General features: G+C 40.3%; 3 protein-coding genes and 1 long non-coding RNA gene across 4 annotated transcripts; 2 read left to right on the plus strand and 2 right to left on the minus strand.

The window, feature by feature from the left end:
• Positions 1-4,449: 4,449 nt before the first annotated feature.
• On the minus strand, positions 4,450-6,407 carry LOC120425638 (uncharacterized). Its single transcript, XR_005606564.2, has 3 exons — positions 6,334-6,407; positions 6,195-6,262; positions 4,450-6,128 (listed from the first exon to the last, which is right to left on the minus strand). It is a non-coding gene; the product is annotated as an uncharacterized LOC120425638 (long non-coding RNA).
• Positions 6,408-9,737: 3,330 nt separating this feature from the next.
• On the plus strand, positions 9,738-39,172 carry LOC120425624 (mRNA-capping enzyme). The gene is made up of 8 exons (XM_039590207.2): positions 9,738-9,895; positions 9,958-10,186; positions 10,244-10,652; positions 37,555-38,093; positions 38,151-38,289; positions 38,353-38,626; positions 38,684-38,874; positions 38,942-39,172. The coding sequence occupies exons 2-8, from the start codon at positions 10,004-10,006 to the stop codon at positions 39,052-39,054; spliced, it is 1,848 nt and encodes a 615-aa protein (XP_039446141.1). The 5' UTR covers positions 9,738-9,895; positions 9,958-10,003; the 3' UTR covers positions 39,055-39,172.
• Positions 39,077-40,851, minus strand: LOC120425627 (uncharacterized). The gene is made up of 3 exons (XM_039590213.2): positions 40,726-40,851; positions 39,653-39,850; positions 39,077-39,572 (listed from the first exon to the last, which is right to left on the minus strand). Exons 2-3 carry the CDS (start codon positions 39,785-39,787, stop codon positions 39,234-39,236), a joined length of 474 nt encoding a protein of 157 aa, XP_039446147.1. The 5' UTR covers positions 39,788-39,850; positions 40,726-40,851; the 3' UTR covers positions 39,077-39,233.
• Positions 40,852-46,165: 5,314 nt separating this feature from the next.
• On the plus strand, positions 46,166-57,196 carry LOC120425620 (uncharacterized). Its single transcript, XM_052705964.1, has 5 exons — positions 46,166-46,297; positions 54,162-54,253; positions 54,309-54,581; positions 54,733-56,349; positions 56,410-57,196. Exons 1-4 carry the CDS (start codon positions 46,166-46,168, stop codon positions 55,697-55,699), a joined length of 1,464 nt encoding a protein of 487 aa, XP_052561924.1. The 3' UTR covers positions 55,700-56,349; positions 56,410-57,196.
• Positions 57,197-72,089: the final 14,893 nt, after the last annotated feature.

Genomic DNA, 72,089 nt, shown 5'->3' on the forward strand with positions numbered 1-72,089 from the left:
AAGTTACGCGGATTGCAACACCACCAACGCCAACTACGTCCGGTACGAAGGCGAGTGCCATCGACTTGTCGCTCTGTTCCAACAGTTTGGCAGTTCTCTGTGACTGGAACGTGCTTCAAGATCCTCGTGGCAGTGATCATTTGCCGATCGCTATTCTGGTTAGCCATGGCCCACAGCAATCGACAACGGTGGAGATGCCTTACGATCTGACGCGAAATATCGACTGGAAACAGTACGCGGAGGCAGTCTCCATTGGAGTTGAGTTGCGAGCTGGGTTGGCACCGCTTGAAGAATATGCGTTTCTGGCTAATACGATCTATGACAGTGCGTTACAAGCTCAGACGAAACCCGTCCCGGGACCATACATCCGAACGCGCCCTCCACTTCCCTGGTGGGACAAGGAGTGTACGGATCTCTCGGCGGCCAGGTCTGTAGCTTATGTGGACTTCTGCAAGTGTGGATCCCCAGCGAACTTCCAAAGGTATAGAGCTCTCGATCGCAGGTACAGTAATACTCTGAAGCGGAAGAAGCGAATGTACTGGCGGGAGTTCGTTGAAGGACTACCAGCAGATACGTCCATGAGCACTCTGTGGCGCGTTGCGAGGGCCATGCGTAGAGGTTCCGTTCCGAACGAGAGTGTGGAAAAATCGGACAAGTGGATATTGGATTTCGCCAAGAAGGTGTGCCCGGACTCGGTGCCGACACAACCATCATTCGACGTTGTTGATGGGAGCGATGCTAATCCTCCCTTCTCGATGGTAGAGCTCTCCATAGCACTATTGACGGGCAACAACACTGCTCCTGGTCCGGACAAGATCAAGTTCAGCTTGCTGAAGAATCTTCCGGACGTCGCCAAGCAGCGTCTGTTGAATCTGTTCAACACGTTCGTGGAGCAAAACGTAATTCCACATGAATGGCGACAGGTCCGGGTGGTTGCCATTCAAAAGCCCGGTAAGCCGGCGTCCGACCACAACTCGTATCGTCCAATCAGCTTGCTGTCGTGTCTACGCAAGTTGCTGGAGAAGATGATCCTCGACCGCCTCGAACCATGGATGGAACGAGAGCACTTGCTGTCTGACACGCAGTATGGCTTCCGGAGAGGCAAGGGAACAAGCGACTGTTTAGCCTTGCTGGCCACAGGGATCGACATAGCCCGTGGTAAGAAACAGCAAATGGCTTCTGTCTTTCTAGACATCAAGGGTGCATTCGATTCAGTCTCCATCGATGTGTTGGGAGTAAAGCTGCGGCGGAGCGGTCTCAATCCGACGATGTGCAACTTCCTCATCAACCTGTTGTCAGAAAAACACATGCACTTTGTGCAAGGTGATCTGGCAATCACCCGGATAAGTTACATGGGTTTGGCACAAGGCTCACGCCTTAGCCCATCCATGTATAACTTCTACGTCAGCGACATCGATGATTGCTTGACCGGAGACTGCACCCTTATACAGTACGCAGATGACGCAGTGGTTTCAATCGCTGCCAAGAAGGAAGTCGATCTGCTAGAACCCTTGCAAGATACCCTGAACAACTTGGCCCATTGGGCAGTTGAAAAGGGTATTGAATTCTCTCCGGCGAAGACGGAACTGGTCGTTTTTACGGGGAAGCATGAACCGCCGCAGCTCAATCTTTCTCTCTCGGGAAAGACTATCGAGCAGTCGGACCACTTCATGTACATGGGTACCATCTTCGATCAAAAGGGAACATGGGGGAAGCACATTAACTACCTGAAGCAAAAGTGCCTGCAAAGAACTAATTTTCTGCGCAGTGTCTCTGGCAACCGGTGGGGTGCTCATCCTTCTGACCTGCTTCGACTGTACAAGACAACGATACTCTCGGTGCTGGAATATGGCAGTTTCTGCTTCCAGTCAGCTGCGAAATCACGCTTGTTGGTTCTCCAGCGGATACAGTACCGAAGTCTTCGCATTGTCTTGGGATGCATGCACTCAACTCACAACATGACCCTCGAGGTCTTGGCGGGAGTATTGCCTCTGCGAACTCGTTACTACGAACTGTCTTACCGGTTCCTGATCCGGTGTGATTACAGGAATAAACTGGTAATTGACAACTTTGAAACGTTGCTGAACCTTCACGTTGAGTCTCGGCGCATGCTTCTATACTATGACTTTATGTCATCGTGGGAGTGGAGCCCGAGCACAACGGTACAGCGCACGCCTCCGTTAACCAACAGCACCCTGATTGGCTTCGACACGTCCATGAAAGCCGATACTCGCGGTATCCCAAACCATCTTCTGCGGGGAGTTGTACCGTCGATCTTCGCATCAAAGTACAACCATGTTCCTCCAAACAACAGATTCTTCACCGATGGCTCCAAGCTCGACGGCTGTACGGGCTTCGGTGTTTATCATGAATCTTATCAGCTGTTCTTTAAGCTGAAGGACCCGAGTTCGGTTTACGTCGCAGAGTTAGCCGCGGTTTACTGCGCACTGCGAATCATCGAGACCATGCCACCTGACCACTACTTCATCTTCACCGATAGCTTTAGCTCTGTTGAGGCTATCCGGTCTCTGAAGCCGACCAGGGAGTCTGCGTTTTGCCTCACGGAAATACGCAAGACTTTAAACAACCTGGCGGCTCAGTCCTTCAGCATCACGGTGGTGTGGGTCCGCGCTCATTGCTCGATTCCGGGTAATGAGAAAGCGGACTTGCTCGCCAAGAAGGGTGCTGAGAGTGGAGACATTTTTGAAAGGCCAATTAGCCTACAAGAATGCTACGGTTTGCCGAGGCAGCGTGCGCTCCTGGATTGGCAAAAACAATGGGACGACGACACCAAGGGACGTTGGATGTATTCCATACGACCTAAGGTGCAAAGAAAAGCCTGGTTCAAGGGAATGGACTTGACGCGTGGATTCATCAGAACGATGTCCCGCCTTATGTCGAACCATTACTCGTCCAAGGCTCATCTTTACCGTATCAACATGAGTGATACTAACTTATGCGACTGTGGGCAGGGTTATCAGGATATCGACCATCTCGTATGGGCGTGTCCAGATCACCAGGCTCACAGAATTAAGTTGAAAGATACCCTCAGGGCCCGAGGAAGACCACCAGAAATCCCGATGCGAGATGCGTTATCTCAACTAGACCTTGATGTTCTCTATCCGATCTATCAGTTCCTCGTAGATTCCAAAATATCCATTTAGTTTTCTTCCAGTTAGTTTTCCTTCAGTTAGTTTTCCTTTTGTTAGTATAACTCGCCTTCGCACAAAGCCGTCGTTTCTGGATTGCACCGGAAGCAAAGCAAGAACGCCCCAGCAGCTGGACACCGAGTTGCGGCTGAGGACAAAAGAAAAGGCCAGCAGAGCCAACCAAGACCCCTACACAATCCCCCTTCCCATCCCACGCCTTGTCTTTAACATCAATCCCTTCCCTACTAACCCCGAGTAGGCCGCGGGTAATCGGCTCCCCTCCCACTAACATTTACACACAAGATCCTCTGTAATTATTAAGTTTTTTGTAATTACAAAAGCCGACTCGGTCCTAACCAGGTCCCAGTACCGAAAAGGACCTAATAAAAATAATTTTATGAAAAAAAAAAAAAAAAGTTTTATAATTGTTTCAAATTGCGAGCAGTTTTAAATTTTTAGAACTGACGGAAATGAAACTAGAACACGGTGCTCGCAACGCGGTGATCTAAATGTTGTTTCAAAAAAATGCTTTTAATTGTGTGCGTATGATTATCAACACAGCATCATAGTGTGTGTGTGTGTAAGAATACGTGGATATCTCTATATATCTGATTTTTTTTGAAACTGAGTTCTATTCCAGTTCCAAATCGTCTCACGTTTGAAACAAAGTCGTCGAGCAGTTTTATTCCGGTTTCAAAATACTGCTCGAAAAATAAAACTGCAACTCCGCGTTGCGAGTGGTCTGTTTCAGTTCTATTTGAAAAATGAAACAGCTAGAACAAAGTAGAGCCGCGTTGCAACCAGTCTAACGCGCGTTAACATGCGATAACTTGCTTTAAGGTGGCGTTATGTGAAAACTCGGCACGATGAGTAGCGTTGATGCTTTTCGAGCTCGTTTTTGTGCGTTTTAGTGTGTTATCGCGGAGTGACGTCCCCCTCGCCATAAACTTAGAATAAAACATTGGTTTTCAATTATCACAACGAAAAGCCAAACTTACTACACTGAAAATATGCCACACTTTTTATTCAAGTGCCCAAACACTTGAATGATTGAATAAAGTCACATCGTAGATCTAATTGGTTTGTGTTTCAACATCAATCCAAACCACTATCAAATGCAAGTGTTTGGGCGGTTGACTTTTTGGTATTTTTTAACATGTTATTTTCATTCGGGTGGCTCAAGCTTTTCAATTGTTTTGCTCATGAATTTGTCCCACCTTCTTGAAGTGATGAGCAAAACACTTGAAAATGATCTTAAAATCTACCCAAAACAGGCACTATTCAAAGTCAACGTGATTATCCAAATGAATTTAATGTATTTCACTGATTGATTTTTACGCGACTTTCATCGAAGGCTAGAAGCGAGGCAAGAACCAATAGCACAAAAAACACTCCCGTCTTCAACTGGCCGGTAGCGTGCACGACTAGCAAGCGAGAACCTGTAAATCGCTTGTACGTACTTTTTTTTTTCAACGCCATTTAAAATTCAAGTGTTTGGCTATTGACATTATTTCGTGGCCAATCACCGAAATTTCAAGTGTTTTGCGATTGATATTTGAGTGCTCTGTACAGCAGGGCCAGATCATGTGTAGAACACTTCGTTGAGCTGTGTAAGTTTTGCTCAGTGTACTTAAAAACAAAACATTCGTTCCCAATATCACAACAACAAGCAAATCATTCATTAAATTCAAGACCGTCAATTGGGTACTAAAGCCCTATGTAAATTTTTATGTACAACGTTAAAAAACACGATTAAAAACCATTTCTGATCACTTTTTTTCATTTTAACGCAAATTTTTTTTTTTGACAAGACAACATTTTTTCGATTTATTAACTATGGTCCCCTTGGAACGAGCTGTCAAGTAGGAGCTTTTCTGTCAAGAAGGACCGCGAGATTAATTTTTCAAAATTGATTTAAAAATCCATTTTAAACTCTATGTGGTCGTACAAAGGGTCATCGTACTCAGAAAAATAAGCTTAATCGCTGTAAACAATAATATCAGCAATCTAAGCTTCATTTTAGGACCCAATTATCGCAGATAGTTTTATGCCTTTTATCAATTTCAAATAACAAGTTCAAGCAAAAATCTACCTGTTTCAAAACAAAGGTAAAACAACAAAGCGAAACTTTGGACCTGCATCCTGGCAGGTAAACAAAACTGTTGGATTTCACAACACAACAATTCAAGCAAAACAAATGATCTTTCATGAATCAAAAGGTTCGACTTACCGGACTGTGCCATTGTCGTGATCGGGGACTTTCCTTAATAATAAAAACACAGACATTTTGCAATTAACAAACAACACGTCTTATTCCACAGAAATTAATCACAAAACTGATTTGACAATCTTCATTCTCTCTTTCGCCGGTCGCGCGCATCTCGGTGTTTTCTCGCTCGTTGTTTTCTCTCGCAGTTCGCTAGCGCGCTCTCGCACTCAATCCACAATCAGCTAACAAGGCAATATTCATGAAGGTGCGCACTTTTTGTTGCGCTCTTAACTCTTATTTATGAATTATATCAATCTTATAATAAATACTCATTTAATATTTTTTTTAAATATTCAATCCTGCAACCCATAATCCCTACACAGACCAAAATCCATGATAAAGCTGTCAGACCAAGACTGTCAGACCAAAGTGTAACCGATGGCAGTTCCTTACCCGATCGTACCTTTTTACTTTTCTGTACCTTGTTCAAATTTGGAGTTAATGTGAAGCAGGAGGTTGAAGTTTTGTTGTGGTCGAGATGACCAAATGTGTTCTCTTTTGGAGAAGAATGTTGATGCTCGGAGAGGCAGAGTGTCGCAGTACTAGGTTACCTAATTCAGACCTCAAACAAGTTGATTAGATCATTTTGGGTCTCTTGTGTGTGTGGTAATCTGATAATCGATGAAATTAATATTTCGTCTTTCGTCGAACTTTCAGTAGTAGTGGACAAACCAACACAGAGATGCCAAGGATCGTTATGTGGTACTAGTCTAGGAAGGACGATGAAGATCGTTTGTGTTTGTGTGTGAAGTTGTTTTTGTAGGTGTTTGTCTTACCTGTGTGTGAGATGTTATGGGACGAAGGTCCTCAAATAGGGTGGTACGCGTTGACGGCCAAATATACCCTAAAAGTAGAGAAGGAATTAGTTGAATTACCTTACGTTGGTAAGAGCAGTACAGTTTGGCAAATAGTCACCTTCTGTTAATATTTCTTCTAGAAGTACTTTTCTGTCCATCCACGTACGTCAATGCTCAGCACTGACTAAGGTAGTTGCAGCTAAGTTCCGGATCTAAAGCTGCCGAGAGTAGCAGAAATAAACCTGCAGGAGAAAAAGTAAAGTTATTGTCGTAGGACATTTAAACAGCTGTTATGCTGAAAATTGGATCCATAGAAAAAGTTTTAGAGCCTGTTCACAAAAACATCTGACGAGATGGTGAGACAGAGTTCAACATATTACGGTAGATGCAACTGCGTGCTTGATCGTTAATAAGTGTTTGATCTTGCATTGCGTCATAGTTGATCTAACCTGTAAATTTGTGTTTGTAGTTGTGCCTCGAGTTAGGACAACTTTTAGAGCAGTTTGGCTCAAAGAAATTTGGTGGATTTTGGTTCTAGGGAGTCATGTCTGTTAATACCTCTTCTAGATTGACTCGCCTTGTTCCAATTATCGCTAATGCCAAAAGTTTCGCACCTGAAAGGCAGGTAAAATGTTACTCCAAAACTCCTCCGGAAGAGTGGAGTTTGTAAAAATGTTGTAAATATTGAATTGAATGTTAATTTATTGAAATTTTAGTTTGTTGCATGTTAATTTATTAAATTATGTACTGTTTTGTACGAGGTATTGCTCTGGATAGATAATTGCATGAAAGCATAGAAACATAATGGAAAATCATAGAACACACACAATTTGCCATAAGCATACATTCTTAGAACAAGTAGAACAAAACAAGAATCTGGTGTCTCGGGAAAATACGAAGAAAAAATAATCAGATCGAATCGCAACATAATTAAATCAGACATAATTATCCAATCATTTTCCATTTAAACAAAACTTGAGGTTATGAACCTGTTTTCGTTTTCACTTTTATTGATGAATTACGTGATAAAAACTTAAGAGTTTATTTCTCAAGCGAGCACTTGACCAGCATGTTGGTATCTCATGATTTGGAGAGTGTTTACTTGTAAATGGCTCATGTTTTTATCAAATATTTCATCGATACTTACCATAGAATAATTTTTCATGCCATGCATCATCACATTTCATAACAAATCTGTTTGACAGTGACAGATAGTTGACAGATCTAAGTTTCCCGAACATCAATAACACACACAACGAAGCAGTTGATAAGATTACCTTTGAAAAATTGAAGTACTAGAACGAAGTTTGATAAGGACTTGTGTGCAATATTGCATGAGAGTACACGGAAAGTCCAACGTTTGTAAATTTTTGTACAGTTTTGTAAATATTATTTTAATTTATTCCTTATTTATTATTTTAATGTGTAATTTGTTAAATTTTGTTGTAAATAGTAACGAAACTTTTCACGATCGCTTTGACTGAGATTAAAACTCAAACATCGTATCGCTGGAGGCCGGAGTTGAACAAACGTTGATGGCCAGTACACAGGTACAACCTGCAAAACTGCGCGGAGATGGAGGAGGTGACTCTTTTATCGTTGAAGCCTTATGACCCCGATACCGATTGTAGTACTAGTCTCGCATTAAATGTTTTTCACAAATTTTCTTATGGATGATACGATCTAGTACAGCATGAGTGAAACATTTCGCGAGCAACCGTCGGTTAGTGTGAATTCGTCCGTGCGTTTGTTATTTTACGATGTCAAGGTTCAGAGGTACGTGTGTTTAGAGTTGTGATCTTGTGAGTTTAAAAAAATATTTACTTTGTAAACATTTTTTTTCCCGAACTGGGGGAGAGTGTAACCGATGGCAGTTCCTTACCCGATCGTTACTGTGACTCTGTTTGTATCGCGTTAAATAGCATGCAGGAATATACTTGAGTTATTGGGCGGAGCTTCACTACTCCCACTGGCTAGGGCAAACAAAAGCCAAGACACCCTAGCAGTACGCAGCCAGTTCCATACCCACACGATTGCTACCCACAAGAAGGAGTCTTCAAAGGAAACCGACGTTGGTAACTGGATGGTAGCCGATTGGTAGCAAGGATTGACAGAAGTCTGGTTGGCGGCAATACCGTAGATGACTTGCGAAGTCAAGAACCGGGAATCGGTCTATTTGCCCGAAGGACCCGTAACCAGACAGACCGGCCTAGAAGTCTGTCGGACAGCAGGTAATTGCCGCCGTAAAACAAAGTGTGACCCAGTACTAATGTGTCCTGTGAAAAGGACCCCTCAATGTTTGACCCTTAGTGTCATCCTTGGCCGACGGAGTGCCGTCGGAGCCGGACGTTTCGGACGCTTCCGTGATGTCCCTGTGGAACCCAACAACCTCGATGTGTCCACGTCCTTGGTGCTCGATTACGGGCAATGTTCCGGCCAACCGTCAACACCGGCCGAAGTCCCAATCCGTCACCATATTGGGAGGAGCACAGGACGTTCGGACGGGTCCACCAGAAGCCGCGGACATCAACCGCTACCGAGTTCCAGGATTGGGAACCGTGATCCGTGTAAGCGACCGGAGGTCGCGTAACCGTCATCCGGAGGAGATTGCTGAAAGAAGGAGAAGCTGGAAGATCGTCGAGCTGCTGGGGCCCCAAGAAACCAGAAGGAACAGGTCAGATAGACAATAAGAAAGTGGGAAAATTGAGGTTAGGAAAGGTGAAGGAAGTTAGTAGGAAGAAGTGGGAGAATAAAAATGTGCACAAAAGATAATAAAAGTGGTGTTTCGTTTGGTAGCTCAAGTGTTTTTCCTGTGTCCGATTAGTCTAGTGTGGATAAGCGTGCCGACCTTGAGGTATTTTTGTAGAGTCCCTGCATCGAGAAAGGTCTCGGCTGAACCACAAGTTACAAAAGAGCAAAAAGTAAACAATCTTGTTCTTCGACGTAGGTGCACACAAATCAAGAAAAGAAAATTTGAAAAAGAATTTTATTTTTTTAATTCAATGACTGGCTTTGGACTGCAAAATTGAATGTACTTCAGAAAATGATTAAACCGTGCGGCGGCCTGTAAACCGACAATGAAATAAGCACTTAAAAGCCTTATACTTCCACTTCAATTTCTGGTCGCGTTTTCGGTTTACACCTGAACAATCTTGAAATTATTTATACGGATTTGTGATTCCTCTCTTTCCATCATTCCCTTGTAAAACATGTGATATTACTATGTGCTTTTCTTTCAGTGTATTGAACTCAGAAAATCATGATTTTTGGTTAGGTTGTACCTAATTTCAAGAAATTAAAAGTGAGAGTGTGTGCGAGCAACATGGAGTTAAACTTTTCAAAGTGCCATGGCAATCTTCACAGCAACTTCATAGATAGTTTAACTCCATGTTGCACACACTCTCACTTTTAATTTATTGATTACCTATTTTATGGTTTTAGTCTTGTTTTTCGAAATTATCTGCAGATCGCTGCCATTGAACAGATCTTGCAGATTCTTGCATGTTCAATCTAATTAACTGACAACACTGGTTTCGTAAGTTTGACGTTTATAAACCTGAACTTAGCTGATCAAAGAATTTATTTACGTACACAATTTTCTGCCATTGATCAGTTAAATTTCCATATTTTACCTTCGTGAGGACGCTTCAAAATATCGGAACATTTCCGCCGTATTATAGGTATGTTTAAAAAAACCCAGCCACTGACCGTTTTTGTCTAATTGGACGCAAATTTACTGCAGGCAATTGGATCCGATCGGAAAAGGACAAGACCTCGCGGATGCCGACATGTCTCGCGGACCTGGTCCCATTCCGAACCGTTGGCTGCACTGCCCTCGGAAGTCCGAAACGCTAATCGGGGACAAGTTTCTGGCGTTTAAGACACCGCTCAAGGATGATTTTGACTCGCAGATGCCAATTGAGTGCTGTTTCTCGCCGGAAATGCTGTTCCAAGTGATGAAGACCTACAAAGTAGGCGAGCTTCCGGTCAGCATTGCGTCCAAGCAGCTAACGATGTTCTGTTTGTAGGTAAAAATTGGCCTGTGGATCGACCTGACCAACACTAATCGGTTCTACGACCGGTCAGACGTTGAGGACAACGGCGCCCAGTACGTTAAGCTGCAGTGTCGCGGGCACGGAGAAACACCCACCCGGGAGCAAACGAACGCCTTCATAGAGATAGTAGAGGAGTTTAACAGGGACCATCCGATGGACATTGTTGGCGTACATTGCACCCACGGATTCAACCGGACCGGATTTCTGATTGTTTGCTACCTGGTTGAAAAGAATGACTTTGCAGTGGAAGCCGCGCTGGCTGCGTTTGCTAAATCGCGGCCGCCGGGCATTTACAAAGAGGACTACATTCGGGAACTGTTCCGACGGTACGAGGACGAAGAGGACGCGCCCCCGGCGCCTCCGCTGCCGGACTGGTGCTTTGGTAAGGGAACATCATTTCAAAGTTTGTCATTGAATGCGTTGATCTCGATAAATGTTCTTCACAGAAAACTACAGGCCCGCCCAGATTTCGATGGGGTTTTGCCTCAGAAACAATGTTTTCATACAACGAAAAATTCCAAAAAATCTTTTAGAACTCACGATTTACGATTTACTAAAAATATGGTCTGTTTTCATGGTAAACACCATATTTTTTCTACATCTACAACATTAAACATTGTATTCAAATTATTCCGTATTTTACCGTATTTTATCATAGCTAGACTGCCGTTCTACGCATAATTTTTTTTCGTGGAAAGGTAGCTTAGGGGACCCTTTTTTGATATCTGTAACCTAGAAAATATTTCACCGAAGGATTTTTGAATTTTTGTTATTTTCAGTTTTTAACTGTATAAATGGAGGCGCACGGTACTTTTGATTACATTGCGGCTGCACAACACCTCCCGAATGCTTTAAAATGCAATGGATACTGATGAAAGGGGTCGTCCATGAAATATTTCTCAATACAGGGTTGTTACGGACGGCGCGGATCGCGCGGATGGCGCGTTTCGCGCGGATAGCGCGGATTTGGCGCGGATTTGCTGGCTTAATTTGCTCAGGCGCGGATTTCGCGCGGATGACAATTTTGATAAATAAAATAATTAACTTTCAAGTTATAAAGAAAATTATTATCGGGAATTACTGTAATTTTTTTAAGTGCAAAAACTTCAATTTCTTAGAAGTTGTTACCGAAACAAAATTGATTTTTTCCGGAAATGTTTGTTTGTAATTTTTTAATATGAAACGTCGAAATAATCTACAAGAAGAGATAATTTTTGTTAAAGATTTTTTAAATAAATTTATTCTTACACTCAACTCATTATTAACATCTGATACGGGTTCTAAATATTCCATCTCTTATGAGTTTCAGGTTATGTTTTATCAACAATATGTATTGTTTATTTTATACTGGATACATTTTGATTTGATTCTTTTGAACCATATTTCAAGCTTTTCTATAGATATTCGGATTAAACAAAAAAAAATATTGGGGGTGCTCTGGTGGACGTATTGTGGTCAAATCCCAAATATGAGCAATATTGGACGGAACAGAAGCTGGCTTTCCGCCTTTGATTTTAGTTAGGATTTTACCCGTAGAAAGGTTTTTTTTAATTTACATGAAAAAATAAAAAGATCTAAATATTCAAATATGAAAGCTCCAACATTCAAAATTAAAAGTTCAGAAGTTCTAAAATTCTATTTTTTTTAATTTTTATAGTTGTTAAATCCAAAAATTGAAAAATTCTGAATTTTAAATAGCCAACAATAAAAAAATCTAAATTTCTAAATAAAAAAAAATTCCAAAAAATCAGGAATTTAAAATATTTAAAAATCAAGAATAAATTCTCCAAATTTACAAATTTTGAAAATTGATAATAAAAACAATCAATGGAACAAAAACTTATAAATTCTCAAATAAAGTTCTTAAATTCTTAAATTCTTAAATTCTTAAATTCTTAAATTCTTAAATTCTTAAATTCTTAAATTCTTAAATTCTTAAATTCTTAAATTCTTAAATTCTTAAATTCTTAAATTCTTAAATTCTTAAATTCTTAAATTCTTAAATTCTTAAATTCTTAAATTCTTAAATTCTTAAATTCTTAAATTCTTAAATTCTTAAATTCTTAAATTCTTAAATTCTTAAATTCTTAAATTCTTAAATTCTTAAATTCTTAAATTCTTAAATTCTTAAATTCTTAAATTCTTAAATTCTTAAATTCTTAAATTCTTAAATTCTTAAATTCTTAAATTCTTAAATTCTTAAATTCTTAAATTCTTAAATTCTTAAATTCTTAAATTCTTAAATTCTTAAATTCTTAAATTCTTCAATTCTTAAATTCTTAAATTCTTAAATTCTTAAATTCTCAAACTCTGGATCTTATTAAAAAGAACCGCAGAATTCTTAAATGCTACAATTTTTGTCACCATCATAGATTTCAGAAAGTCTGATAACTTTGGATCATTTTTTAAGTAATATTTTAGGATTGAGAATATAATACAAATTTCGTGTCGAGCACGAACTGCATGTTTTTATCTAATCCTAAGATTTATGAATTTTCAAATCTTATTTTTTTTCAATTTATTGATTTTTTTAATTTAAATTTTCAAATCCCTATTTGAATTTCTTTTTTGCTAAATTTATTGTTATGGCTTTTCTCTCTGGTTTAATTCATCCTAGCAAAAATAAATTTGATCATATAATTTTCAGCGTTTCAACATTCTGGGTCTTGAGATTAAGATAAAGCTATTCTGGATTTTAAATTCTATTTATTGAATACAACATAATTTTAACGTTTGTGGTTTTTGCGTTCCTTCCGACGGAACCCTTAATCATAAAACGATTTTAATTTTTGTTCTCAAATACTTTCATAAAAATTAAATTGTTGTGAAACTCTGTTGTATATTTGTCGCGCAAAATTATTTTTCCTATTATGGCGCGGATTTCGCGCGGATTGGGTTTTTGGGACGGCGCGGATTTGGCGCGGATTTTTTTTCGACTTCTCCGTAACAACCCTGTCAATATTTAAGGCCCCAACCACCCCTATAAACCATGTATCATGTTTGATTTATGAGTTAGGGGAACTATACCCTTTCTCAGCCTATTTCTATTACCGGCCTATCAGCACTTCTCTCATGATTTACAGCTTTCATAAAGTGTTTTTGACTGTTCCAAAGTAATAAATAGATCAAACAAAAGTGAGCAAGCAAATCTCCATTGTTGATACAGCTGAAAATGTTGATTTAATAGCAGAAAACGGCGAAAGTGATGAGAATTGGTCGAACGGCTTAGTGTGATTAAAATGGGCATATTTCCCCTAAGTTTATCAAGCATCAAATAACTTTTTTGTAAATATGTTAAGCCATAATTTGCATTGTGAAATATTTCATGGACGACCCCTTTGATAAGTATCCATTAGACTGGCTCGTCGTTATATGGGAAATTTTCAAATTGATCAAATCAACCCAAAACAAAGTTTTTTCGGTCCCTTTTGGGTCCCTGAACAACCTCCCAAAATTTGGGAGCGATTGGCTCAGCCCACACTTTGCACAAAGCTATTCAATTTTGTATAGGATTTAATATAAAAAAAAAACAACTTTTTTGTATTTTGATTTTTGTAATTTTCAGGTTTAACTAAAATTTAAAACCAATAACTAGGCTTAGTGATTTTTCACGCTCGAAAATTACAAATTTCACGGGGACCTCAATTTCAAAACACCAAATTTCACGCAAATTTCGCGGAACGTGAAAAATGTTAAAATAACTCTGAAAATCCTATGTTTAAATCACAGAAACTACTTTTATGCATCATTATATATTATTCTTCAATTAACTAGAAAATAAATCACTAAATTTTAAAGTGACACAAAAAAATCTCCTAATTTTCAAAAAAGTTTCCACCTGGTGGTTTAAAGATGGGCTCTCTATATATAAATTGAAACAAAATGTAGGGCACGTGTATACTCATTGACTGAACTGCTTTTTAATATTCGACTGATAAAGCTAAAAAGTTTTCGCTTATTTGTTTCTGTTATATCATTTTATATTTTATTGAATTTCATATCAAAGCAAGATTTAACAATCTTGTCCAGCCAAAATGAGTAAAATAAATTGAATTTTCTGCGACATTTAGCCCATTAAACATATTTTTAATGTTTTTAGCTCACTTTTCAAAAACTAAATTTTAAATCAATTTGCAAAAAATATTATTTTTTAACAAAATCGTAATTTTTATTTGAGATGAGAAAAGAAAACAAAAAAGTAGTATTTTTTAACTTTCACGGGAATCATCCACCCAAGTAAACAAATATCGTTAAACTTAAACAGAACTCAGATTTTTTTTTTAAATGTTTCAATAGGTGATTTCAAAGATAAAAAAAATCTTCATTTTATTTCGAATAAAACAAAGTTTGATTCTTTTAATCTTTTCGAAATTATACCTTTCAATTTAAAAAGGCAGTTACAGCGAATAAAAATATAACTAAATTTAGCCAATTTAAAAAAAAAACTCAAAAATCTGAACATTTCTTCAAATGGTTTATATCAACTTGACATACATATATATTCAAGCTTTCAAATTGAAAACTAATAAATTTTAATTAAAAAGTCTTTATTGATGAAATATTTATTAAATTTAAGAATTTCACGCCGTCCACGAAATCGTCAAAAATCACTAACCCTATATCAGTAATTAAACCAGGGTATTCACTCGCTTAATTCTACAGTATTTCATAAAATTATTTTTATTCCTATTTGAGCTCGATAAATTATTTTGAGAAAAATCGTTACATTTTCACACAAACATAAAATTTCACGGGATTTCGAGGAAAAAGCCAAATTTCGCGGATTTCACGCTGTCCGCGAAATCGTGAAATTTCACTAACCCTACCAATAACGTAGGAGTGTAGCCTTGAATGTTCTCTAAAACTTTCCCGAAGAAAGTATGGTCCTATCTCTCTTCTGAAAAAAGATATAAAAAAAAAAAAAAAAATCAAACCATCCACATTGTGGCAAATGGGCAGTATTCATGATTGCTGAGAGTCGCAGGACTCTCGCCCTTTGCTATTAGTAAGTATCCAGCAAAACAAAGGGTATAGCATGCATTTGATACTGTCAACTCCCATTCGGCTGTGTTCTCGTCGCTGTCATATTGTAAACTGGAGCCGAGAGAGGTCCTGTTGTGAATTCTAGTTGGAGGTGGTCCGAAGATCATTGAAGAAGGTAGAATTCGCCATCACCCAAGGCACGAAGGCACGAAGGATAGACCATGTCTTGGGGGGTGAAAGGATGATAGGATTTAGTGATAATACCACAATTTTAATATTTGTTTTTCTCTCTTATTTCAGGGGATATTTGGTCTGAGTTCTAAGTGTTGTAGACGTCTTCCACTATACAGAATGAGATCTTCTTTCTATCAATTCCTGTATTTTGAAAAAGGTGATGCGCCGAATGTGGACATATAGTTCATCACACTTACTCCATACGGTGTGAACGTGAAATGCTGTATGTTTGCAATTGGTGCATTGGCTATTTTCAAAAACAAGCTAGTTTTTTCCTTTTGTTTTAAGATAAAATTTAGTAAAATCTATCCATCTATTTATTTTTCTATTGCTATAACTTGTCCCTTACCTCACAAACATTAACGACTCTATTCTTCAATCTTGGAATCGCAATACATTATTGTAGAAATGTAACTGCTGAAAAAATTGGTAAGAAATTTGGGCATAACTGTTATTAATACGATTAAAGGTACGTTCAATCTGTTTTGCCTTCCTCACCTTACTGAGGAAAGGCTATAAAATCACTCGAAAAATGAACTTCTTAATTTGACCTCATAGACCCACCTTCACGTATACCTTTCGACTCAGAATCAAATTCTGAGCAAATGTCTGTGTGTGTGTGTGTGTGTAGGGATGTGGGTCTGTGCACCAAAAAATATGCACTCGATTATCTCAGCACTGGCTTAACCGATTTGGACCGTTTTGGTCTCATTCGATTCGTCTTGGGGTCCCATAAGTCCCTATTGAAAATTATGAAGTTTAGTAAAGTACTTCAAAAGTTATGCTAAAAAAACGATTTGGCGTATGTCCGGAAGATTGTAAAAAGGGTGGTTTTTGTAAGAAACCCTGTCATGTTATACATTTTCAGAAAGGTATTAAAAAGACCTTTCCAATGAGCCCAAAACATTGAAGATCTGATAGCCCTATCAAAAGTTATTAGCACTTAAGTGTTATTTATACACTTTTTGGAGGCCGGATCTCAGATATTTCAATGAAAATGATGTCCGGGTCCATAATGCGACCCATCGTTAGTTAGATAATCGAAAGACCTTTCAAATGAGCCTAAAACATCGAAGATCTGACAATCTTATCAAAAGTTATTGACACTTAAGTGTTATTTATACACTTTTTGGAGGCCGGATCTCAGATATTTCAGTAAAAATGATGTCCGGGTCTATCATGCGACCCATCGTTAGTTAGATAATCGAAAGACCTTTCAAATGAGCCTAAAACATCGAAGATCTGACAATCTTATCAAAAGTTATTGACACTTAAGTGTTATTTATACACTTTTTAGAGGTTTGATTTCAGATATTGTGATAAAAATATTGTCTGAATCTCCCATGCGAACTATCGTTGGATAGGGTTTTTTTATCAGACCTTGCCGATGAGCCAGAAATATTGATGGTCTGCAAACCATATCAAAAGAAATGAGTAATAAAATTGATTTGTTAAACATGTTAAGGGGGAATGTTGCTATTTTTACTGAATGTATTGACTTTATGAATATGAGGAAGGCACCAACCACCTAAAGGTGGATTAAGTAACGTTTTATTATATATATTAACTATTCTAGTTTGCTTGTCCTGTCCCATATTTCACAACTTCAGTTGTTTTCTTGTAAACTTCTCGTTACAAGTTGGTAGTTCTGTCTAGTTGCAAAATATGGTTTCTGTATTCTTTCTTTCTGTGTTAGTCTGTTATTCAATGTTCTTTTTTATTTCACATTGTACTTTTCCCATTTTTTCTCTTTTTCTCTTTCATGTACCTTGCGAGCATACGATGACCAAAAAAGTCATTGTTAGGGTTAGTGAAATTTCACGATTTCGCGGACAGCGTGAAATCCGCGAAATTTGGCTTTTTCCTCGAAATCCCGTGAAATTTTATGTTTGTGTGAAAATGTAACGATTTTTCTCAAAATAATTTATCGAACTCAAATAGGAATAAAAATAATTTTATGAAATACTGTAGAATTAAGCGAGTGAATACCCTGGTTTAATTACTGATATAGGGTTAGTGATTTTTGACGATTTCGTGGACGGCGTGAAATTCTTAAATTTAATAAATATTTCATCAATAAAGACTTTTTAATTAAAATTTATTAGTTTTCAATTTGAAAGCTTGAATATATATGTATGTCAAGTTGATATAAACCATTTGAAGAAATGTTCAGATTTTTGAGTTTTTTTTAAATTGGCTAAATTTAGTTATATTTTTATTCGCTGTAACTGCCTTTTTAAATTGAAAGGTATAATTTCCACAACGAGAAAGTTCTGGACTCATTGAATTTGGAAATTAATGAAAAAAACATGAAGCTCACGGCGGGGTTCGATCCCCTGTCCTTAGGATTGGCAAGCAACATGCTTTCCACATTACCGTGGAGCATTGGTAGCTTGAGTAGGACTTAGACTGATATAGTTGAATCCAAGAAACGGACGAGAATAAATTTGAATGCAAGTTGAATATCAGAACATACAAGAATGCATTGCATTGCATGCATGCAGGCGCATTTGAAATGAACCTACATTACCTCGCTATAAATAGCCTGGGCAACTGATAGAATTCATCCAATAAGAGATGAGAAGAATTGAAAGCTTTCCCATTAGAAATAAGAACTTACGAAGAATTCGAACAACAATGCAACGGTCGTTACCACTCGCCTAGGGTGGATCCTCAGACTATTCACCTTCCCAAAAAACCGTCCAACTCCAAGCGAAACTTACTTGAGGATACCGTGGAGATTTTCCCTTAATACTCTGAAAAAAGTGGAGCATCAACACTTCCCGTCTTCCAAATCCCCTATCCTTGTCCCTGGTGCGCGGTGGAGATGGGAGCGGCCGGCAATGGACGGCTGCCATGGTGGTGAGAATCTGGTTCAGGTGGAATTGGTTCTATTCCCAATTATCGATTCCTAGGCAACTTGGGCTTAGACAATCATCACATCACATGGCGAAAATCCAGTCTGCAATCCGCTAAAATCACCGTCTCCTAGCGAAGCGAAGCGAAGCGATGAAAGGTATAATTTCGAAAAGATTAAAAGAATCAAACTTTGTTTTATTCGAAATAAAATGAAGATTTTTTTATCTTTGAAATCACCTATTGAAACATTTAAAAAAAAAAATCTGAGTTCTGTTTAAGTTTAACGATATTTGTTTACTTGGGTGGATGATTCCCGTGAAAGTTAAAAAATACTACTTTTTTGTTTTCTTTTCTCATTTCAAATAAAAATTACGATTTTGTTAAAAAATAATATTTTTTGCAAATTGATTTAAAATTTAGTTTTTGAAAAGTGAGCTAAAAACATTAAAAATATGTTTAATGGGCTAAATGTCGCAGAAAATTCAATTTATTTTACTCATTTTGGCTGGACAAGATTGTTAAATCTTGCTTTGATATGAAATTCAATAAAATATAAAATGATATAACAGAAACAAATAAGCAAAAACTTTTTAGCTTTATCAGTCGAATATTAAAAAGCAGTTCAGTCAATGAGTATACACGTGCCCTACATTTTGTTTCAATTTATATATAGAGCCCATCTTTAAACCACCAGGTGGAAACTTTTTTGAAAATTAGGAGATTTTTTTGTGTCACTTTAAAATTTAGTGATTTATTTTCTAGTTAATTGAAGAATAATATATAATGATGCATAAAAGTAGTTTCTGTGATTTAAACATAGGATTTTCAGAGTTATTTTAACATTTTTCACGTTCCGCGAAATTTGCGAGAAATTTGGTGTTTTGAAATTGAGGTCCCCGTGAAATTTGTAATTTTCGAGCGTGAAAAATCACTAAGCCTAGTCATTGTATAAGCCAACACACGTGTATTTTTCACAAAGCCGCGAAACAGAACAAGTATTTTTATAAGTGCGTGAATAACAATCGGTCGTTGAAGCTCAAAAAATGTGAGAACAATATCGCGCCGTGGTTCAGTGATAATAAGGCGAAGAAAGTAGACGACGATTCCGCATGAAAAATATAGGTAGCGGAAATTATGTGTTAATTGCACAATGGATGAAAGTTTGAAGTTGACACTATCAAAAGGGAATGGTAAGATGCAATAGTAATATTGCTAGGTTTGATAGTGTCAAAAGGTAAGATCAAGGAATAAGGATTATATGAAACTATATTGTCATAATTATTGTATTCACTGAAATATCTATCCGCTTTCTACCCCCAATGTGTCCTGCACTGGGGGTGCCTGGGGTAACTTCGAGTTGACCTGGGCCACCCGAGGAATTAGGGGAAATATACCCATTCTAATCACTCTAAGCCGTTCGACCAATTCTCATCACTTTTGCCGTTTTCCGCTATTAAATCAACATTTTCAGATGTATTAACAAAGAAGAGTTGCTTGCTCACTTTTATTTGAGCTATTTATTACTTTGGAACAGTCAAAAACACTTTATGAAAGCTGTAATTCATGATCAAAGTGCTGATAGGCCGATAATAGAAATAGGTTGAAATTGGGTATAGTTCCCCTATGTCGTAGGTGGCTCGTGTACAGGTTCACTCACCTCTCCTCGCGGCAAGGTTTTCCGTAGGTCTACACTCGAACATGCAACATGGGACAGCATGAATCTTCAGCTGAAGCCGGACGAATGTATTCCGAAATTACAGAATTACAGAATTTTATCATAGCTAGACTGCCGTTCTACGCATAATTGTCCCATGTCAGTTTTGGACGATTTTGACTTTATGACATTTTTAATTTTAATTTGATGTGTACTTTATGAAAAACACATAAAATTTGGTACTTTGTTCGGAAACTCATTAAAAACAACACCAAGTATGTTTGTCCCATCGTTAAACTTCTACGCATAATTGTCCCACCAAGTATTTTCTTAAACGGAAATCATTAGTTTTACTAAGCATTATATCTTGTTTATCTGTTGTATAGCAAGAGAATCACAAATAAAGGTGATAAACTGCTAACTGGGGCGATCAGGGACACATAGGGCGAATAGAAACCCACGGGACAATTATGCGTAGAAACACAGAAATCGATCGAAAAATTTCAATCGCGTTTTTCTCAGTTGCACTTTTTTGAACATGGGAATCTTGTTTATCTGTTGTATAGCAAGAGAATCACAAATAAAGGTGATAAACTGCTAACTGGGGCGATCAGGGACACATAGGGCGAATAGAAACCCACGGGACAATTATGCGTAGAAACACAGAAATCGATCGAAAAATTTCAATCGCGTTTTTCTCAGTTGCACTTTTTTGAACATGGGACAATTATGCGTAGAACGGCAGTAGAGGTCCCACCAATAATGTTCTCTATCCTTTTTATTAGGATGTAACAAAATGGGTCAATTTTGCGGACATTTCAGGGCATGATCTCCTAGGAGTACTGAGCCAGAATCCCAAATATGAGCTTGATTGGTTGCGACAGGATCTGACGCTTTGACTTTGAGTTTTCAATAGGGGGTGGCGTCGCTATTTTTAGACCACGTTTTCCACTTTTTCTCATCGAAACCGACTACTTTATCGATTTCATTTTGCTGGGCGAGATAGGACGCCGTCTATTCTTAGACGATGACTCAGCACTTTTACACTCTTGCGCTTAAAAAAACCAGGTGGCAGCACGATGTAACGCCACGTCCCTATGGGATTTAACCCCATTTATCGGGACCGTGGTGTAGGGGTAAGTGTGGTTGCCTCTCACCCAGAAGGTCCCGGTGGCATTTTTCGAGACGAGATTTGTCTGATTACGCCTTCCGTCGGACGGGAAGTAAATGTTGGCCCCGGACTAACCTAGAGGATAGGTCGTTAGCTCAGTCCAGGTGTAGGAGTCGTCTTCCTGGGTCCTGTCTCGGTAGAGTCGCTGGTAGGCAGTTGGACTATAACAATCCAAAGGTCGTCAGTTCGCATCCCGGGGTGGATGGAAGCTAAGGTGTAAAAAGAGGATTGCAATTGCCTCAACAATCAAGCCTTCGGACACTTAGTTTCGAGCAGGAATCTCGCAATCGAGAACGCTAAGGCAATGCTGTAGAGCGAATAATTTGATTTGATTTATGAAAAACTTCATGAGCTCATAGTCCGTGTTTCAGGGAACAACTTTGCAGAAGAGTGCGAAAAGATTCGTCCATTACAGTCCAGACTCGATTATCCGTAGGCCTCGGAAAAAAATCACTGCAGAATCGAATCACGAAAAAAAAAATATTTTTTTCGTTGTCCAATTTTTGATTGTTGAGCTTAAGTATGTCCCATAAACTACTCTAAAATAATTTAGAATTTTCAAATCAAAGATGGCGGCCAATGGCGGTGCTGAAATATTTAAAAAATGCATTTTTTTATTTAAAAAAATATTCAAATTTGACTAAAATGGGGTCGCAGAACTCACATTTGACGTTAAAAGTAAAAAAAATCTGATTTGTTTTGTCGTGGTTCGATTATCCGAAGTCCCATACAAACCTTCGGATAATCGAACTTCGGATAATCGAAACTTCGGATAATCGAGTCTGGACTGTATTTAAAATGATACAGAATTTATAACACCACCGCTGAAAACATCAACTTTAAAACTTCTGTTTGCGGTTAAACAACGGTTGACCCCTCGGTGCGCGGCCGGTCTATCTACGTCAGCGTCTTTAGCGCCATTGCGTGCTAATTTGCCATTGCATTGGAATAAGAAGAAGAGAAACAATAAACGTCAGTTAGAAGGAGCATTCGAGAGCAAAACAAGTGTTTTCTTTTGCTCTCGGTTCCCTCGCAGGAACAGCTTCGATCTAGATACCCTAAATAGGGAGTGTGGCCAGTAGCGTGTCCCAAAAAACACGAAGTCGAGGAAATCAATGTGCTCAGTTCTCAAATGATAGATAATCATGTTAGAAACAACTCTCTCATACATGAAAACTTTCGGAGAAATGGTTGCCATGTTCCCTGGGCATTTTTTTAAAAAAAGTATTTTTTTTCGACAATTTCACAAAATCTACTTAGAAAAAAATTGAAAATCTTAAAATTTCAAATAGCCTTTACCAGCGGTTCTCAACCTGGAGTACATGTACCCCTAGGGGTACCACGAGCGGTCTAAAGGGGTACCAGGAGACAAACCCCGTAATGGCGGATATTTAAACATAATATTTGAGAGAAAAAAAATAACAAACTGATTTAAAGCAAAAAAAAAAAATATACCATATTCAAAGTGCAGTGAATTACGGGCGAATTGTTTTTGACCAATCAGGCTGGTACAAATATTTTTAAAAGTTTTTGTCACCCCCCCCCCCCCCCTTCAAAATTGGCCCGAAAAATCAGGGGGCAAAAAAAATATTTTTACAATAAACTTAAAAATTTCAATGAAAATTCAAGTGCAACCAGCTGAAATCAAATTAGAATACATTCTCCTGCGTTTAAAATCATTTTTAGCATGTTTGGGTTTATTAAAAAATCTTAAGATTTTTTGAAAATTTTCGATGCAAAATCTTTTTTTTCGATATTTTTTTTGTTTTTGTCAGATCTTAGATTTTTTGAAAACTAATGATTGCAAAACAACTGAACTAGTGTAAAATGCATTTTAAAACACTTTTTTCATTTAAATGTGAAGACTATGGCTTGTTATATAAATTTTTATATTTTTTTTATTTTTTGCCCCCCCCTTGACCTCGGCCAGGGCCGAGGGACAAAAACTTTTTTAAATATTTGCATCGGCCTCAGAAAATGTTTAAAACATACTGAATGATAAAAAAATTATTTGCACTTGTTAAGAAATTTTAAGAATTTGAAATAAAGTGCTCCGTTTTTGAAAAAATAATTCTACAAATATTAGTTTCGAATTTGTAAATTTTGCCAGCTACCATTTATTTAAAACATACAAAATGTTGAAAAAAAAAATATGTTTCATATTTTGAATATTGTAAATTCGACCTTTCTTTTCTCATTTTTTTGTGATTGTTACATCTTGGAAATTATGGATCTCATTTCAAATGGTGCGAAAACAACAATACAGTCATCCCATCCCTCATATTCGAAACAGTTTACAGATCGGCCAATGTTCAAAAAATCATAGCAAATCGATGATTGAACTTAATGATTCGCTTTTACCTTCATTTGAAAGCTTTTCTTGCGATCTTTCGAATGCTGTATGCTGTAAACTACAAATTTTAACTTTTATATCAAGTTTTTGAAGAAAAACTTTGACCCTTGAAATCCACAAATTTGGAAAAAAAATTTCTTACGAATGTAAACTTTGGTTTTCTCCATGAGTACACATTTTTTTTTACAAAATAATAACTTCACGCACTGAAACCAACGAAATTCAAGCTTAGTGTATGTTTTATGAATCGTCTGATAACTTTTTTTGTGAAAATATCAGTTAAATTCAAGTGTTCCACAATTGTGGGAGGCACAATAACATCCCACAATTATGGAACATACAATTTAAAGGCGGTGTTTTGCTGTTATGAATGAACTCCAGAGTTTTTTTTTTTTGAAAATGACACAGCAAAAAATCCGATGGTAAAATCGCATGCAAAAGCATGCACATCACCTTCGTCAAAATAAACACTTAATATTACACACTGCATGTACAATTTTTGTAAACACAAAAAAAAATTGCAACCAACGGGATTCAAACCCAGCACCAACGGTAAGGACTGGCGCCTTAGCCCACTCGGCCATCAGACCGATGAAGAATGGAAAGGATGAACGCATATATGAGCTTGACATTTCGGTCAAGTATGTTTCCCATACGAATGAGCTACATATTTCAGGGTGTAAAATCACATAAAATTGCATAAAATAATGCAATATTTATTTTACACCCTGGCAATTTACACGCAGCTGGATTACTACTTTTTTAGCTGTGGACCAATAAACTATTGTCTATATAGGACAGGGGTGCCCAACCTTTTGGCCCTGCGGGCCATATTTGATTTTTCTGAAGCAGTGGCGGGCCGGAACTAATATTTGATAAAAGTTGAAAAAAGTAAAAAAGTATATCTTGATTTTAAGAATAAAACACAAAGATAACTTTCAAAAATGTGTTTATCTGGCATATTTCAATTTTTGTTTGTTTAAAATTGTATAGTTATTGTTTTTGGCGATGGCAATCAAATTCCTCGATATAATTTGAAAAGAACGTTCAAATTTCAATGGCCATTGCATTTTCTTGTGTAATTTCCTCAACACTACAATATAAAAAATCAATGAGACATGATTAAATTTATTCAAACGAAATTTTATTCGAATATTTTTTACAAAAAAACCTTGTTGTCGGCCAAGGGCTGCAAGATTCCAAGTATCCACAGTGCAATAAATAAAGTTCCCAGTCCTGCTAGTTTGAACTATGTTTTAATGCTTTTGGATACTAGGGATGCCCAGGTGCAGGACATCCTGGAAGGAGCGGAACTGACTGTATCGGCAGTCCTGTTCGCGACTGTCGTAATCAGGAAAGCGATCCGCCAAATGTTGGTTGTTAGTATTCCTGGTTATGAGAGTCTGAACAGTATAGCTCTGGTCCTGCACCAGTTCCCTATGACGAATCGCGGGAACCGTATTTTCAATGGCACTGTTACTGGTATCGATAGTCATCCCGTAATTTGTCTTCGAATTCCACTACATCACACTTTTTTTTTCAAATTCCAGATTTTTTTTCACAAAATGACAGCGAGAAAAATTTAAAACCAACACTGATCACAGCACACACCACAGGCAGAAAATATATAACTCTCGTCTGAGAAGGACGCTATCAGAACCACGCGTTTTAGATCCGGTTTCTACAGCGTCCGAAATAAGTAACATTATTTGTTACAACATCGTCCTCGCCGGCGAGGCTCGAGGAGATAAAATTAGCCATAATTACCAGCCCCAAACGTAAATCACCGGGGGGTGAACTGCAGTAATTCACATGTATTCACGTAACTGACGTATAGGGGTAATTCTCTACCAACTCACACGAAATCGGGAAAAGTTGCCCCGACCCCTCTTCGATTTGCGTGAAACTTTGTCCTAAGGGGTAACTTTTGTCCCTGATCACGAATTTGAGGTCCGTTTTTTGATATCTCGTGACGGAGGGGCGGTACGACCCCTTCAATTTTTGAACATGCGAAAAAAGAGGTGTTTTTCAATAACTTGCAGCCTGAAACGGTGATGAGATAGAAATTTGGTGTCAAAGGGACTTTTATGTAAAATTAGACGCCCGATTTGATGGCGTACTCAGAACTCTGAAAAAACATATTTTTCATCGAAAAAAACACTAAAAAAGTTTTAAAAATTCTCCCATTTTCCGTTAATCGACTGTAAAAATTTTTGGAACATGTCATTTTATGGGAAATTTAATGTACTTTTCGAATCTACATTGACCCAGAAGGGTCATTTTTTCATTTAGAACAAAATTTTTCATTTTAAAATTTCGTGTTTTTTCTAACTTTGCAGGGTTATTTTTTAGAGTGTAACAATGTTCTACAAAGTTGTAGAGCAGACAATTACAAAAATTTTGATATGTAGACATAAGGGGTTTGCTAATAAACATCACGAGTTATCGCGATTTTACGAAAAAAAGTTTTGAAAAAGTTACTTTTTGCGTTTCTCTTTGTTTCGTCGTCCGTGTCTGTCGCGGGTGACCATGAACGGCCATGATCGATGACGACCAACTTTTTCAAAACTTTTTTTCGTAAAATCGCGATAACTCGTGATGTTTATTAGCAAACCCCTTATGTCTATATATCAAAATTTTTGTAATTGTCTGCTCTACAACTTTGTAGAACATTGTTACAATCTAAAAATTAACCCTGCAAAGTTAGAAAAAACACGAAATTTTAAAATGAAAAATGTTGTTTTAAATGAAAAAATGACCCTTCTGGGTCAATGTAGATTCGAAAAGAACATTAAATTTCCCATAAAATGACATGTTCCAAAAATTTTTACAGTCGAGTAACGGAAAATGGGAGAATTTTTAAAACTTTTTTAGTGTTTTTTTCGATGGAAAATACGTTTTTTCAGAGTTCTGAGTACGCCATCAAATCGGGCGTCTAATTTTACATAAAAGTCCCTTTGACACCAAATTTCTATCTCATCACCGTTTCAGGCTGCAAATTATTGAAAAACACCTCTTTTTTCGCATGTTCAAAAATTGAAGGGGTCGTACCGCCCCTCCGTCACGAGATATCAAAAAACGGACCTCGGATTCGTGATCAGGGACAAAAGTTACCCCTTAGGACAAAGTTTCACGCAAATCGAAGAGGGGTCGGGGCAACTGCTGTGTGAGTTGGCGGAGAATTACCCATAGGCGAGTGACAAGGTAGCACTATCATGACGAAGTATGATTGCGTGGACGGCCATCACTAGGGAGTTCCGTAGTGATTTTTCAATGGAGCGTAGCCTTGGGTGTGAGCAGGCAGCCTATTCCAGTCACATTCAAAGTGAACTGTTTGTTTGCAACAGGAGTTGCGCCCTTTTGGGAAGTTACTCCGGAATTTAACGATCCTTAGAGAGGATTCTCCAGGACAATCATATTGAAATAGCCGAATGAGGAGGGCACGGAACAACGCAGTTGGTTTGGGTGCATACCTAGATCAGCTGTGTTGTTTTGGGTGGGATTGGGTTATTCGTGAGTAAGAAGATCATGTATCAATGCTTCTTTTTGTCTTCATTTTCATGTCATGCCTGGGCCTACGACTGGAGGACGGTCGCACCAGGACAACCGAATCAAGACGTCTCCGGTGTGATATCTATCACATTGGAAACAACAGCAACAACAACAACCTGATGGCACTCAGGTTCGGGAAAGTATTTGTATCGTTCTTTTATAGTTTTTATATTTTATTAACATTCCTTTCTTTGCAGAGCATGGACAACAATAACAAAGCGGCAATGTGGGAAAGGGAAGTCATTTGTGATTGTAGAAGGTATTGTTTTGATTCACAGCATGTTGAACGAACTGTTGTAGATGTACCTAGAACATCGCAGCACGGGGTTTTTCTTCTGCACATTTCCAACAACAGTACTTGTTCGGTAACTTGGCTGAGAATGTAGCACAGTTACCGAATGTTGCTCGCAAACTGGGCTGAACGAAAAAAGACGAGGGGACCGATGCATAACATTTTCTCTACAAATGTAAAATGATGGTTGCTTAAATTTCTTTCAGAGCTCACCTCTAATTTTGACTTAACATTTAATTAAAACTTAAATATGATTTCTAATTTGCTGAACTTGCTTTTGCATCCACTGGCCCCTCATCATTCCGGTTTGTTTGGTTATTTTACATTTGTCTGCTTTTTAAGTGGGCTACAGCCCAAGTAGTCCAGTCAAACAAGCTCAGTTATCGAACAAGTACTGTACTTTAATTTTGCTTCACTCATCTTTCTACTCTTCTGCTCTCATTTCCCAATAATATACTGAATACTGAAACATGTTTTCCCTAACAAAACCAGTTTCCCTTAATATGCGAACGATTTTAACTTCTGTTTAACATTGATCTTTCCTTTACCCATTTTCTTATTTATTTATTAAAATGTAATTTTCATCGGCTCCTACTCTTCTTTCCTTCAAACTACAATTATTCTTTCAGTATCGAACTTTATGTAGTTAGCTTTCCTTTATTGTCTATTGTTTAAATCTACGCCCTTTTCTTCAAACAAGTATGGTTCGAGTCCTTACTTAATATATTGAATGATCACACACATAAAATTATTGTACTTTTGGTAAACTTTTGAATAACATGCTTAGGTCCAAAACATTGTAACAAAACACCGCGACAGAAGAAATAGCAACAGATTAACACGATTCAACATTAGGGAAGATTTCAGGAGAAAACAGTACACAGTAAATAACAATTAGTTTTTGAATTCAAACTAAAATAAAACAGTTTTTGCTTTGTTGAAAGTTGATAGGCACACTAAAAATGGTTAGGCGCTTATACTTACATCAAACCCTACGTAATGTACCACCCCCGGCCGAGTTAAAATGCGTAACCGGAAAAGAAGGTGTGCATGCCTGGCACGAACACTCAAAGCGTGTTCTAGCGTGCTGCTCGTACTGACTCAGAGCAAGGGTGAGATGTAGATGTAAGGGCAGTGCGTGTTCGTCGGGAACCTGGTGCATAAGATCGGTCAAGGCCCGTTCTTACACTGAAAATTGCGAATTGCGAATTGCGAATATCTTTTACAAAAAAAGCTTGTTGTACACCTTTATTCAAATATTTTGGAAAAAAAATTACCGGTGCACATCAACCAGAGCTTTTGCACCCAGATTTTTGTTACAGACATTTTAGTATCTTCAACACTACGAGAACTATCAATTTAAGTTTTCATTCATCCCCCAAGCTACTTTTTCCAAAAATATTTACAACAAAATTTGTCAATTTTTATAATCAAGTTATTTCAGGATTGGATCTGTAAGTTCAACAATTTTGGAATAAGAAGACAACAACTTCCTTGGTTGCTGTGTACCCTTAAAAACGATTTTAAACACAAATTTAAAAGTGTAAAAAATATATAGGTATTAAATCATTTTCAAATCGTTATTCTTCGAAATTCAAATTTTATTAATGTTTTTAAAATATTTGCAGCGATCAGTACGAATTTAACTTTTTTTTAAACTTCATCACAAAAAATGTTTTCTGGAAAAATACATTAGTTTTTGTTTGATTATTTATTTAAAAAAATAAAAAAGAAAAAAACTTCAATGTGAAGTAAACACTCATAAAACTGAAAGCAATTTAAATTTAGAGTCATTTTGTACATTTTTAGACAACAATCCTAGTATTTTTTCATAAATTTCACATTTTTATGAAATGGATAATTTTGTTTTCTTGCACCATTTTACAGTTTAAAAATATCAATATTGAAATTATAAGAATTAAATTCAAACATGAAGAATGTTGTTATAATATGATAAAATTTGATCTCAAACTTACTTTTTTTTAATTCAGACAATCAATTTATTTATTTAATATTTCATGTACAGCCTTAAGGGCCCGCCTTAGATTCCCGCCTTATCCACTGAGCTTCTATCGGATGGTGAAGTAAAACGTCGGTCCCGGTTTCTCCTGTCTCGTCAGAGGCGCTGGAGCAGAAATCCCACGTTAGAGGAAGGCCATGCCCCGGGGGGCGTAGTGCCAATAGTTTCGTTTCCTTAAGGGCCGGTCATAAAACTATTTTGAAAAGCCGTCGCGGGCCGGATGAAATGGCTTCACGGGCCGGATCCGGCCCGCTGGCCGGACGTTGGGCAGGCCTGCTCTAGACAGTTCAAAAAGTACCGGACCAGATGGAATATCTCCAAAATTTGCGAAAAATGTAGCCTCTGAACTGGCTTCTTCGCTTTATTGGCTATTTATCTATCATTAAAATCAGGATTATTCCCAAGTGCTTGGAAGAAATCATATTTAGTTCCAATTTTTAAAATCCGGTAAAAAATCTGACGTGAAAAACTACCGTGGAATTGCTCTTATTTCATGTATTCCCAAGCTCTTTGAGGCAATAGTTAACAACAAAATGTTTGCTCAATTAAAAGACTACATAACACAAAAACAGCATGGATTTTTCAAAGGGCGCTCAACAGCAACTAATCTTCTCTCGTTCGTAAACTACACATTGAATGAAATGGATAACAAAAACTCTGTACAGACACTCTATACTGACTTTAGCAAAGCCTTCGACAGAGTGGACATTGCTATGCTTCTTTTCAAATTGGATAAAATCGGAATTGATTTTAATCTACTTACTCCATTACTTTTTATTCTTTACGTAAATGATGTATCCTTTATATTTAAGCATATCAACCTTTCGGTTTACGCAGATGACATGAAATTGTTTATGAAAATTAAAGACGAAACTGACGCTTCAAGATTCCAGAACGAAATCAACATATTTTTTGAATGGTGCTGTCGTAGCCTTTTACAACTTAACATTAAAAAGTGTACATCGATCTTGTTCAGCAGAAAAATAAATAAGCCAAATATAAACGTAAAACTAGACAACCAGACAGTTGAAACCTGTTCAAATTTTAGAGATTTAGGAGTCATACTTGATTCTAAAATGACTTTCATCGTACATTACAACACGATGGTATTCAAAGCAACTAATATGCTCAACTTCATAAAACGATTCAGTTATAACTTTAAGGACCCCTATACATTGAAAACATTGTTCATAGCTTATGTTCGCTCTATTCTTGAATATTGTAGCGTCGTGTGGAGTCCACACATCAAAACACACGAAACCCGTATTGAATCAGTGCAAAAACAATTTTTACTATTTGCTCTTCGTGAACTAGGGTGGACAGTGTTTCCTCTTCCTTCGTATATTGCACGCTGTATGTTAATAAGCTTAGAAACACTTGTAAAGCGTCGTGAATTCGCCTCTCTCTCGTTCGTAAATGATCTTATTGCAAACCGAATTAATTCTCCAGAGTTGTTACAAACATTAAATTTCTATGAACCCACACGCGTATTGAGAGCACGTGAGCCTTTCGCATTGCATTTTCACAGAACTGACTACGCTAAACACGGGCCCATGAATAGAATGATGGAAACTTATAACAAATATAATAACATAATCGATTTCACAATGACAAAATCCACCATGAAAAAACAGTTCAACAATCAAAGATAGATGTTCCCCCCTTGTAATTAGAAACTAAACCACTGAGAATTTTGGCTCGAGCTTCGACTCGATTCAGGCTCGATCTCGAGCCAGATCGACTCGAGGCTCGAGCCAAAATTCTCAGTGGGAAGCAACGATCATGCAGTCTACGTTTGTTTGACGAATAAATAAATAAACTAAACGCTTCAGTGGCCAAAATGCCTCAAAAAGTCACATTTTTGAAAAAAAAAACGGGTTAAATCCCATTTAAAATTGAAGGGTGGAGCGCCAGCTCCTGTTACGTCCAATCAAGCTCATATTTTGGATTTGGGCTTAGTATGCCTACCGGAACAAACCCTTGAATGCCCGCCAAAAAGTCATTTTTGTTACATCTTAATACATACATTGCAGACCAAGGATTGATACCTAAGAGAATGCAATGGCACTGATCTTGTTGCGTGCTCTTCGGTTGACGTCCAGGTAAGGAACATCCTGGAAGGAGCGCAACTAACTACATCCGTAGTTCTGTTAGATCATCCGAATTATCTTGATCAGAACAGTATAGCTCTGGTTCCTTGCAAGTGTCCTATTTTCTTACCTGTCTTGGTTGGTTTGGTTTTCATGATGACCTAGCTGGTGGCCTGTGGAAACGGATCGTAAACCTTTGACCACCGCGGGTCAGAGTCGAGACAGCTAAAAGAAAGGGGCGCGACAATGTGGGAAAGGGAAGTAATTTGTGATTGTAGACGGTATTGTTTTGATTCGCAGTATGTTGAGTCAACTGCTGTGGATGTACCTGAAACATCGCACAACGGGGTTTCTCTGCTCTTCATTCTCAGCTACCACCTATCTCCTATTTTTATTTTGCTCTACTGATTCTTTCTATTTAATATCTATCATTTGATTTTGATTTTACTAACTTTTGATTTTTTATCTCTCAAAGCTTTTCCACTCTTTTTTACCAATTGATACTGCTGTAACAAACATAGTTTTCCCCTTGAGAATATACTTTTCCTTAATGTACTAGTAATATCAAGTCTATTTATCATTTGTCTAATCTTTTTTGATTTTATTGCGAATTTATTTATTTGAATAATTCTTTATCTGTCCTATAAATTATCATTACTATAATCTAAGCTTGTTTTTTATCTCTATTTATTAACTATTGTCTAATTTTATATCTAATACATCCAGTTTCTCATTTTTTTTAAATACAATCATCATTCTCTTACTGTTGATCCTTGATTTTTTATAAAATATACTCTCTTTTACTGTCTTTTGTTTTCAATCTTCACCCTTTAAAAAAAAAACAAGTGAGGTTTGAGCCCTTACTCAATTTATGGAATGGTTAAAGGATTAACACAAATATTACTATTGTACTTTTGGTAAACTTTTATAACATGCTTAGGACCAAAAATTGTAACAAAACACGGCGACAAAAGAAATAGCAACATATAAACACGCCTCAACACTAGGAAAGATTTCAGGAGAAAACAATACACAGTAAAATAACAACTAGTTTTTGAATTCAAACTAAAAATAAAACAGTTTTAGTAAAAGTTGATAGGCACTAGGGTGGTCCAAATCTGGACTTTTTTAGGGCTACCCCCTGAAATCAAAGATTGACCCATCATCAGGCTAAATTCCAAATTTGAGCTCATTCTGACCACGGGAACCCCTCCCTCCAATCGCTTAAAGTTTGTATGGGAAAAATCGTCAAAATGTATCGAGAAAAGCAACTGTTTACTTTTTTACCTGTGGAAGGCGCCATTATTATCCGATTCTCACCATTTCTCAAATGTAGAACCTTCATTAAATTTAGAACAACTTTCCCGAAGACTCCATATTTTTAGTATTTTTTCCCCCGAAATTATTAGGCCAGCTGTAAGGGGCTACCTAACAATGATGTTTATTTCCAATTCGTACACGAACGTGCTCTCTCTCAGGTTCAAACTCTCTCACGAGCTTGCTCGCCTGCCTGCCTGCCTGCCTGCGCGCTCTGTTTCTTTGCTTGGACTTTTGTCGTCGTCGTCGTTTTCGTTTGCCGTCCGTTGCGCTGCATTCCTGGCATGTTTATTATGATTTTCATCTAAAATAGCAGGTTTGATTTGAGATATATTTAGCATATAAATTCTTATATTATGTCAAAATAAAAAGAAGCACTGAAAAAAAACGAATTTAAAGAAAAGACAGCTTAGTCTCATTAAAAAAAATACAGCAAATGTCAGGTGAACAGGGTTTGTTGGTTTTTCCAAGCATTACAAGCAGTTGTTCGTATATTCCTAAATAAACATGATAGTAATTCAATTATTTAAAAAAATCTTCAGGTAATACAAATTATGTTACTTTAGGTAGTTTTCTTTAACAAAAATATAATTTTTACTAAACAATTCAAATCAAGGCAATTTTACAATTATTGCTGCAAATTTTCATTCATATTCTCTAAAATTATAATTTTCTGTGCTGTCTGCAAATTTCTTTCTGTGTTCCTCGACCACCTGCAACAAATATAGCAACTTTTCTTCATTTTTTGCCAGCTTGCCTGTAATGTTTAAAAAAAAAATCAATTTCAATATCCCTATTTAAAAATTTACTCAATAATAACTGTTGGAGCCCCAACGTTTAAGAAAGATCGGCAACACTGGTCAACGCCGTTTTGACAGCTGGCTGCGATCAGAGCGACCCTGCGCACATCGGCGGTTGCTACGATCAACGACGAAAAGAGAGAGAAGAAAAAAAGGCGCGCGCGCGAGAGAGCAAGTTCCGTTCTTTGCGAAACCAATTTTTTGTTGATTAAATTAGTTAGTTAAGTAACTGTAGTGTTTTCTTTCTTCGCCCACGACTACGTCCAACAGTTCACAGTTCGCCGAAAGTGTCCACCGTCGCTTTCTGCTCCGGCACACCGAGAATCGGGTGGTGCCAACTCCGTCGTTTTTGTGGGGCCAAGCCTGGCCCGAACATTGGTCCTTCACCCCGGACGGAAGAAAGAAAACCTGGTGAAAGTGGGAGGCAAACCGGCCTCAGCCACGTACAGTTCAAAACCCGTCTCCGAGAAGCAAACCGGCTTCCGGAAGCTCCGCGAGTGAATCTCACCAAACCGTAAACCCGGTGAACTTCCGAGCGGCAAACCGGCCCAGGATCCATCCCGGAACTAACCGTGGACAACAAGTGCCAGGAAGAAGAAGTGAACAGTGATAACAGTAAGATAACCTTAAAAGTGAATTCGAAAATGCCGCCAAAGCGCACTCCGACGAAGAACACTCCAGCAAAGGAGAAGAAGGTGGAAATAGATGCTCGCAAAGAGGAGTTGGGCGCCCTAGTCCACCTCCGAGGAAAGGCGGTGGAGAAGCTCAACCGTCTCAAGGAGAAGCTCGACACCCTGTCGCAGCCGGAGCGCACTGTCCCGACAGTCAAGCTCAACCAACGTAAGCTGGAGATGGCCTACTCGGAATTCTCCACCATCCATGAGAAAGTCATCACCCTGGTGGATTCCGCCGAGCGAGACCCGCACGATGACCTTCAACTTAGCGTCGAGACTGCCTACGACAGAATCTTCGTTACGCTCGAGAAGTGGACGCAGGATCTGGTTCCCGTTACTGCAGGTCCATTGAACGCCGTCGTACCGGCCGTCCAGCAACCAGTTGTCATCCAGCAGCTGCCTCGGATTCTCCCGACGTTCGACGGTAAATATGAAAATTGGGAAAAATTCAAGGTCATATTCCGGGACGTCGTGGACAAATCCAATGAGTCACCCCGCATGAAGCTCTACCGGTTGGAGGATGCCCTGGTCGGAGAAGCGACCGGATCGGTAGACGCAAAAACCATCCAAGAGGGGAACTACGATCACGCCTGGGAGCTACTGACGGATAAGTACGAGGACAAGCGAAGAATGGTTGACATTCACATCGGTGGCCTGTTTAAGGTGCAGAAGATGACCGAGGAGAATTACTTGGAACTGAGATCGCTGGTGGAAACGGTAACCAGCCACGTAGCAAACCTGAAGTACCTCGGGCAGGAGTTCCTCGGAGTTTCCGAACAGATCGTCGTATACCTGCTAGTCCATGCACTTGATGACGGAACGCGGAAACTCCTGGAGGCAACAGTGCGGCGAGGAGAACTGCCGAAGTACGACGACACCATGGAGTTTCTCAAGAACCGCGTCTCAGTCCTAGAGAGATGCAAGGAAACCAGTGAAGCAGCACCGAGCCAACAAACAAGAACTGATTCCAAGCCAACCACTTCTACACAGCCGTACCAGATCGCCAACACTGCCATCAGGGCGCAACCGGGACCGCGGTGCGACTTATGCGGAGAGACCCACCTGACCTTCAAATGTGCTACCTTCACGGCCCTTCCGGCGTACCAGCGAATGGAGAAGGTCAAAGAAAGACGAGTCTGCTTTAATTGCCTGCGCGCTGGACACAGTGCGAACAAGTGCAGACGGCCAAGTTCATGTGGTAAGTGCCAACGCAGACACCACACTCTACTACACGAGTTCTACCGGGAGTCAACCGCGCCGCAGAGACCAGCTCCTGCTATGCGCCATCCCGTTGAGCCACTCCCGTCAGCGAAAGCGATCGACAGCCCCACCCCGATGCTTCAAACCGCCGTCGTCGATCTGCGTGACGACAACAACCATCCTGTGCCGTGTCGCATCGTGCTGGACTGCGGATCACAGGTAAATTTTATTTCCACCTCGATGGCAAATCGCCTAAACCTGAAAAAGGTTCCTGCAAACGTCCCGATCTGCGGCATCGGAGGTGAAGCGATGAACACCAGGGAGTCAGTCAACGTGCAGCTTCAGTCCCGGTATAGCGGATTCACAGCGGACGTGGAGTGTTTGGTCATCCCAAGAGTGGCCGGAAAGATTCCTCCGTCTCCAGTCAATGCCAACGATTGGCCAATTCCGAAAGGTTTCCAGCTAGCCGACCCAAAGTTCCACACTCCCGACCGCATTGATATGCTCGTTGGAGCATCGCTGTACTTCCGCCTGTTGAAACGAGGATTCGTTTACATGTGGGACAACTACCCGGAACTGCGTGAGACTCACCTAGGTTGGGTCGTCGTAGGAGGTGCTGAAGGTACTACCACCGGTCAGCAGCTCGCGAACACAGCAGTACTGAAGGCCAAAGAACCACATCAAGCGACAGCACTGGAGGGAGGCTCTGCTGGGATATCCCCCAGCCCGGGGGGAGGATGTTGGAGCCCCAACGTTTAAGAAAGATCGGCAACACTGGTCAACGCCGTTTTGACAGCTGGCTGCGATCAGAGCGACCCTGCGCACATCGGCGGTTGCTACGATCAACGACGAAAAGAGAGAGAAGAAAAAAGGCGCGCGCGCGAGAGAGCAAGTTCCGTGAGTTTTCAGCAGTCGGCGCGAAATGTCTTTGCGAAACCAATTTTTTGTTGATTAAATTAGTTAGTTAAGTAACTGTAGTGTTTTCTTTCTTCGCCCACGACTACGTCCAACAGTTCACAGTTCGCCGAAAGTGTCCACCGTCGCTTTCTGCTCCGGCACACCGAGAATCGGGTGGTGCCAACTCCGTCGTTTTTGTGGGGCCAAGCCTGGCCCGTACAATAACAGATGACGATTCATGGATGAACTAATTCATCGAAATTTTTATTATCTCTCACACGCTCTGATAATATGATATCTATTGTTAATCACATATTACATTTAATTTTATATCTCAAATCAAACCTGCTATTTTAGTTAAAAATTATAATAAACATGCCAAGAACGCAGTGCACGGACGGCAGAAGAAAACGACGACGACAAAAGTCGAAGCAGAGAAACCGCGCGCGCGCTTGTAGGTAAATAGGCTGGCAGGCAGGCGAGCGATTGGAGGGAGGGGTTCCTGTGGTCAGAATGAGCTCTAATTTGGAATTTAGCCTAGTGATGGGTCAATCTTTGATTTCAGGGGGTAATAGGCACACTATAGATGGTGAGGCGCTTATACTTACATCAAACCCTACGTAATGTACCACCTCCTGCCGAGTTTAAATGTGTAACCGGGAAAGAAGGTGTGTATGCCTGGCACGAACACTCAAAGCGTGTTCTAGCGTGTTGCTCGTACTGACTCAGAGCAAGGGTGAGATGTAGGTGTAAGGGCAATGCGTGTTCGTCGGAAACCTAGTGCATAAGATCGGTCAAGGCCCGTTCTTACACTGAAAATTGCGACAGGTACCGCGGTGGGGTTGACGTCGGGTGCAAATTTGATTTGCTTCGATGTTTGCCACCAGCGCTGGAGATGCACTTAAATTTAATGAAGGTCCTACATCTGAGAATTGATAAAGATTGGACGACTATAGAGGTTTCTACGTGCGTATGTATTGCGTGTACGTACACGAAAAAGATTGAGGTTAAATTTTGTCCGGCCAGCATAATCAAATGGTGCGCTAGTGTGTGTACGCGAAACGTCATAAAGCTCTATTGTGCCCTCCACAGGTTTAAAAACTGGAACAGTTGCTTTTTTCCACTTATTAAAAATGTTTAGATGTATGACAATTTATTCTTTTGCTAAGTTTAGGTTTCTTTTAACAGAATACGATGATACCCCCAACAACGGGCACGGTTCGGCCATCAATGTTCCGGTAGATGAGTCGGACGATAGAGCAGGCCAGCAGGCGGATGAAAATGGCGAATTTTCCGGAAGTAAGCGTAATCTCGGAGAAGACTCCGAGGAGTCGACCGGTGGCGCAAGCAAACGTAAAAAGCACAAGAAGGAGTTTGTAAACCGGAACGCCAAGTTTATGGACGGTGTTCCCGGGGTGACGCACGTCAGCGACCAGCCACGGTTGGGCCAGCTGCAGCAGATGGTTCAGAGCATGTGCGGTTGGAGCTCGACGGGTTTCCCCGGTAGTCAGCCGGTTTCGATGGACAACACTAACTTGAACTTGCTCCATGTGAAGCCGTACAAGGTTTCGTGGAAAGCGGACGGCACTCGGTACATGATGCTGATCGTGAAGAAGGGCGAAGTATACTTCTTCGATCGTGATAATTCGTGTTTTGCCGTCACGGGAATAAGCTTTCCTCACTATTCCAACCTTCATAACCACCTAACGAACACGCTGCTGGACGGGGTAAGAAATTGTGGATTTAATTGACTCGTTAATATGTTGAATTTTCTCTGTTTTAAGGAAATGGTAATTGATAAGGTGAACGGAGAAAAGAAGCCTCGTTATTTGGTGTACGACATTATTCGCTACGAAAACGAGGACATATCAAAAAAACCATTCGATCCCGACCGTACAATGTACATCGAGAGACGTATTATAGGTGGGATGGGAACAGTCTGATTGGAACTACCTTAATTTAACAAACCCACCCTAATTCTTCCAGGCCCTCGCACAGAAGCTATGAAGCGCGGTCTGATCGACCAGGCTCGCCAACCATTCAGCATAAGAATCAAAGCGTTCTGGGACGTGACACAGGCCCAGGCACTTTTGGGACCAAAATTCGCCAAAACGCTGTCGCACGACCCGGATGGACTGATCTTCCAACCGGCCAGGGAACCGTACGTGGCCGGAACCTGTCCGGACGTGCTAAAGTGGAAACCTTCCACGCTTAATTCTGTCGATTTTAGACTCAAAATCGCCGAGGAAAGCGGAATGGGGTACGAAGCGAGTTCGGGAAAATTTGCGATTCCTCTTACACATTTGTTATTTTTCAGAGTTTTGCGCAAAAAGATTGGTTTGCTGTTTGTGGGCGGACTTGAGGCACCCTTCGATAAGATTAAATTAACTAGAGAGTTGAAGGAGTTGGACAACAAAATCATCGAATGTAAATACGAGAACAATGCGTGGGTGTTTATGCGCGAGCGGACGGACAAGTCCTTTCCGAATAGCTTCAACACGGCAAAAAGTAAGGCGTTGTTTGTAGGAATTGATTTTTTTTTTCAGATTGACTCATTTTACTTTATGGTTTTCAGGCGTTTGCCACAGTATTCGTTATCCGGTGACGACCGAGATTCTGCTCAATTTTATCGACAAAAAAAGGTACAGAGAGGAAGACACGTTCCGGATGCCCAACCCCCCGGAGTAAGAACAACGCTTCCAGAAAAATATCAGTAGTTGAAATGTGTTTTATTCTCGCCGACAAAAGAGTGATTAAAATGTGCAGCAGAAACTCTTCTATAAAATTAAATACTCGATTAATTCGATTGTTTCCATTTTTTTTGTTGGCGCCTTATCACAATTCCATTGAATGTTGAAAAAGTTCGATCATTTCAGCCCTTGATTTTTGCAGCTTTTCGCAGCTTTTGAGCTTTTCGCTTTCTTTTGGTGGCTGGGATGAAGAACTTTGTCCAACTCGACTTTGGTCACAGCGGGATCCAGTGATAGTCGTCGTTTGTGCGTATACTCCTTTACGCATTCGGGCGTCAGCGTCGACTGTTGGCGTGGTAGCTTCCTGCGTGTTTTCGCGAGCGAGGCTAGTTCGTTTACGTGGGTGCACCGTACAGACGATTTGCCGCGATTTGTGGTGGATGCTTCCCCTCGGCTGTTCAACTCAAAGGAATCCCGACCGCATTCGACCGAATTCAGTGATGTTGCGTTTCGCAGCTGAAAAAAAAAACAAAAATGTTACAAATTGGGTTACTCCTTAATGCCTTTCGTCCCCAATACTAGTAAGTAAGACTCACCAATATCATTTTTCGTTTGTGACGTTTGGCGGAATAAAGCACCCACGCCGTATATGAAAGCATTATAGAAACTGGTACAATAATTTGTATGTGATTTGCATATGCAGTTCGTCTTATCCATGCGTGGTACAGCATCAGAAATATGATGAACACGGCCACGCACAGTGCTATAAATCGTCCGTTGGCTTTTCTCTCTTCCTGAAAATTTAAATGGTTGGAAAGGGTAATGTAGACACTCTTAAACTTTCTTCTGCAGTCAAATAATGCGTCAGAATTCAAACGCTGTTCTAAACGATTTTTTAGCGGAACAAAAAATCATTTGATCATAAAACAAGAGCCTACGTACATATTTTTTTTTGTTAGAGCCTTTTTTTACAAAGGGGGACATATAGAAACACAGAAACTGGTTGAAAAATTGTACTTACCGTTATCTGGGGTGAATCGGGACTACAGTCTGAATAGGGACAGCAGTTTTTAGAGCACTTAAAGCTTTTAAATTTGGAAATGGATGTACACATTTTGTTGGCCTGAGTCTGTTCTAACCGAAACAAACCAGAAAAATCTAAATATTGTGCTCCAACATGGTTAAAACTGCTGTCCCAATTCGCCCCATGTGTCCCGATTGACCCCAGTTTACGGTACTTGATTTGATATCTGAATAAGTTAAGAGATTGCTTAATTAAATAAAAGCTCAAATAAGAAATGCCATACTATAGTCACAGACAAACAGACGGGACAATCGAGTGCGGAACTATCGTCCTTCAATAACCGAGCCAAAAATGGTTATTTCAAATGCAATTTAGCTTCGGCATCCACTCACCCGGCGCTGATGACGCTGCTGTCGTGACAGCAGTTAGTGTGTGTGACGTGCATTTTTCTAAAACGCTCAACCAAACCACAAGGGTTTTTGTTGTTGTAAAGTGAGCGTGAGCACGTGACAGCAAATGAAAACAAAACAAAATATTATAAATAATTCAGGAATTCTAACGGTGATCCACAATCCAGGCTTTGCGGGACAAGATTTGGGCACTTTCGGCCAGAGTCAGATGAGCGGATGACTATCGAGGACATACCTTTTGCCCCACTATTAACCCGGTAAGCCTGCCGATCTCGAGGCTGCTGATGCGGCGTCCGCTACTGCAGAGGAAGCCGGATTCTGTGGTGGAGTCTGTTGCATACGGGCCTTGAGCCAAACAACTGTACTAAAAATGTAACACTAATACACTCTCAGAGTAAATGAATAAAACGACTTCGCGACGGTTGTCGCGCTCTCTTTCGCTGTTCACCAGTTCAACATACACGACGTGCGTTATTCTTCCTTCTCGACTTGCATCCGATCTCTCCCCACCCAGCGTACGTTTTAGTGGCGACGGGGATCAAGGATTTTTTTTTCTCTCCGGTGAAAAAGTAGTGATTTTGGTAATTTTCATCGCGTTTCGCGGTACGCGTTTTGCGTTTTTATAACTCCAAATCATCTACGGCTTTGCCGAGGCAAAGAAGTTCTTTTGTGAGAGTACGGGACGAATTTCGCGGCAGTGTGCTTCAGTGGTGATCGGCTCGAGTCTACCAAGCAAGCGGCCATTTTGAAGCTTCTTCGGAGGGCGTCGGTGGAGCGAATTCCGTACGAGAAATCCGGCTGATCACGGTTCCGGAGTGGACGCAGTAGGCTGTGGCTGTTGGAATCTGGGAGGAGAATCGTTAGCGGCAAGTAGCAGAAGCGGAGGTCGGCAATTTTGGCAAAATCTGTCGGCGTTGGTTTACGTCGGTGTGGACCGGACAAAGGCTGCCACGCGGTACGATTCTTTTGTTTGAGCTGTTTCTTAAGGTAGGGGCGATTGGGGCCAAATAAGTTCCTTTTGCTTTTTTTCTTTATTTTAAAATCATGTTCCACTGATCGTATCACAGTTGGAACAAGTTCGTGATTTTGTTTGTCCTAACATTTTAACATTTTAGAAAATTGAGTGTGCGTGTGTGTGAGCTCTTTTTGTTCTCTTGTTTTCATCCCATTTTAAGAGTGTTCTTCTTTTTATTTATTCAGTGCGGTGAATTTGCCGAAGGTTTGTGAAGGTGCTTATTGGCGGCGGAGGACGTTCACGTTCTGTCTGCTGAACTTCCGGGTGAAATCCTCGGTGCTTTTCAACAAGGTCGGAGTTCTGGTATAGGAGAGCCGGAATTCTGGTGAAGTGCGTCGGTTTTTCTGCTGTCAGAACGACGGTGCTTCAGCCCAGGAGCAAAGGTTTGGTAACCTTGGTGGTGAGTTTTTAAGCAGATTTTTTAAAAAACTTTTAGAGCCTAATTTGGCCATTTTTTGGTGTTTTCTTTTCTTTTATTTTTAATCTTTTGTTTAAAAGTGGTTCTAAATAGAACAAGATGAGCATTGCTTCCACAATTGAACAGTACCGGAAGGGTTCGTCCTTCGGTGACTGGGCTGAAAGATTAGAGTACAATTTTAAAGCCAACAAGTATACCGACGACTTGATGAAAACCCACTTTATGAATTTATGTGGTTCATACTTATACTCTGAACTGAAAACTATTTACAAAAAATCTGATCTCGATAAAGCAACCTATACAGAATTAGTTGAAAAACTCAAACAAAAACTGGATAAGACTGAACCGGACCTGGTTCAGCGGTTCCGTTTCAGCAAGAGGATTCAGCATCCTGACGAAACCGCTGAAGAGTTTGTCCAGGCGGTCAAACTCCAGGCCGAGTTTTGCAATTTTGGGGAGTTTCGCGATAATGCAATTTTAGATCGGGTTTTAGTGGGTTTAACTGACGATGACTTAAAAGAGCAACTTTTGAAAGAGGAGAAATTGACGATTGCTAAAATGGACAAATATATTACTACATGGAATATAGCTAAATCAAATGTACACGCAATCAACGCACGAACACACACACCACCAGGGAACATCAATCAAATTAGAAGGCCGGTTAGGGAGCGACTTGGCTTTAACCCATACAATAATAGACAGAACTCGCAATATCGAAATCATTACAATAGAACAAATAACTACAATAGACAGGAACATTTTAACAATCAGCAACGTGCACACATTTCACCACAAGCTCACAATTCTCAGCGTAATGTTCGATTTCAACACAGCAACAGAAATTTTAATCGAAATGCAAATTACAACAATAACAATGGTTACAATGGGGGAAACAATAACTTCAGATACAGGACGGACTATTCCCGCATGACGTGTGATCACTGTGGTCAGTTGGGTCACATCAAGCGGAAGTGCTTCAGGCTGAGGAACCAGAGAAGGGAAGCGGTAAACTTTGTTACTGAGGACAGAGCGGGACCTTCAGGTAGACCGTCAGCTGGACCTTCAGGTGGATCGTCTGCTGAGACTGGTGCGGAGAGACAGCTGTCTAGCATGATGGGGCGGCTGAGCACTGGTGGGAATGTTGATCTCGACACATCTGATACTGACTGTGAGGAGTGGAATGCAGGTGATTTACAGTGTATGTGTGTTGCGTCCTTGAATAAGATTAGTGAGCCTTGTTTGATCAACGTTTTGTTGGATAATATTTTTGTTGAAATGGAAGTGGACTGTGGTTCAACTGTGACTGTGATGGGAAAATTGCAATTTGACAATCTTTTTAATAAGCGTTTGCTGAAGAGTAACAAGCAACTTTTAGTTGTGAATGGGAACAAGTTGAAGATCTGGGGAGAAACTGATGTTTTAGTGCAACTTAGTGGTTTGAAACGCAATTTGAAAATTATTGTTTTAGATACGGACTTCAAATTTATTCCTTTGTTTGGTCGAAACTGGATGGATGTTTTCTTTCCACAGTGGAGACAGTTCTTCTCTAACAATGCAGCAATTAATAAGCAGGTAAACAAAGTAACAGCGCCAAATGGTGACAAGTTGATTGAGCAAATTAAGAGTGATTTTTCAGAAGTTTTTATCAAGGATTTTTCTACACCTATCAAAGGTTTTGAAGCCGAATTGGTTTTAAAAATTAATGTCCCGATTTTTAAGAAAGCATATGATGTGCCTTACCGTTTAAGGGAGCAAGTTTTGGGATATTTGGACAGATTGGAAAAAGAAAACGTTATTACTCCAGTGAAATCTAGTGAATGGGCTTCACCAGTAATAATCGTAATGAAGAAGGATAATAAGATAAGACTGGTTATTGACTGCAAAGTTTCAATTAACAAGGTCGTAGTTCCAAATACTTACCCTTTGCCAATTGCGAGTGACTTAATAGCTAAACTGGCAAATTGTAAGGTTTTCTGTGCTCTTGATTTGGAGGGAGCTTACACGCAGTTGGCATTGTCGGAAAGGTCCAGGAAATTCATGGTGATAAATACAATTAAAGGTTTATATACATACAATCGCCTTCCACAAGGTGCTTCCCCAAGTGCTTCGATATTTCAGCAAATGATGGATCAAGTCTTGGGAGGAATTGAAAATGTTTATTGCTATCTTGATGATGTTTTGATTGCGGGAGAAACCCTGGATAACTGTCATAAAAAGTTGATGATTGTATTGAATCGTTTGGCAATGGCTAATATTAAAGTCAACTGGGAAAAGTGCAAGTTTTTTGTTTCTGATTTGAAATATTTAGGGCACATTATCAGTGAGAAAGGTCTCATGCTCAGTCCAGACAAAATTTCGACAATTCAAAAGGCAAAAGTTCCTAAAAATGAGAATGAACTGAAATCTTACTTAGGTTTGATTAATTATTACAATCGTTTTATACCTAACATGTCTTCAAAGCTGTTTTATTTGTACAATTTGTTAAGAAAGAATGTGAAGTTTAATTGGGATCATAATTGTGATAAAGCTTTTCATGACAGTAAACAGGCTTTGGTTGAAGCAAATATTTTGGAGTTTTATGATCCAAAGAAAGACATTATTGTGGTTTCTGACGCATCGGGCTATGGCCTTGGAGGAGTGATTGCTCATGTTATTGATGGTGTTGAAAAACCGATTAGTTTTACTTCTTTTACTTTAGATGACGCGCAAAAGAAATATCCTATTCTTCACTTGGAGGCATTGGCTCTGGTTTGTACAATTAAGAAATTTCATAAATATTTATTCGGACAAGAATTCATTGCTTACACTGATCATAAACCATTGCTAGGTATTTTCGGCAAAGAAGGTAAAAATTCAATTTTTGTAACGAGACTCCAACGGTACATTTTGGAACTTTCCATTTATAAATTTGAACTTCGGTATAGGCCATCTGCGAAAATGGGAAATGCGGATTTTTGTTCGAGATTTCCATTGGAGCAGTCGGTTCCTGCTGAATTGGATCAAGATATTGTTCGGAGCATAAACTTTAGTAGGGAGTTCCCTTTAGATTCTGTTTCGATTGCTAAGGCAACAGTTGACGACGTTTATTTACAGCAAATTATGAACTATCTGCGTGTTGGATGGCCGCAAAAGATTGACAAACGCTTACTGGACGTTTACGCAAATCAAAGTGATTTGGAAGAAGTCGATGGGTGCTTATTGTACCAAGACAGGGTGGTTATACCACGTAAAATGCAAAGCGGGATTTTGAAGCTTTTGCATGCCAACCACGCAGGGATGGTTAAGATGAAACAACTGGCAAGGAAGCAGGTTTATTGGTTTGGGATTAACAAAGACATTGAAAATTATGTTTCTACGTGCGACGTCTGTGCAAGTATGACTGTCGTACCAAAAACTAAGATTGAGTCTCAATGGACACCTACGACTAGACCTTTTAGTAGGATTCACATTGATTTCTTCTACTTTTCCAATCATACTTTTTTGTTGATTGTTGATTCTTTTTCGAAGTGGTTGGAAGTAGAATGGATGAAGAGGGGCACGGATTGTGCAAAGGTTGTGAAGAAATTGGTATCGTATTTTGCGAGATTTGGATTACCGGATGTTCTGGTATCAGACGGGGGTCCTCCTTTCAACTCTTATTCTTTCACTTCTTTCCTTGAGAGGCAAGGAATCAAGGTGATGAAAAGTCCACCTTATAATCCACAAAGCAATGGACAAGCCGAAAGGCTAGTGAGAACAACTAAGGATGTTTTGAAAAAGTTTTTGTTGGATCCGGATTTGGACAGCGTTGATTTGGAGGATCAGATTAACTTATTTTTAATGAATTATCGTAATAACATTGTGACGAGTAGTGGGCAATTTCCCTCGGATAGAGTATTTTTATATAAACCAAAAACAGCGTTGGACTTGCTGAATCCCAAAAAGCATTATAAACAATTTTTAACTGTGCCACCAACCCCAAATGATGAAGTGGTAGATGTACCAAAAGCAATCAGAAAGACGTCAAAGGACGAATTAGATGAGCTGATAGCTGGGGATTTGGTGTGGTACAAGAATAACAAAAATAGCATACCAAATAGATGGATTAAAGCAAGCTTTACTAAGAAATTTTCTCCAAACGTTTTCCAGGTGTTGGCTGGAAGCGGGGAAATCCTCGCTCATAGAGATCAGCTGCGACCATACCGGGCTCGTGAGGAAGCGAGGACAAATATCCTAATTCCGACGGCATCCGGTACAAACATGAACCTGGAGCAACCAGCGACGCTGAGAGCGTCCGGAAGCGCAGACGAGGATGGAGATTTCCGTGGATACTCGAACGCCGAGCTGGCTAGGGCCAGAAAAAGAAAAGGCGATGCGGCTCAATTGCCGGAAGTGTGTTTAAGACGTTCAAAACGTCCGCGTAAACCTAAACAGGATTTCGAATTTAAATATGTTTAATTTTGTTTTTTTTTCATGTCGTGGAATTGCGATTTCGGATTTATATAGAGAAATTTATTTTGATCAGAATTAAAATGAATTGATTTTGTTAGCATTAGAAGTGAATTCTTTTACTTTGGAAACAGTGAATTGTAAAATATTTTTAGTTTAATCTTAGACTATAGAAACAACTTCCGAAAGGGGAAGGAGTTGTTGCATACGGGCCTTGAGCCAAACAACTGTACTAAAAATGTAACACTAATACACTCTCAGAGTAAATGAATAAAACGACTTCGCGACGGTTGTCGCGCTCTCTTTCGCTGTTCACCAGTTCAACATACACGACGTGCGTTATTCTTCCTTCTCGACTTGCATCCGATCTCTCCCCACCCAGCGTACGTTTTAGAGTCATCTCCTTCGGAGCAACCTGCTTATCCTTCATGGATTGCGCTCAGATTGCTGCCGCTGGTCGTCCTTTTGGCGATGTTGCGTCGATCGTGAGCGCCACTTAATCTTCATCCACAGTTATTCTGTTTCGCCGCAAAATCTTTTTGTTGTTGTTTGACGCAACTTAACTGCGCCGTGGACACATTTCCCGCGGATGTTTCCAAACGCCCATCGTTGGGATCAATTTCGGTAGATTTGAATTGTTTTTTTTTTCTATTTTCGTGACCTATTGTATCTTGTTGATGATGGTATCAGGTGTAATGGTTCGAGGTTTCGGTGGAGAATGAATGTTGGACAGAACTTGGAAGCAACGGGGAAGACCAGTGGTTTGGTCTCTGTCGTTGCGATTGTGGTGCGTCGTTGCTGGTGCTGCCGCATGATTTGGCTCATGAGGTTTTTTTTTCATAAAATTATTTTTATTAGGTCCTTTTTATTATTATTATTATTATTATTATTATTATTATTATTATTATTATTATTATTATTGTTATTGTTATTGTTATTGTTATTGTTATTGTTATTGTTATTGTTATTGTTATTGTTATTGTTATTGTTATTGTTATTGTTATTGTTATTGTTATTGTTATTGTTATTGTTATTGTTATTGTTATTGTTATTGTTATTGTTATTGTTATTGTTATTGTTATTGTTATTGTTATTGTTATTGTTATTGTTATTGTTATTGTTATTGTTATTGTTATTGTTATTGTTATTGTTATTGTTATTGTTATTGTTATTGTTATTGTTATTGTTATTGTTATTGTTATTGTTATTGTTATTGTTATTGTTATTGTTATTGTTATTGTTATTGTTATTGTTATTGTTATTGTTATTGTTATTGTTATTGTTATTGTTATTGTTATTGTTATTGTTATTGTTATTGTTATTGTTATTGTTATTGTTATTGTTATTGTTATTGTTATTGTTATTGTTATTGTTATTGTTATTGTTATTGTTATTGTTATTGTTATTGTTATTGTTATTGTTATTGTTATTGTTATTGTTATTGTTATTGTTATTGTTATTGTTATTGTTATTGTTATTGTTATTGTTATTGTTATTGTTATTGTTATTGTTATTGTTATTGTTATTGTTATTGTTATTGTTATTGTTATTGTTATTGTTATTGTTATTGTTATTGTTATTGTTATTGTTATTGTTATTGTTATTGTTATTGTTATTGTTATTGTTATTGTTATTGTTATTGTTATTGTTATTGTTATTGTTATTGTTATTGTTATTGTTATTGTTATTGTTATTGTTATTGTTATTGTTATTGTTATTGTTATTGTTATTGTTATTGTTATTGTTATTGTTATTGTTATTGTTATTGTTATTGTTATTGTTATTGTTATTGTTATTGTTATTGTTATTGTTATTGTTATTGTTATTGTTATTGTTATTGTTATTGTTATTGTTATTGTTATTGTTATTGTTATTGTTATTGTTATTGTTATTGTTATTGTTATTGTTATTGTTATTGTTATTGTTATTGTTATTGTTATTGTTATTGTTATTGTTATTGTTATTGTTATTGTTATTGTTATTGTTATTGTTATTGTTATTGTTATTGTTATTGTTATTGTTATTGTTATTGTTATTGTTATTGTTATTGTTATTATTATTATTATTATTATTGTTATTGTTATTGTTATTATTATTATTATTATTGTTATTGTTATTATTATTATTATTATTATTATTATTTTTGTTATTGTTATTGTTATTATTATTATTATTATTGTTATTGTTATTATTATTATTATTATTATTATTATTATTATTGTTATTGTTATTATTATTATTATTATTGTTATTGTTATTATTATTATTATTATTATTATTATTGTTATTATTATTGTTATTATTATTATTATTGTTATTATTATTATTATTATTGTTATTATTGTTATTATTATTATTATTATTATTATTATTATTATTATTATTATTATTATTATTATTATTATTATTGTTATTATTATTATTATTATTATTATTGTTATTATTATTATTATTATTATTATTATTATTATTATTTTTATTTATTACAATTATTTCAATCAGCTGTTGATGTTTACAATCGTGAAGGCTTGATTGTCTCACGCATACACTGACATGACACATGACAGTAATGGGTGTGTATAGAGTTATCTAAGCCCGCTCTCACGCACACTAGCACGCCATTTGTTTTGCTGGCTGGTACAAAATTTAACCTCAATCTTTTTCGTGTACGTACACGCAATACATGCGCGCGTAGATAACTCTATTGGTATGTTTGGGCTGCGCTTCGGCATCAGCTCACCAGGCAGCGCTGGCGTTGTCGTTATATGGTGGTTTGATTAAGGACGATGGATTTCAACAATAATTTGTATGGAGAGTCTCGTATGTTTGTCTGTGGCCGTATCTTGGGACCACGGTGCACTTGGCGAAGCTTAAATCTGGCAACCCTCTCTAATTTACCAGCATTCGTTAAATTTCAATGCTTGCTTCAATAAGTTTTGATTTAATAACTGCAATTGAAGACTTAGATATGAAGCTGTTTTTTACGTTTAAGTTTTCAAATTTAAAAAATCATGGTAATAATACATCTGGGAAAGAGTACATCTTTTATGTCAGAAAAAAAAATGTAATTTTCCATCTATGCAAATCAATCAGATATAATTCAACGTGTAGCGGAATTTACAGAGCCTAATATTTGGTTAAAAAATAAAGATAATAAATTTGAATTTATTTTACTCTTTTGCACAGCGTTATTCGAAACATTTTTTTTAGTTTTTTTTTCTTTGAAATAATTTTAGAACCGTTATTTTATATGTATTGATATATTGATTTTTAATTAGTTTCTAGATGATTGAAACTTATTGTACAACGCCAATCCATTATGTATTATATTTTCAACTAAAACCAAAGTGTCAAAAAACGTTTGAAAAACCTTTTACAACCAAAATTTTGAATATGTTTTAAAATAGTAAATGTTTAAAATTTGGCCAAAAAAACTTAAATTGTCTGAAATTTGAATGCAGAAAATATTAATTTGTAAAATATTTTTTTGTTGTTGACAATTGTTCTTACATGTTAAACATTTTCCCAAAATATGGTGGATGTTGATGAACTCTTCCTTAAATTCCAAATCCGCCCTTTCAGTTTTAAATACCTACTGTGGATTTTTTACTGAAATGATTTTGTTCAATTGTCGATTTCGGCGCTCCCCAAGGGCAGGTGCCCTTAGTTGCCAACTACAACTACATTGATATAAAACCATTCAAAAGCAAGAAATGAAAATATATTTTTTGAACCTGCTCCTGATCACCAATTTACCCTATGTGTCACAAAATTCACGATACCGTCATCTGGGCCCTATTCTCGCCCTATTCGCCCAGATGACTACAGTCTGAAAAGGGACAGCAGGTTTTAGAGCACCTTAAAGCACTTAAAAGCTTGAAATTTGGAAATCGATGCACTATTTTTGTTAACCTGTGTTTGTAAACCAATCACAAATATCTAAATATCCGAATACCCAGTCAACTCAATCAGAATTCAACAACCAAAACGGAACGGAATACGTAAACGATTCGAATTGAATTCCGTTTCAGAATTCTGATTGAGTTGACTGGGTATCCATGGCAAAGCCGTTTGACCGTACAAACGAAAACTTTTGAACCGTTATTGATTTTCTTGCTTTCAACAAATCGCGTACAAAATTATCTTCGGGATTTGACCGTTAAAACGAATTGTTTACTCCTAGTCTGAATCGATGATTGGGATGAAAAAATGTGTTTTACTTCCTCGGTGCGCAGCGGATATCAATTGGAAGTATAAATTGTTTATTTCGAAAAGGTAATAACATATTTTTAGATGACTGCAAAAAGTAACGATTCTCGGAGCTAGTGGAAATCGATGTATGTAACGCGTATAAAAAAATTGATGGGTAAGTGAGAAATGATTAATTGGGTTTTGAATTTTGTTAAAACATGGAATATATTTTTTTTCTTTTGCCATCATTTTGATTTTTCTGGAAAGTTGTTAAAATAATGTACATGCTGTTGAATTTGAATTTTTGGTAATAAATATACAGTCCAGACTTGATTATCGCGAATCACAAAAAAACGTGTTTTTTTTAATTTTATTATTTTAAACATCAAAATCGAGGTCTGAGCCCTATTTAGTCAAGTTTGGATAGTTGATTTCCTATTAAATTACAAAATGCATATTGAAGGACCCGTATACTGCCGTTCTACGCATAAATGTCCCATGTCAGTTTTGGACGATTTTGACTTTATGACATTTTTAAGTTTAGTTTGATGTGTACTTTAAGAAAACCACATAAAATCTGGTACTTTGTTCGGAAACTCATTGAAAATAACACCAAGTCTGTTTGTCTCATCGTTAAACTTCTACGCATAATTGTCCCACCAAGTATTTTCTTACACGGAATCATTAGTTTGTCTTGTTGTCTTGTTTACCTGTTGTATAGCAAGAGAATCATAAATAAGGGTGATAAACTGCTAACTAGGGCGATTAGGGACACATAGGGCGAATAGGAACTTACGGGACAATTATGCGTAGAAACACAGAAATCGGTCAAAAAATTAGAATCGCGTTTTTCTCAGTTGCACTTTTTTGAACATGGGACAATTATGCGTAGAACGGCAGTATACTATTTAATTACTCTATATACATACAGGCCACTCTTGGAATACTGTAGTATCGTTTGGAATCCATACTATGCCGTACACCAAGCACGTATTGAATCTGTCTAAAAACAATTCATACTGAACGCACTACGTAAACTTAACTGGACTGCATTTCCTCTCCCATCGTATGAAGCACGCTGCATGCTCATAAACATACAATCATTACAAGAACGTCGTAAATTTGCCATGCTCTTTTTCATCAACGACATTATTTCTCAACGCATACACTGCCGCTCTAATCTGGTCCGTCCCATATGTAAAAAGTGAGTGCTGAGATAACGCTGTGAGAAACCCAAAAAAAGTTTCACCATTTTTCCCATTCTAAACTAAATATTTTTATATAAATATTCATACAGTTATTTCAATAACATTCTTAAAACGCAACTACCATTAATTGGATTTAAAAAATTAACAATTTGGAGGTAAATTTTAGAAATTTCCAGCAAGAGACCAACTTGACTTTATTTGTCCATAAATAAAGGCAAGTCGGTTATGATATCAAGGTAGGCTTGAACATTTACAACACAGTTTCAACCTGGTTCAACTGTCATTTCCAGGTTTGTTTTGGTAGTTTTCTAATTAAATAATTATAACCAAATAATAAAAAAATGTTTATTTCAGATTTATTTGCTTTAAATAATGTATTTTATAAAGTTCCTGGATATGAAAATATGATCTGCAACGACACCAGAAATTGTCAATATATTACAGAGGCAAATTCTCAACTGCTAAGCCCTTGAAAATAATTTTAAAAACTACGCTTATCGTTGGCGGAGTCTCTCCCAGAACCAGGATCAACCTTATTCATTCAAGATCAGTTCACGAAGTGATTTCTTTGGAAGCGGACGTGTGTGCAAAGACAGTGAAACAGTTACAGTTAGCAGTTCAAGGTCATGGAACCCAAAAAGGAATTGACCATCCAAATTTATTTCGGTGTTGGCCAAAGGAAGCCGAAGGATGCGGAGATTTTCCAGTTCTTTGGGAATCTCGGCTGGAAATGGGAGGAATTATCTGCAATGTATCGCGAGGATCACAGCGTTTATGTGAAGTTTCAGTCAATGGAATTGATGAGAAAGGCACTTTTGAGGTTAGGAGCGGTAACCACGTTTTGGTACGCCGACGGAACGACAACGGAAACAATGGTGATGGTTGCTGGAGGGGACATCCAATATGTCCGGATCTTTGGATTAACACCGGAAATAGGAGATGAGGAGATTCGAAGGGAATTGGGAAAATATGGAAAGGTAAAGCAGTTGTGTCGAGAAAAGTTCGCAGTAGAAACAGGATTTCCTATATGGAATGGTGTGCGTGGAATATTCATGGAAGTTGTAAAAGATTTACCAGCACAGATAAAGATTCAGGGAAAAGTAGCAAGAATTTATTTTGACGGTTTGAAGGATAAATGTTTTGGATGCGGTTCGGAAGGTCATATGAAAGTTAACTGTCCAAAGCGTAGCAGTACTGGGGCTTCTTTTTTGTCCAAGCAAAAAAGTAGCTCTTTTGCTCAAGTTGTTGCCAACGATGCATCTGTTCTGCATCCAGTCAAGATATTGGATGTTTCAACCGTAAGCAACCAGGCTGGAGAAGGCGAAAAAGGATCGGATGAGAAGAACAGGAACAGTGACAATGCAAATGAAGGAGAACAAAATGTAGCGGAACAAAACGAGTCTGGAAAAAGAAATGAAGAAATGGACAATGCTAAGAAACTGGAAGAAACTTTGAGTGGAACTAACCCTAATCAAGGAAAGAAGAAGACTACTGATTATTACAGGCCGTGGCCTAGATACCGATGAAATGGATCATGTAAATGTATGATAATGAATAAATAAAGTAACAATTTTAAGAAAAAAAAAAAAAAAAAAAAAAGATATAACTAATATAACTAATTTTATGGTTAAGATATTAGCCATAACGGTATGTATTTTCTATTTTCTTTCCGTGGTTGTACATTTCAAAAAAAAAAAAGTCACTGAAGGATGGAGCATCTTGTTTTAAAAATTTCAAATATTTCTTCAGAAATGAACAATTAATGATATTTTCAAGTTAAACGTACTCTTAAAAACATACTCTGTTGATTTCAAATAATTTCACAGCCATTTAAACGATTTGCGGGATATTTCTATATGAGGAACTGACTTGCCTTTATTTTGCATATGGGACAGCACCAAAGTCATATTTATTTTGGATTTTTTAGAACAAACACTACTTTTTTATTCAGTAGGCTAAAGGTACATGTAAAATTAAAACTTTTGTCAAGTTTATCTCTATTGTGACAAAAATACATATGGGACGGACTAGATTAGAGCGGCAGTACAGTCAGCAATAGTATTCAAGAACCAAGCCGTACTCTTAGACATTCACCACTTTATAGAATAACTGCATACACGACAAATTATTTAAAAAAAATCGCCATTAAATCAAATGATGCGCTTTTATAATAAAAATTCACAGTACATACATTTCGACATGTCTAAACCGGAACTACGAAGAAATCTGTACAATAGAAATAATATCTAGTATGTAAGAAAATTGTAAGTAGTCTACATAAGCTTGACGAATAAACAATAAAAAAAGGTAAAAAATATAAATCACTTTAGCATAGTTGAACTTAAGCTTGACAATCAGAAATAAGGCTGGTGCAAATTTTATTTAAAGCTTTTGTCGCTTCGACGCAGTCGCGCTCCCAGCCAGCGGCCACCCAAGTCGTCCCGGTCCTGCGTTCGGAAGTCGAGAGGGGGTCTTCCAACAAAAGATCTTCCAACTCCAGGCGAGTACTCTGAGTCAACAGTTTTTTCTTCTCCTGACAATCCCTTGGCTTGCAGCCCTCCACGACACTTTACCATCTATTACCAGAACATTCGCGGCATGCGAACAAAGACGGAGAAACTGCGCATGGCCTTGATGTCCAGTGACTACGACGTAGTGGTTCTCACCGAAACCTGGTTGCACGGCAATAGACTCGGAGTTCTCCGCGAACTACAATATCTTCCGACTCGAAACACCGCCACATCCAGCGCAGCTTGTGGAGGAGGAGCACTTGTTGCTGTCAAGAGTGATCTTGAAGCTAGGGAGGTTGAATTGGCTAACTGCGAACGGTTGGAGCTATCAACAGTTCGTATCAACTTCCATTCCTTCTCTCTCTTCGTTTGCGGGATTTACGTCCGACCACTCCCGACGTGTACACCTTGCATGCTGAATCCGTCGGGGACTACAACCTTCCGGATCTCTTCTGGGTCTTCGATGAAGACGTCGGTGGCTTTCTCCCCGCGAACGCGTCGTCCGATTCAGAGGTGGCTCCACCGAGTCCTTCCTGGCCAACGGGCTGGTACAAATAAACTTCCTGCTGAACAACTCCAACCGCTTACTAGACCTCACCTTTGTGAATGACACTGTGGCCTTTGAGGGTCCCCGAACTTACAGTCCATTCGTTCTGAAGCAGTTGCTGAACGTGTTACGCGACCCAGTGCCAGTTCGAGTCAGGCGATTTCGTTGCCCTTCCAGGACGCCGCCGTGGTGGAACTCGCAGCTTCGGAACTTACGTAACCAACTGCGGAAGGCACGTAAGCGGTTCGTGAATCGAAGCTCGTGGGGAAACAAGGTCACACTCTCGTACCTCGAAACTGAGTTTGCTGAGCAACAGGTTACGAGCTACCAGAATTACATCGCGAGAGTTCAGGACAATCTCCAGTATAACCCGAAGAATTTCTGGTCGTATGTCAAGGAGTCGTTCGGGTCGTTGATTTTCGTGCTGTTTATCAATTACTTGTGTTCCCGTCTCCAGTCATGCAAGCTGTTGTACGCCGACGACCTCAAAATCTTCCGGCGAATTGGCGATTCTGACGACGTCCGTGTTCTCCAGGAAGTCATCAACGTGCTGCTTCGCTTGTGCGTTCAAAACGGAGTGGAAGTGAACGAGAAAAAGTGCAAGCTGATCTCGTTCTACAGGATTCGGAGTCCAAATCTTGCGGAGTACAACATGGGCCGATCCACACTCGAACGCGTTCACTCCATCGTGGACTTGGGCGTCACGATTGACTGCAAGATGGAATTCAACCAGCACGTCTCCATCTCCGTGGCCAAATCGTACGCTATGCTCGGTTTTCTTCGAAGAAATGCTGCTGGTTTCACCGACGTAAGGGTCTTCAAAACGCTGTACTTCTCGCTAATTCGCAGTGTGTTGGAGTACGCCGTACCGGTGTGGGCGCCGTATTAAGCAGAAGATCGAGATTATCCAGCGTCGGTTCGTAAGGTATGCAGCTTGAGTGTTGCCCTGGAACGACCCTGTGACACTGGCACCCTACACGAATCTGTTCGCTCTGGTCGGCCTGCCAACACTCCAACACAGAAGAGTTCTCCTTCAACGACTGTTTGTGTCTGACGTCTTGCGGAACAACATTGACTGCAGTGACCTACTCGAGGAAGTCCACATCCGAGTTCCCTCAAGAAAACTTCAGAATCATGGGTCCGGTGGTGCTTGGTGAATCCAGGATGCGAATCAAAGTCGACCGCGGCAGCAGCCAGGACTCGGGTGATGCGGGTGCGGAACGAGGTCGAGGGCTCGAAAAGGACAAGGCCAGCTTCATGCAGGACCTGCAGCTGTTTCACGACCGGAATAAGTAAGAAGGAAGCTTGGGGGATTTGTGTTTGATTTTGTTTGTCTTTGTAGGACGCCGATCATGCGGTTGCCGAAGATCCGGTATGTGGATTTGCACCGGTTGTATTCGGTGGTGGGCGAGGACTAGGACGACATCTACAAGTATGAAAAAGTTTATTTTCACGTTGAGGAGAAGACCGACGAAGAGGAGTTCGACGAGAAGCGGCATAATTGGATTTTGCACCCGGTGCAGGCGGTTTACAACACCGGTGAAGATTGAAAATGTGTTCAGTGTCTAGCCAACTTCACTTACTTTCAATTTCTTTTAGCAACTACCCGCCCACAAATGCTCACCTCGAGACTTCGCAGCTTTGGCCGAATGAACCTGGACGGCGAGCCGGAAAAACCTTGTGAAAATCTGTGTCATTCACGAAGGGAATGAAGCTATACTTTATCAATCTATGGTCTATTAATCTATATGTCCACCCCCTAGGAATGAAGTGCTGGAAATCGAATTCCGTTCCGGGAGCCTCATCAGCCCCAAGGTCCGGATGCGCTTCCAGGATCGAGAACTCCCCGTTCAGGCGCTTCACTTCTCAGCTGGAAAACGTCGACTTCCCTTCCATAATCAACAGCCAATAGCCAACTCCTGTCCTGATGAAGGCCGGCAACGAAACCTCCCTGTTTACCACATTGCTGTCGCGCTCCAAAATGAAGGACGCGATGTTGCTGCCCAACGAAACATCCATCCGTAAGCTGCTCAGCCTGGGGTCTTCGGACGTGACAGGTGGCGTACCGTAAGGATCGGTGCAGCTTGAACGCGGAAGTTGGCCAACCATAAGCAGATGCGTTAAATACAAAAAAATAATAATAATATATTGAATAAAAATCCATCACATTTTTCAAAAAACATCATTGTAATGATAAATGTTATTTATTCTTGCCATAAAAAGTTTCTTCTTATATTAAAAGTAAAACACTTTTACCGATACAACGATTTTGTTCCAGAAATACATGGTTGTATCAAAAACTTTCCATCTTTTAAATTAAAAAGATAGAACATTCTACGAATATTCACCAATGCGGACTTTTAATCCAACGAACGATCTTTTTAAATTTACAGTATTTTTTCTTTGTGTGCAGCGTTTAGAACAGGGGAGACCAAAGCATGGCCCGCGGGCCAATCGTGGCCCGCGAGGTGATATTTTGTGGCCCGCGGACCCATTTTGAATGATCATGTAAAATGGCCCGTTAACCACTTGTAAAGCGATTTTATACTTTATATGCTTATTTTTTTTATTTGTTAATTTAAAAAAACTTATGATTTTTCAATATTTAGATCCTCACTTTAGGATACAAATAATTTTTATTTTTTTTTTAGATTTATTATAGAGATTTTACACCATTGTGCATTCATCTCTTCAAGGCGGATAGTAGAAGAGGAAAGTTTACAAAGTTTTAGATCACTTGTCTGGCTATATTTCAATAATTGATACCATGCCTTTTTTCTAACGATTTCTGTCTTAGTTTCAAATATTTACTGGCAAATTTGGATCTTAAATTATCAAGTTCTTCACTTTTTTCTTCGTCCTCTTCCTTCGAGGAATTAACCGTTAACTCATAACACTTATTTAAATAATATTTTGCTTGTATGGCATCTTCATCTTCTTCATCTGTTGTTTCTTCTTCAGCCATCTCTCTTCGTTTTGTTATTAAGTCGTAATCCGCGTCCAAATATGCTTGTAAGCGCTTCCGGGATTTGCGAGTGTGCTTAGAAAGCACGGTCTCGAATCCATCGTTGTCTTCTTCGTCAATTTCACTTGTTTCCATTGCATTTTGTTCTGGTTTACTGTTGTTGCTTTTACTGCTGCTGCTGCTTGGCTCAGGTTCAATCGGTTGTGTACTGCTTTTTTGGTCCACCTTTTTACTCGAATCCGCACATTTTTTGTTCTTTGCTTTGAGTTTGCAAAGCGATTTTTTGCCTATAATCGTCACTGTTGCAGCAGCATTGTTTACAGTGATTGATTTCGGCGTTGGCTGTTTCAACAACATCCGCAGGGTCCGAACTCCATTTGGGATTCCTGGGAAGAAGTTAATCCAGCGGTCGTTGGTGATGGTCAAAACTTCGCCGTATTTACTCATCACTTTGACTACGTCATCATTGCTTATGCCTAGAGGTAGGTCAAGCACACGAACTTCCGTAGCGTTGTTGTCCAGGTAAATCGGGATTTTGCAACCCTGATATACCAGAGGTTTGTCGATGATGGACGAGGCCATTGCTGAGTCGGCGAACTGCAACACGGCTTTTTTTCTTCTATTGCATAATTGCAATGCTCGCAAGTTTTCTTGGTTTACTTGAAGGTCTGCGAGAAATTTTTTTACAAGCTTTGGGCTTGGTTGGTTTTGGAGTTGACAAAAATCCAGAACCACACTGTTTTTGTCTACGGTGCACATTTTGAAAAAGCGGCGACGCGCACACAAACTGCGGACTGGTGTTGAGAATGCGACTTGTATTGTCGGCGGTTACTTTGCAACTGATACAAATAATTTGCTCTAACACAACAATTTCACACGTTTAAATGTGAGTGAAACTAGTAAATGTCGTCAAAACTTTCATCAAACATTTTTGGAAATATTTAAAAAAAAGTTCAAGTTTAACTTAGGTAGAATTCTGTAAGAGTTGCAAAAATATAATTTTTCTTTATTAATTTGCAAGTCATAATGACCCTTTTATGAACTGACCCTTAAACTTACATTGCACTTTCTCCGGGATTCGAACTCATCTCAGTTAGATAATGAATCTGATTGGTTACCAACTGATTCAGGCAGACAAAATGTGGAAATCGGAGGATCAAATTTGTTGCAAATATTTTACAAAGCTTTCGTCGATCAACCAATCTCTCCCCCATTATTAAAAAATTGGCTCGAAAAACCAAAAGCAAAAAAATATTTTAAAAAAACTTCAAAACTTAAAAAAATTAAACTAAAGTGCAATCAGCTGGAATTAATTGCATTTAAAAAAATTTGACCATGGTTTATTAAAAATAATTTGAATTTTAGTGAATATTCGATGAAATAAATAAATGTTTTTTTGTCAAACCATATTTTTTTCAAAATAATGATTGCAGCTCAACTTTACGGAAGCACAAAAGATTTTCTAAGATTTTTTTAATTGAAATGTTGAAATTTTGGCATTTTTTTCGTGAATCGATTATCCGAAGTTAAATTTTGCCAAGGCCTTCGGATAATCGAGTCAAGGCTGTATTTTAGTTATTCTACAGATATTACGATAACTACATACTCTCGAATTTTCAGTTTGTGATGTGGTTTCAGGCAATATTCGGCGAGTATGGCTACGGTGTGATGTTCCCAAAGATACGCCTGTTTGGTCCTCAGACACAGCATGTTTCTTTATTGAAGGTTTTTTTGATTTTGAATCATGATTATCTGATGCCATTTTTTATTCACATTGCTTTTTAATATTTCCCTGCGTTCACATAACAATAATTATCTGTTCAATATGGCTATGATGAATATATACATTATTTTTCTTGTATGCAATTCGGAGAACACTGCTATCTACTTCTAAACACGCGCGCGCTTACTAACGTCCGGTCAACACGCGACTGACCAAAATTTGGCGATCAGCACCGCTAGGATAGATATTTACAATAAATAAAATGAATGAAACGCTTGAACCAGTCTGTATTTCTGGTGCTGTAAACAATATAGGTTCGTGAATATTTTTGTATTTATGTTTCATGCGTGAGCAAAGAAATACAACAAATTCAAAGCTTGGACAGACAGACAGACAGCAAATTCAACTGAGTTAAAATATGAACAAAAATTACACTGACCTACAAAAAATGACAAAAATGACTGCGCAGGCTCAACTCGAGGGAAAGCATGAAGTTCGGAATCTCCAGAAAAACGAGCATTTTTCTAAAATATTTAGACTGGGTCGAATGGTTTTTTCAAATTTTGTATGAAGAATTAGGGCGGTTCGTCGCTGTTGCACACAATCGCAAAATTGCATGCAATATGTGGGTGTAGCAAACAAAACTAATTCTCTAAACAAACTTTGGAGAAAAGCCCAGCTTAAAATATTTTTGAAAAATAAAATTCAAGGTGCACGTGTTTCTAGGGGAGCCTGAAATATTGTTGATCGGTGTTATGAATATGCGTTGAAATAATAAGTTTATTGATTAAAATTTTTTTTTATAATTGGGAAATTAATATGAACTTTTTAAGGCACATTTTTTTTATCAAAGTTTAGTTTAGATGTACACGTCCAGTGCACACTCGGAGTCGGTTTCCCTTCTTTCTCACTTCCGTGCTCTATATTATTGTGGATTGAGGCTTTTCGGTTTTGTCTTTCGTGGCTTGTAGCCTTTTGACTTTTTCCGTCTTGGCTCGAAGCTTCCTGCTCCTGTCATTACTGACTCGTGTCCAGTGGTGTCACGGTTCGCTTTTGAGCGTATCATAACCACTCAATCGACGAACCTATCGGGTGAGCGCTTATCGAACGCTCAGAGCGGCGGGTTTGAACGGTTCGCGAACCAAGATTTCGATCATCATTTCTCTGCTCGCTTGCCGCTCCGCTCTGAACGGAATAAAGAGAGCGTTCAGCGAACGGTTCGCCAACGGAGAATGTAGGCACTGATAGAAAAACTTATTTGTTTTTATTCTTTACTCCCACAACATTGTTCAAATTTGTTAACGATAAAGTTATCATGGGACCATCCATAAACTACGTGAACACCTTAGGGTGAGGGAGGAGGGGGATATGGCGATTAACCACGTTCCATAGAAAAAAGATTTAATTTGAATGGAAATTCTCCACGATGGGAGGGGGGGGGGGGGTTCAGATTTCCAAAAAAGTGTCCACCAGGGAGTCCTCTGTTGACCCAGGACATAACAACATAATATAAAAAAAGTCTACCATACTCACTGGAGCTATACGGGTATGATCTGCAGTCATAAACCGCAGACCTCTTGCTTGTTACGGCGGTGGACCCACCGGTAATAAATCCGGGGAGTCATTGGAAGATCCAGGACAACCCAATGAGTTGTTGCAGCCATGCTCTGTAGCCCTCCATAGTCACTTAAGCCGTCTGCCGTAGCCTTCTGTTGTCAAAATCATGAAATGTTGCTCTCTGAGTGCTGTTTTTTAGCTCTTCTGGCGAACCGCTCATTGATGGTCCCTCTCACTCTCATTCGCGATGAGAGAGCAAAGGGTTCATGCGAACCACGGCAGGCGTTCGGATCGTGGTTCGCTCGTGCTTGGTTCGCAATCATGAGCGAACCACACTTGAGCGTCATGACGTATCGTTTGAACCACGATTCGTGTGAGCGAACCGTGACACCACTGCCTGGTGGTGAGCGAAAACCCACTCCAACTGCTCGAGGTATTGTGCAAACGGGATGGTCCCGGGAATGAATTGTTCAATCTGATTAACAAGCGTCATGCTGTTGGGCATTTTGAAAAATAAAACTAACTTAATCCACCTATGTGGTTGATGCCCTCCTCACTTTTGACCAACAATGGGTAATATGAGTGGTTTGGACACATATTTCAGCTATTTTTTTGAATCCAGAAAAAAACGTACACACATATAACTTAAGTAATCATAACTCGAGACAGGGTTGCCAGATCTTCAATGTTTTGGACTCGTTGGAAAGGTTTTTCGATTACCTAACCAACGATGGGTCGGATGGTGGATCCGGACATAGTTTACATACATTTAAGTGAGATCCGGCTTCCAAAAAGTACATAAATATTACTTAAGTGGCCATATCTCGAGACAGGGTTGCCAGATCTTCAATGTTTTGGACTCGTTGGAAAGGTTTTTTGATTACCTAACCAACGATGGGTCGGATGTTGGATCCGGACATAGTTTACAAACATTTAAGTGAGATACGGCTTCCAAAAAGGGCATCAATATCACTTAAGTGGCCATATCTCGAGACAGGGCTGCCAGATCTTCAGTGTTTTGGATTCGTTGGAAAGTTTTTTCGATTACCTAACCAACGATGGGTCGGATGGTGGATCCGGACATAGTTTACATATATTTAAGTGGGATCCGGCTTCAAAAAAGTGCATCAATGTCACTTAAGAGGACATATCTCGAGACAGGGTTGCCAGATCTTCAATGTTTTGGACTCGTTGGAAAGGTCTTTTGATTACCTAACCAACGATGGGTTGGATGATGGATCCGGGCATAGTTTTCATGCATATAAGTGAGATCCGGATATATGTGAAAACACATTTATATATATAACTTTTGAACTACTTATCGAAACTTCAAACAATTCAATAGCGATGTATGGTACCCTAAACCAAGTCGAATGCAACCGGTTTGATCAAAATCGGTCCAGCCAGTGCTGAGAAAACTTGGCAAGAATTTTGAACACATACATACACACACACACACACACACACACACACACACACACACACACACACACACACACACACACACACACACACACACACACACACACACACACACACACACACACACACACACACACACACACACACACACACACACACACACACACACACACACACACACACACACACACACACACACACACACACACACACACACACACACACACACACACACACACACACACACGGGAGGATGTCTAGGACGTGGCGCAATTGAACAAGGGCTCTGTTTAATTTCTTCGAAAAAAACCACATGGGTCCGTAAACACCTCTGTCAAGCGATCGAACGCCGCTATAAGCGTTTTAGCCCAAAAACCTCACCAAACCCCGAATCCAAGATGTGACCCGACCCGTGTCGAGGGATGCATGGCTGGGGGGGTTCAACAAATTCCCAGTCGATAACGGAGCCTGTGGGGCACAGGGGCGAACCCCACATGTAATTTGCCCTTACTGCGTCACGGCAGGGCACTGGCGCAGCGGACCGTATTTCCCTAGCGACTCGTGGGATTCAAAATGAAGACAAGTGAAACAAACCAACAAAAGGGTCCCGATGCGCCCCAAGCATCGGAAAACACGGAGGTAGAAGAGGACGCAAACGTCGAAATGGCAGGAGGCGAGTCAAACGGCGGCGACACAGCAGGCGGAGTGGCGAGCGCGTTCCGTGGAAGCGGGAAGGTGTTGAGATCCCCAGTGTTGAACCAGGCGGCTGCTTCGAGTCAGCAGATAGGAGTAATTGGAGAGGAGACTCCCAAGTCATCCTTGTTGAACTTCGCCGGCAGTACCCCTCAGGACGGAGTCCTGCTCGGAAGGACCGCGTTGCAGGAGGTCAGAAGGAGGGTCAACGAACTCTTTGATTTCATCAAGGACAAAAACAACGTCCACACCAGAATCAAGCAGATGGTGAACGGAGTCAAGGCAGCCATGAATGCCGCAGAGCGCGAAAACAGCTCGCTGGTGGTGACGCGGAATTCACTGAAGCTCAGAGCTGAAAGAGCCGAAGAAACGCTGAACGCAAAACTGGAGGAGGAAGCGCTACGGGAGAAAGAACCGAAAACGCCGCCCGGCCCAAGCACAAAAAGGGACAGGGAAACGCCTGGAGAGGAGGAGGACGCAAAGAAGCAGAAGCAGGGGAATGGAGACAGTCCGGACCCAGCGAAGGAGCCAGAACCAGACCCAGGGAAGGAGAAGAAATGGGAGAAGGTCAAGAAAAAGAAGCGGAAGAAAAAAGGGAAGCAGAACGAGGACACCCAAAAACCCAAGTTTCGCAGGGAGCGTAACAAAGGCGAGGCTTTGGTGGTCGAGGTGAAGGAAGGTGTTTCGTACGCAGACCTCCTCCGGAAAGTACGAACCGATCCGGAACTCAAGGAGCTTGGCGAGAACGTGGTTAAAACCAGGCGCACACAGACCGGAGCGATGCTTTTTGAGCTGAAGAATGATCCCGCGGTCAAGAGCTCAGCTTTTAAATCCCTCGTCGAGAAAGCCGTAGGCTGCGAGTCGAAGGTAAGGGCGCTATCGCAACGACAACGATTGAGTGCAGGAACCTGGACGAGATCACGACGGAGGAAGAGCTGGAAGATGCGCTGATCGTTCTTCTGGATGACCGTACGACACCGATGGCAATCCGGTTGAGGAAAGCCTACGGCGGCACGCAAATTGCGTCGATCCGACTTTCGACGCCTTCGGCGTCTAAGCTGCTGGAAGTCGGCAAGGTCAAAGTAGGGTGGTCGGTGTGCCCACTGAGGCCTGTTCCTCGAGTGACCCAGCAGATGACGAGGTGTTTCCGCTGTATGGGTTTCGGCCACCAAGCGAGAAATTGCGACGGTCCCGATCGAACCAACAGTTGCAGAAGATGTGGTAGAGAAGGCCACATGGCAAGAGACTGCAAAAATAAGCCGAAGTGCGTGCTCTGTAAAGAAGGCGATGGCAATAGCCATGCGACGGGTGGCTCTAATTGCCCGGTGTACAGGAAGCTGGCCTCGGGCAAAAAGTAATGGAGGTGTCCCAGGTGAACCTCAATCACTGCGACACTGCACAGCAACTGCTGTGGCAGTCGACCGCGGAGACGGGGTGTGACGTAGCAATCATTGCAGAACCGTACCGAGTTCCACACGACAACGGAAACTGGGTCGCGGATACAGCAAGAATGGCGGCAATACACGTGATGGGGCGGTACCCCATACAGGAAGTGGTCTCGAGGGCGTTTGAAGGATTCGTGATCGCCAAAGTAAACGGAACCTTCTTCTGTAGCTGCTATGCTCCCCCAAGATGGACCTTGGAGCAGTTTCAGCAGATGCTGGATTGTCTGACCGACGAACTGATCGGACGAAACCCGATCGTTATCGGAGGTGACTTCAACGCGTGGGCGGTCGAGTGGGGTAGTAGGTGCACCAATGCTAGGGGGCATAGCCTAATGGAAGCTCTGGCAAAGCTAGACGTTAGGCTGGCGAATCGCGGAACCAGCAGTACCTTCCGCAAAGACGGTCGTGAGTCCATTATCGACGTTACGTTCTGTAGCCCGCGGCTGGCGGCCGACATGAACTGGAGGGTGAGTGAGGACTATACCCATAGCGATCACCAAGCGATCCGGTACAGCATCGGGAGACGAGCCCCTGTACCAGATAGGAGCAGCCGGTCCTACGGAAGGAAATGGAAGCTGCAGTACTTCGACGAGGGTCTCTTCGTGGAAGCGCTCCATTGGTGTGATGGTCCCCAAGACTTGAGTGCCGACGTGCTAACAGCACAACTGGTGACAGCATGCGACACAACAATGCCGCGGAGACTGGAGCCAAGGAACTGTCGTCGTCCAGCTTACTGGTGGAATGAAGAACTCGGTACCCTTCGGGCAAGTTGCCTCAGCGCCAGAAGACGAGTCCAGAGAGCAAGATCCGAAGCAACTAGAGAGGAGCGCAGAGAGGAGTACCGGTCTGCAAAGGCCGCGCTCAAGAAAGCGATCAAATGCAGCAAGACAAACTGCTTCAAGGAGTTATGCCAAGACGCTGATGCAAACCCTTGGGGGAGCGCATATCGTGTCGCGATGGCGAAGATCAGAGGCCCATCGATGGTGGCTGAAACGTGTCCCGACAAGCTGAAGGTCATTGTGGAAGGGCTCTTCCCAAGACATGACCCAACGACATGGCCTCCTACACCGTACAACGACGAAGGGGGTAGCAACGCCGAAGGTCATCTGATCACCAACGAAGAACTTGTGGCAGTAGCGAAGAGATTGAAGGTGAAGAAAGCTCCCGGCCCGGATGGAATCCCGAATTTCGCCCTGAAATCGGCGGTTCAAGCATTCCCGGACAGGTTTCGAACAGTACTGCAGAAATGCCTGGACGAAGGACACTTCCCCGACCCGTGGAAGGTTCAAAAGCTCGTGTTGCTGCCAAAGCCAGGCAAACCACCGGGGGACCCATCATCGTATAGGCCTATATGTTTGCTGGACACCCTCGGAAAGCTTCTGGAACGGATCATCCTTAACCGGCTGACCAAGTACACGGAGAGCGAGCATGGCTTAGCAGCGAGGCAGTTCGGCTTCCGTAAAGGGAGATCCACGGTGGACGCCATCCGGAAAGTGGTCGAGAAAGCCGACGAAGCGCGGAGGAAAAAACGCAGGGGGAACCGCTGCTGCGCAATAGTCACGATTGACGTCAAGAACGCGTTCAACAGTGCGAGCTGGGCGGCCATAGCAGCAGCGCTGCACAAAATGAAGGTGCCTGACTATTTGTGCATGATCTTGAAGAGCTACTTCGAGAACCGCGTGCTGGTCTACGACACTGCCGATGGACAAAAAACCGTTGTTGTTACCGCGGGAGTTCCGCAGGGATCCATTCTGGGTTCAGCACTGTGGAACGGAATGTATGACGGAGTGTTGACACTGGGGCTACCCAACGGCGTAGAGATTGTTGGCTTTGCAGACGACATAGTGCTGACGGTAACCGGCGAAAATGTCGAGGAGGTCGAAGTGCTGGCTATGGAGGCAATCGCAATGATCGAGAACTGGATGCTCGAGGTGAAGCTGCGGATCGCTCACCACAAGACGGAGATGATACTGGTTAGTAACCACAAAAAGGTGCAGCAGGCCCAGATACACGTTGGAGAACTCGTCGTGCACTCGAAGAGAGCGCTCAAGTACCTCGGGGTGATGGTGGATGACCGGCTGAACTTCAACAGCCACGTCGATTACGCCTGCGAGAAGGCGGCTAAGGCGATCATGGCACTGTCGAGGATTATGCCGAACAACGCTGGACCCAGGAGCAGTAGGCGCCGCCTCTTGGCAAGTGTCGCGACGTCCATACTTAGGTACGGCGGACCGGTATGGTGGACGGCGCTGGGGACGAAGCGAAATCGAGCGCTACTCGACAGAACGCAGAGACTGATGGCCATGCGGGTTGCAAGCGCGTACAGGACCATTTCGTCGGAAGCAGTTGGCGTCATAGCCGGAATGATCCCCATCGGCATCACACTGGAGGAGGACACCGTGCGCTACACCCGGAGAGGCACGAGAGGTATCCGGGAAGCTGCGAAAGCCGAATCGCTGGCAAGGTGGCAACGTGAGTGGGACACCACGGAGAAAGGCAGATGGACGCATCGGCTTATCCCGTCCGTATCCACGTGGGTGAGCAGAAGGCATGGAGAGGTCACCTTCCACCTCACACAGTTCCTGTCGGGCCATGGCTGCTTCAGGAAGTACCTGCACAGGTTCGGACATGCAGAGTCTCCTCTCTGTCCGGACTGCGTCGATTGCGAGGAAACACCGGAGCACGTGGTGTTCAGCTGCCCTCGCTTCGAGGCAGCGCGAAGCGAAATGCTGGCCATTATAGGAGCAGACACCAGCCCGGATAATGTGGTGCGAAGAATGTGCAGCGACATCGACAAGTGGAATGCGGTCGTCGGAGCGGTGACGCAGATCACTTCGGCTCTCCAGCGGAAATGGAGAGACGACCAGAGGAGGAACGACTAGAAGCCTAGTCGAAAACCCACGAGTGTGGCTGTGAAGGAGAGCACGTTATGATGGTCGGCTCTACCAAATCGGTACACGTCTCGATGGTCACAGGAGTTGAGAACCCACGAGTGTGGCTGTGAAGGAGAGCACGTTATGACGGTTGGCTCTACCAAATCGGTACACGTCTCGATGGTCCAAGGAGAGGGATGCATATGACTAACCGATCAAAAGCAACGCGATTCTTGGGCGCGGTTAAACCCTCGCATGGACTCATATGTATGTAGAACAGGAAATGGTTCTAGCACCCGGCATGGATCCTGTAAGTAGACTAGTGCAGAAAATGCAACGCCTCCCCCCGAAGTTATACCGAAAGGTGGTCCCGGGGGGAAAAGGGCACGGCGTTCAAGGACTGGTTTAGTGGGTCGGGAAAACTCTTTTTGTTTTCCCAACCCCACACTACCTGAGAAATGAATTCTCAGGTGTCTGATAGCAGATTCCGACCTTGTAAAAAAAAAAAAATAAATAAAAAAAAAAAAAACACACACACACAAACACACACACACACACACACACACACACACACACACACACACACACACACACACACACACAGACATTTGTTCAGTTTTCGATTCTGAGTCGATAGGTATACATGAATATAGGTCTACGAGCTGTATTTCAAAAGTTCATTTTTCGAGCAGGATTATAGCCTTACCTCAGTGAGGAAGGCAAAACACAGCCGATTAAAATTTGGCAAACTATGCAACAGGGGCAACCAAACGCAAAATGTTTAGCCCGATGCGATGTCACACAACTTTAAATTATTAAACACTGGCAGACACTCGAGTGTCGCGTCAAAAAGTTGATGACTACCGCGTGTGTTAAACAATGGCGTCAAAAACAAAAACAAAAAACTCTTTATTCTTTAACACACAATGGCAAAACAAAATGGTGCCCAAGTTGCTAACTCGGAGACTACCAAACGTGTCTCGAATAAAGAAAATTATTTTCAGCGTCCAAACAAACGAACTCCTTACTGCTAACGTGAAACTTACTTGTTATTCAGCTACAAACCCGAAGACCTTGTCAAAAATAATGACCAAAAACCACAGCAGCCAGTGCAGAAAACAGCGTAGAACCACCGCCGCTGGCAAAAAAATAACCTTTTTTTAAATATAAGTCGTCGCCACTTTAATGTTTGTAAGTGTGTGATGAGGGAATAGAAACAAGACCTTGCGGGTCGACGATTCGCAGCAAAAGAGAACGATATTTATTGGAGAGCTCAGCTCATCGACTTTTCAACAATTCTAATGTGTGCCATAACCAAGGGGTAAGACAGTGAGTAATTTTGAGAAATTTTGAGTAGAATTGAGTAACATTGAGCCACTCAGAATTTCTGAATCTTCACAACCGACGTAACGAATTTTGACAGTGACATTTGAGAAAATGACAAATCACTCAAAACAAAAAAAAACAACGTGAGGCAGCACTTTTGCATGAAATTAAAAGATCAGCAGAGCAGGTTATATTTCATGTTTTCCGGTTCGGAATTTATGTAAAAATATTGGCCGACGTTGTCCGTCGTCCGTCTGGACAACTCTCCGGCCATCATCTTCGTCGACGAAATTGACGTTATCACCACAAAACGTTTCTAGCGGTGCTGAAGCCACCTCGTGGGAAGGGGTGAACGACCGTGTCTGGAGCGCAACAGAACCGGTGGTAGTGGTGGCCTGCCGGGTGAAAGTAGCGGCTTGGGCTTTGGAGGCAGTGATCTCGGAGGTCCTGGTGAGTCGACTAGAACTCGTCCACTTCGTCTTAACCGCGGAAAGGGTTTGCGAGGTCCAACGAGCTGGATCAACACCACGACTTACAAAACCAGATGGACAGATTCGATCAGACAACAGACCGCCTCCGCTTACATCAATGCCGAGCAGCTACAGGATACGATCCGGAAGAGGATGAACTGCTTGAGTCAAATTTTGCAGATCCTGCAGACAGACATAAACCTGTTGTCGGCGGAGGGCGACGGAATCAGTCTGTATCGATCCGAATCTGGAGGCGGGGCGGATGACAACCAACCGTAAGAGGAAAACGCATGTTCAAACACAACTGGAGCTACTCCATAACAAAAGTATTGAGCAAAACCCCGTCAAAACGCGGCCATCAAATGAAATGTGGTTAGTTTTGCCCTTCCCAAGAAACCGTCGAGCCTGAGTTTCACGATGTACGTTCCCATTCCCTGCCGGAGTTGGCGGCCCAAGCGGCCCCTAGCGAAGTTAACGTTGAGAAGTACGACGGTTCAATAAAGAGCCGGAACAGCACCCGAGGTGAAACCAGAACAGATTATATCAAGCCCCCGATCAAGGAATGCATCAAAACCAAGCGCAAGCTACTGGGAGAAACGGAAATAATCAACTCGTTGTAGCGCAGGGCAAGGTGGCCTCTCACTGGAAGAAGTCGGCCTGTGACAACAGGATTGTGCCTAATTTAAGCAAGGTGAACTCAGAGGACATCAGCGCCTTGTAGGAGTGTCCGCGCAAGCCAATTTTCCTGCCGACAGAACGGACCAACGGAACGGAACGGACCAAGAGCAGTTGTCTTTGCCCGCCTGGTTTGATCAACCGGAACGTGGTTCCATCAGTATCAATCAATTTAAAAACGACCGCGTTTTGTTTTAACAATTAAATAAAAAAAAATAAACTTAAAAAAAACCTGAGCGAACATGGTATGCACTTTTAAACTGTTTAAAGCAGTTGTTTTAGATAAATGAAATTCGAGAAATTAAGTCTGGTGACTGCTTCGGAGTGATGACGTGTTCCGGCGGATTGCCGATTCATTTTACGGAACAGCGCAAAGCTTTTAAGATTAGCAAATTCTAGATACTTTCAATGCGGAAACCGGCCTTGGATAATCAGTTGTCCCTTCCTCCAACTGTTTCAACGAAGCCATTCCGGAGATGTGCAGATAAATATCCGAGTAAAGCGGTGAAATGAGGTCAACAGCTTCAACGAGCATGAAGCCGGGACACCAAATCTAGAACCGCCACGTTGTCGTAGTAAACACGTACAATAACTGAGGTTTTCTCTCTTGCAGCACCTTCCGTAACAAAATCCGGAACAGTAGGAATGGTCTCTTCCTTTTTCTGATGGAATATGGCCAAATGTGGGAACTTTCCCAGCATCGTAGCGTGAAAAAAAATCTTATTTGTTTGTAAACACGTTAATCTGTCAAAGCATATTCAAAAATTCCGTAACTCAGCGAGAAAAGAAAATCAAGAGGAGCATTGAGTAACTTTGAGCCACATTGAGTAATTTTGAGAAATTGAGTCACTCAGTTTCTCTCTGTCCTACCCCTTGGCCATAACATATATCTACAAAAGTTACCAGTAAAAATAATTTACGCAATAGTTTTTTTTACTCTTGAAACACTTTTTCCTTTGGTTGCCATCACAAAATTAGAAAGAGAAATGTGATTCAGTGACAAGGAGTTAATCTTTTGTTTATCTTTCTTTTTTTTCGATCTAATTTTTTGTATTTTTTTTCTCATCTGGCTCGAAGCCTAGGGTTCTTATTCATGGTCTTTTCAAACTGGCTCGAGAGGTTAATTTTTTTGTGTGCTTTTGTGTCGCTATTCGTATGGGGTGAGTGATTGTGGTAATCGAATAATAGCATCATTGGTGCGCTGGAAGTGGGGACGCGAAGTCGTGATTATGTAGGTTAATTTTTTTGTGTGCTTTTGTGTCGCTATTCGTATGGGGTGAGTGATTGTGGTAATCGAATAATAGCATCATTGGTGCGCTAGAAGTGGGGACGCGAAGTCGTGATTATGCAGGTTAATTTTTTTGTGTGCTTTTGTGTCGCTATTCGTATGGGGTGAGTGATTGTGGTAATCGAATAATAGCATCATTGGTGCGCTGGAAGTGGGGACGCGAAGTCGTGATTATGCAGGTTAATTTTTTTGTGTGCTTTTGTGTCGCTATTCGTATTGTGGTAATCGAATAATAGCATCATTGGTGCGCTGGAAGTGGGGACGCGAAGTCGTGATTATGCAGGTTAATTTTTTTGTGTGCTTTTGTGTCGCTATTCGTATGGGGTGAGTGATTGTGGTAATCGAATAATAGCATCATTGGTGCGCTGGAAGTGGGGACGCGAAGTCGTGATTATGCAGGTTAATTTTTTTGTGTGCTTTTGTGTCGCTATTCGTATGGGGTGAGTGATTGTGGTGATCGAATAATAGCATCATTGGTGCGCTAGAAGTGGGGACGCGAAGTCGTGATTATGCAGGTTAATTTTTTTGTGTGCTTTTGTGTCGCTATTCGTATTGTGGTAATCGAATAATAGCATCATTGGTGCGCTGGAAGTGGGGACGCGAAGTCGTGATTATGCAGGTTAATTTTTTTGTGTGCTTTTGTGTCGCTATTCGTATGGGGTGAGTGATTGTGGTAATCGAATAATAGCATCATTGGTGCGCTAGAAGTGGGGACGCGAAGTCGTGATTATGCAGGTTAATTTTTTTGTGTGCTTTTGTGTCGCTATTCGTATGGGGTGAGTGATTGTGGTAATCGAATAATAGCATCATTGGTGCGCTGGAAGTGGGGACGCGAAGTCGTG

Source organism: Culex pipiens, chromosome 1 (genome assembly GCF_016801865.2).
Source record: "Culex pipiens pallens isolate TS chromosome 1, TS_CPP_V2, whole genome shotgun sequence".
NCBI lineage: Eukaryota > Metazoa > Arthropoda > Insecta > Diptera > Culicidae > Culex > Culex pipiens.

Bases quoted from the DNA above. Each gene is read 5' to 3' on its own strand.
- LOC120425627 (XM_039590213.2), bottom strand. From the start codon at position 39,787: ATGCTGTACCACGCATGGATAAGACGAACTGCATATGCAAATCACATA. The intron at 39,573-39,652 runs GTGAGTCTTACT...TTTTTTTTTCAG, and splicing joins ACAAACGAAAAATGATATTG to CTGCGAAACGCAACATCACT.
- LOC120425620 (XM_052705964.1), top strand. From the start codon at position 46,166: ATGAACCTGGAGCAACCAGCGACGCTGAGAGCGTCCGGAAGCGCAGAC. The intron at 54,254-54,308 runs GCGAGTACTCTG...CTTGGCTTGCAG, and splicing joins AAAAGATCTTCCAACTCCAG to CCCTCCACGACACTTTACCA. The intron at 54,582-54,732 runs GTTGGAGCTATC...TCTTCGATGAAG, and splicing joins GAATTGGCTAACTGCGAACG to ACGTCGGTGGCTTTCTCCCC.
- LOC120425624 (XM_039590207.2), top strand. From the start codon at position 10,004: ATGTCTCGCGGACCTGGTCCCATTCCGAACCGTTGGCTGCACTGCCCT. The intron at 10,653-37,554 runs GTAAGGGAACAT...TTCTTTTAACAG, and splicing joins GCTGCCGGACTGGTGCTTTG to AATACGATGATACCCCCAAC. The intron at 38,875-38,941 runs GTAAGGCGTTGT...TATGGTTTTCAG, and splicing joins TAGCTTCAACACGGCAAAAA to GCGTTTGCCACAGTATTCGT.